The sequence below is a fragment of the Salvia hispanica genome, chromosome 4, assembly GCF_029641045.1.
Source record: "Salvia hispanica isolate PSC_SH4W2 chromosome 4, Shi_PSC_v1, whole genome shotgun sequence".
Lineage (NCBI taxonomy): Eukaryota > Viridiplantae > Streptophyta > Magnoliopsida > Lamiales > Lamiaceae > Salvia > Salvia hispanica.
In genome coordinates this window covers 17,344,516-17,401,994 of record NC_142695.1, presented here as the reverse complement: position 1 = coordinate 17,401,994, position 57,479 = coordinate 17,344,516, and the positions used below count along the sequence as shown (strand labels likewise).

General features: G+C 34.2%; 5 protein-coding genes and 1 non-coding gene across 7 annotated transcripts in view; 3 read left to right on the top strand and 3 right to left on the bottom strand.

Annotated features, from left to right (window-relative positions):
- Positions 1-7,676: 7,676 nt before the first annotated feature.
- On the bottom strand, positions 7,677-9,948 carry LOC125196474 (DNA binding protein). Its single transcript, XM_048095004.2, has 3 exons — positions 9,495-9,948; positions 9,209-9,295; positions 7,677-8,144 (listed from the first exon to the last, which is right to left on the bottom strand). Exons 1-3 carry the CDS (start codon positions 9,906-9,908, stop codon positions 7,998-8,000), a joined length of 648 nt encoding a protein of 215 aa, XP_047950961.1. The 5' UTR covers positions 9,909-9,948; the 3' UTR covers positions 7,677-7,997.
- Positions 9,949-23,056: 13,108 nt separating this feature from the next.
- On the top strand, positions 23,057-25,389 carry LOC125192959 (growth-regulating factor 7-like). The gene is made up of 4 exons (XM_048090644.2): positions 23,057-23,563; positions 24,008-24,178; positions 24,274-24,481; positions 24,559-25,389. Exons 1-4 carry the CDS (start codon positions 23,272-23,274, stop codon positions 25,157-25,159), a joined length of 1,272 nt encoding a protein of 423 aa, XP_047946601.1. The 5' UTR covers positions 23,057-23,271; the 3' UTR covers positions 25,160-25,389.
- A 3,914-nt stretch (positions 25,390-29,303) lies between these two features.
- Positions 29,304-29,404, bottom strand: LOC148927378 (U6 spliceosomal RNA). The gene has a single exon (XR_016129952.1). It is a non-coding gene; the product is annotated as a U6 spliceosomal RNA (small nuclear RNA).
- Positions 29,405-30,167: 763 nt separating this feature from the next.
- Positions 30,168-42,367, top strand: PRP40A (pre-mRNA-processing protein 40A). Of its 2 annotated transcripts, XM_048091973.2 has the most exons (30): positions 30,168-30,322; positions 30,532-30,590; positions 30,833-30,901; positions 31,012-31,275; positions 31,360-31,554; positions 32,600-32,673; positions 32,943-33,012; positions 34,887-34,939; positions 35,073-35,130; positions 35,208-35,364; positions 35,437-35,545; positions 35,631-35,703; positions 36,037-36,135; positions 36,210-36,278; positions 36,355-36,432; positions 36,542-36,628; positions 36,867-36,901; positions 36,980-37,085; positions 37,920-38,000; positions 38,091-38,183; positions 38,356-38,409; positions 38,488-38,604; positions 38,754-38,852; positions 39,100-39,147; positions 39,237-39,329; positions 40,353-40,460; positions 40,579-40,643; positions 40,737-40,839; positions 41,561-41,869; positions 41,976-42,367. In XM_048091973.2, the coding sequence occupies exons 2-30, from the start codon at positions 30,558-30,560 to the stop codon at positions 42,108-42,110; spliced, it is 2,934 nt and encodes a 977-aa protein (XP_047947930.1). In that variant the 5' UTR covers positions 30,168-30,322; positions 30,532-30,557; the 3' UTR covers positions 42,111-42,367. The 2 variants fall into 2 exon arrangements, with proteins under 2 accessions (XP_047947930.1, XP_047947929.1); XM_048091972.2 differs by having other exon boundaries at positions 35,208-35,545.
- Positions 42,368-42,724: 357 nt separating this feature from the next.
- Positions 42,725-44,538, bottom strand: LOC125193990 (uncharacterized). The gene is made up of 3 exons (XM_048091974.2): positions 44,086-44,538; positions 43,118-43,238; positions 42,725-43,049 (listed from the first exon to the last, which is right to left on the bottom strand). The coding sequence occupies exons 1-3, from the start codon at positions 44,389-44,391 to the stop codon at positions 42,763-42,765; spliced, it is 714 nt and encodes a 237-aa protein (XP_047947931.2). The 5' UTR covers positions 44,392-44,538; the 3' UTR covers positions 42,725-42,762.
- A 12,682-nt stretch (positions 44,539-57,220) lies between these two features.
- Positions 57,221-57,479, top strand: part of LOC125194764 (pyridoxal 5'-phosphate synthase-like subunit PDX1.2) — a 623-nt gene continuing 364 nt past the window's right edge. The window contains exon 1 of the mRNA XM_048092990.1: positions 57,221-57,479. This exon is cut by the window's right edge and continues 111 nt beyond it. Within this exon, the coding sequence (XP_047948947.1) occupies positions 57,221-57,479 (259 nt within the window).

Below are 57,479 nucleotides of genomic sequence, written 5' to 3'. Positions count from 1 at the left end.
AAATTAAGGGGGTATAATATAAATGGTAGTATAAGAAAGAATTTTGGAGAGTAGTTTGAAATTGACTAAAATGGTAAACAAAGGAGTGTTAATAAGAAACTTCGATTCTACTTCATGGATTTTAATTTATTTTCATAATTAGCGTGTTGATTCGGTCTTTGTGAATAATAATTATACTATGTGAAAAGGCATGCACAAATCCAAGGTTCCTTTTGCATGGAATTGAAAATAAAAGATTTTATTCAGTTTTGAATTAATTTGTAATCTCGACGCATTTTTAAAGGGTTTTTTACTATAAATACACGAATTTATTATGCTTCTGATTTTCTTTTGTTAAGTAATTCCCTCCAATTTTGATCCAAATTTGCAAACTTATTAGGGCCAAATGCCCCTCCTCATAAAATCTAGTACTATATTTATTTTGATATAGAAATTGTTTCATCAAATTTGTAGTAAAAAGCCAATATTCCCTATATAAAATTAATGTTTCCACATATTTTTGTATGAAAAGAAAGTGACAGTAACTAAGGAAAAAGGTATTAGCCGTTGCTACCAAATAAACTATAAAAAAGGAAATAATTTCACATCGGTCTAATTGGCTGAAATTAATTTATTTCATATATATCTCAATAGGCCAAACACAACATGCGAACCAACACTCACCGATTCGAATATAAAATTTATCTTTGTCGGTTTGTTTACTTTGGCTCACGTATTTGGGGATTAAGAAGTGATGAAGCATAAGAATAAAACAATGGAACATGCTAAATGAATAGGTATATATTAAGATATTTTAGTCAGGACTGTTTTACGATTTTCTTTCATCTAATTAATATACTGATTCAGAAAACTAGGAACCTCCTATTATATCCTTAGCAAAAATAGAAATAAATTATAATTCAAATAATTTCATAAATATATGACATTAATTAAGGTGATTTAATGTCGTGTTAAGCTAGTTTTGAATCTTTTGATAGCTTTTTCGCCTCTACTTTTAAATTTTAATCCCTACACATGTCTACTTTATCTTCTTCATTTTTTACTTGATTCTTACGTGTATCTGTACTATACTTCATTTCATTTGTTCCTTATTTTCTTTTTAAAAATGATCACATAGGTTTATGTTAAAATGATAACACCTCTTAAAATAACACTGTGACACCATATATCCAGCAATATTATAAATGTTACACAGCAATAGTATAAACACTAGACAGCGTGTTGGATATTGTTGGCCGAGAAAAAATTGTTGTATAACGTAGTGGATATTGCTAGCCGAGAAATTTACCCTTGAGCATTTTATATTATTGTCATATAGCAGCTGATTATTCATTCACATTTACAAATGATTGACTATGAATGGTGGCTAGGTGTTATTTTAAGAGGTGTTGTTATTTTAACGCACTCCTGATCATATAAATTTAAATATTACTCTAAATCAAATTGTTCATCTTCGGAAAAATTTTAATAAAACGAATAAAAATGGAAATAAGTGATAAATTTTTAGGAACAGATGGATAGCATTAAGATAATGTCCAAATGGACTTTAACATGAAGCTACCATTTGTAAATCTAATCCTTTGCCGCCTTAACCAACCGTTGCAAGCACAATATGTAAAAAACAATATAGGGAGTATAAAATTAAGCAAATAGTGTAGCCTCTGTATATATCTACAAATTTATGGCAATACTATCGAAAAGATTCGAAACTGAAAACAAAATTAACAAATTTTATTCAAATTTAAAATTAAATTAATTTATAATAAAAATATAAAAAATATGCTTTCTGCATATAAAGCATTAATTACATAGACCTTTTCAAACCTTGCCTACATATATTTGTAATCTAAATCTGGGTAGTTGATCATGAGCAAAATTGTTTCCGAGATTTAAAATCGAATCAAAGCCAAGAAACAAAGAGGCCAAAAGAGGACCCAAAGAAATTTTTTTTTAAGGAAACTAAAAATTCCATACCTATGGGAATCGATATTTATGTACCGATGACAATATGAATAGCAACAAATAAGCAGGGATAAAAATTACTAATAATTTTGTCTGACTTGTCGATTTAATTATAAGCCTAAATTTATACACATGAAATTTCGCTATCATTTAGTTTAGGGTATCCACATCTATATACAACACCAACAAATATTTGAATTAAACCTAATTTTTAAATCGTTGGTGAATGTTCCACGAATATGCTTTAGATCCATCATCAAGCATAGTATTATTATTATTGTTGTATACAAAAGCCACATGCTATTCTTGATATTTAATAAATGAACCAAACTTGAGCACAATATTCAACTCGTGAATAAATAAGTGGTTTACCTTAAAATTAAAAAACTATTTTTGACTGTGTGGTGTATTAAAACAATTTTTGTTTGAAATTTAATAAATAATATTTCAAGTATTATTTAAATTTTTATATACGTATGTATAAATTTAAAGGTTTGTAGATTCAAATAATTTCATGTTTCTTATACTAACGAACCAAGCTCGAAGACAATATAAATATATACATACATATATAAGGGTCTTATTATAATGCAAATTAGCTACATGGAGTATTTCATATAAACTCTAAACCATAATCTGTACTATTAGATTTTTAGATTTGATGTCACCAAATAACAAATAACGTCATCAAATTAAAATTGTCAACTGATTGACATCGAATTGAAATTTTTTCATTTACATTATTTATCATATGTCACCATTAAGTCACTACATCCAGATTACTATAATTTAGTGTGTATAGAGTTCACATTTGATTATGAATAACTCTATAAATATATGACAAAGAAATGAAAAACACCATTTTCGTTATGCAGCCTCGTAATAATTGAAAGTTTAGTTATAGACTTTATAGTCCTATGCAAAGAATTCAAGCTAAGTGATAATTTTAACTCGGATAAATAATTAAGGGAATTATTAATTTATAAGAGAGTCGACCATATAATCGTATTATCTATATTCCTTCCAAGTGCTAAAAGCCTATTATTATACTGCTTATTTTGTTCCACAATACTAGAGTCATTTCATTTTTTTATATTCATTTTAAAAAATATTTATAAATAGTTAAAAAAAAAGAAAAAAAAAGAGAATATTATAAACAAGGCTATTCTCTATATTGTTCCCTCTCTTACTTTAATCTCTCTCCATTTTAACTATTTATTATTATCAATTTTTTCCAAAACAAATGCAGAAAATGAAATTACTCTACTAAGGTGGAACGAAGGAGTACTTATTTGTACGATTTAAAGTTGTACATAATTAGATAGATCGAACTTTGTACTTGAAGAAGATTAATAACAATTATAATATGATTAGAATTAATTGATAATCTTCTTCACAATGTATTGTTTCTTGCTAATTTTAATTGGGTGTCCTAAAATTTAAATTTCAAACCTAAAGTTGCCCTTAAAAGAAAAAAGTAAGTTTAAAAAAGTTTAAAACCTAAAGAGAATTGTAGATTAAAAGGACATGATATTTTTTGATCGATCATATATATATATATATATAGGGACATGTTAGGGTGCCACCACCCCTTAAAATAACATCATACTACCATTCCTAGCCAATCATTTGTACACGTGGATGAATAATAAGCTGCCACGTAGCAAAAAAAAATCTGGAAAAAGACGGTCAGCAATATGCTGGTCTTTAACCAGCAATATTTCTTATCCAGTAATATCCGACACACTATACAACAATCTATAGATTGTTGTGTAGTTTTTGTAATATTGTTGTGTAACGTTTATAATATTGCTGTATAAGCGGTGTCACGGTGTCATTTTAAGAAATGACACGAACCTATATATATATATATACAAAAATTAGATCGCCTCACCATCTAAGGGATGAGACAGAGACTCCATCTAGCACCCTTAAATCCGCCATCGATGGGATTGTTCTTAATTTCTTATAAAAACTTCTTTAATTTGTCTTTGCATCACTAACTACTTATTAAAGTATTTAAAACTCAAAACTGAAGAAGTTAAAATAAGAAATGTGAACTGAATGAAAAGTGTAAATAAAAAAAAAATTGTGGCGGTGGATTGTTGTGTGTAAAGGTATGTATGTCCGGAGACTAATAAAAGTAGAATGGATGACAGCTTACCTTATGATTACTTGTTAATTTTTAAGTAATTGCATGATTAAGCTTCTCAATTACAATAGACACGAACACAATGAAAAGGAAATGTTGAAAAATATTTCACCAACTACATGTGTGGTCCTATTTAAAATTCTATATACCAATGCTAATGATGTATTAGGTGTGAGCATAAGATATTATGCCCCTAATTGATAGTTACATTTTTAAAGTTCCATAATGACTTCAGAAATGTAGGGTCAAATACGGTTAATCACTTTCAGCTATATATCATGCATACACGTTCGTATTTTAATATAAATATATATAGTATTACTATTGATTATATATAGTGTTCTCAAATTACTCAAATTGGATATATATAGTGTTTCAAATTACTCAAATTGGATCATTTGTGCTGAATTTGATATGCAGTATTTTGGGGTTCTGGAGTAAATCATCGATCTTTAATTTATTAATCATATGATCACTTAATAATGATTGAAATTAAAATTATACAGAATTTTTCATAAGATTTACTTTATGATGTCGTAGAAAATAAAATCGAGGGGAGGAGTAGCACGAAGCCCCTACCAACTTTTTTTTCGTTTTTTTTTTCCTATTGAAGACCAAATTGTTAAAAGTTAAAAAGACTAAGATGGATGCAAATTGTGTTTAATATGTAACACATTCTTGGCATTGAATAAATAATTTAAACAGTAGGATTTGAAAATCTAATTGATACAAATAAGATATGTATGTAACAATTTATAATCATTAATGGTATAGAACAAATAATAATTAGTATACTCCAACTGTTGGATTTGAAGATCTAATTGATACTACAAAAAAGATATGTGACAATATATAAGTATTAATCTAATAAATGTAATTATTAGCTAATCAAATACCCAACCTTTACTTGATTGGAAAATGAGAGCGCTCATTAAATGGTGATTTGTATTAGGAGATAACATAAAAAAAATGTATGTTCTTGTTATCATATCTTTATTGTGTAGTATCAAATTAGTAAATGGTTCGAATTTCTGACTATGGAATCATAGATAACATCTTATGCGTGACTATTGATGTTTAATTGATATCGGTGAAATAAATAGTTTAGCTAAATATGGTGGTAGTTTTATTACATATTCCAGTATAAAAGCTACCCATGCCAAAAAACGATTCTTAATAAATAAATCAAAAACATATTGTATAAATATAGAGTAATGTGGTTGCATAACGAGAAACAGCTGTGTTGAAAATTGAAAAGACTAATCCAACTCCAAAACTCATTATCGAACTCAAAATAAATTAACTAGATTAAATAGCCATGTTTTACAGTTAATTAATGTTATTTTATGCTCTGTCATAGTAGTATTAAATTAGTCGAAATGTGTTTTTTATTTTTGCTGGTTTTGTGATTTTAATGCCCTATTGAGATCGCGGTATGTTTTGTACATTTATATATTTGCATATTCACTTTATATTTACAAGTTTCCACCTATATCCAAACAAATCAAATGTACAGATTTAAGAAATTATTTTTAAATAAAATTTAAAATATCCACTTCATATTTTTAAGTTTCCACCTATAATACAAACTCAAATTACAAACCAAATGTACAATGAAATCGAAATATCACCCTTCAATTCATTTGTCATTCAAAATATATAAATAACTTATTATTCAAGTATAATTCATTATTAAAATAAGTGTATAATTTTATAGTACTATTTTGCCTTCTACTTTCACACATAAATACTAGGCGATTCAAAAGTGAGATAGTTTAATTGACCAAAACCCATATAGTGGTCACCCATTAAATAAAACAACCCATCACATGATATGAATGATGCACCTTCCAAAATTCATTGTTTCCTGCCACATTTTATCTACTCTGAAATTGCAGATTACCTGTATTTAATAAAATACCAATTTCTTCTTATTATTATTGTCGTCTTTCTTATATTTTCATATTTTGAAAATGTCAATTTCATATATATACTATTAAATAAATAAATACACTAACGTGTGCATCGTAGTCTCATCAAAATATGGTCCTTGCGGTCTAAATACGAAGAACGACATTATAGTATGTGACAATGACAATTATTTTTCGTCTCATACTTTCTATTTTCACTTATTGAAACAATAATATTGCGTGTTGTCAATGCTTAATCATTTCCTATATCAACAATGAAATAATGGTAAAATGTTTACCCTCTAATTAATAATTGAAGAGTCGGAATTACCTAAAGTATTTGTTCTTCTAATAATAATTTCAAAGAAAACATTTACGGAAATGTCAGATGCACTTTTTCATTACTTTTTTTCATTATTGGACGAACATAAATTTTAAAGGATATATTATGACACTGAAACTCGATATTGTTAATTATTCTATTACTAAACCTATACTGCTATACACAAACATACAAATTGTAAGATGCAGTTTGGTATTGATCAATCAAGCTAATACGCTGCTTTGATTGCGGAGTCACATTTGTCAATATTTTCTTATCATCTATCTTTATATGTTTGCACTCTTGCAAAAAAAATATTTATTATTTTATTCCTATTTTGACGAGTATAAAAAAAGTCTTAAGTATTAAAAGAAATCGTCAAACCCCAATCATGCCGGCTCAACTGTTAATTATCAATCTATATCGTGTGAAGTCATCGTGCCCAAAAACGACGCCGCGCTTTGTTTTATATTTCTCTCTTTTTTTAAATAAATTTAGATTAGATATTTTAGAATTTATTTCTGTAACAGAGAATTAAAAGCAAGTTTAATAATGTCCGAAAACTAATTTTTATTCACAATGAACTACATTGATCATTTAATTATTTAATTAATTGCTCATATAAATATTTGTATTTTTTTTACTAAATACTTAATTAATATATTTTGGATAAAATTTAAATTTTCAAATAATGGAAGTTCATATGTTGAAATAGTAGTAGCAAATTTTAAATATAAATGATGTTCATTAAATTTAGAATTCAGCATTCACTTTTCATGATATTTTTCCAAATGAAATATCTATATTTATATAGTTTCAAATTTCATTTTCATATTTTGGTATATTTAAAAAAACTATTTTGCAGGATATATTTCTCTGTCTAAAAATGTTGTTAAATGGCGGATTAAAATTTAAATATTGTGAATGTAATAATGAGATATAATTTATTCTAACTATGAAGAAATAATACGTTTATAAGGACTAATTTTGATAAGAAATTAAATGCATGACGTAAACGGCCGCCTTCTGATTATATTTCCCAATTTCTTAAATAAATTATAGAGAAAATGAATAGGAGTAATATAACTTTAGAAAACATAGATATTCCGTATCCAGCAATGAAATTCTACTATACTCTCGTCACTTTTGGATAAAAATGGATTAATTTGAATTTTTGTGTGTGAAAATTAGATACCGATTTATTGAGCTAGAAAATTCAAATAAAAATCGTTGGACTATAATTTCTTTGTCGAACCTAGAAAATTAAGTAGATTCCAATTTATTTTATTGATCACCCAAGACCAGCTCTAAATAACTTCATCCCAATGGATTTAAGCCCAAAGCCATTTAAACTATTGCAGTATCATCATCATTTTACAAAATTTTACTACTCACATGAAATTGCCTAGAAAATTTGGTTTGCCTAAGAAGTGAAGCTGAAACATATACAAGATGTTAAATAGAAAGGATAGTGTATATTGCACATACAGCACATATATATTAAGTCTCACTTACCTAGCCACCGGCTGTTACTGTTTCCTCTTTCTTTTCGATTTGCGCTCTGGCTCAACTTCGCCTGCCTTTTCGAGATTCTCACATTGGCTCCACAGCAGCGAAAAATTAAGTCCAACCTACCTAGCCACGGCTGTTACTATTTCCTCTTTCTTTTGGACTTGCGCTCCAGCTCAACTTCGTTTGCCTTTTTTGACGAGCTTCTCACTTTGGCACCTGCACTACAGCTCCACAATGCCCTCTCAACATCTGACGGTGAGAATACATCATCCGAACAAGACAGCTCCTGAAAATAATGTAGGACAAAGGTGATTACACAGAATTTTAAGGTACGGACCATTTTAAGACGTAGAGTAACAATAATCAAAAAGGGAGAATAAATTGTCGTATGTCTTGAGAAATCCTACTTGCTCAAGACAAATCATAAAATACCAATCGATACTATAATTGTAGTAGAATCACTGAAAATATGTTCATCCAGATAGACAGTAAAATGGATCTCATTCAAATCCAATCCACCTAGGCAGAAAGCACACAACGGCAGAGCATTTGAAGTCATTTCATAGAAACTAAGCAACTCACCTTGCAACTATACACTATAAGTAGCACAGAAAAAAGGTTCCAAGGCTATCCATGAATTTACATATCAATCACCTTGCAATGAGATACAAGAAGGAAAAAGGTAAAGAAAATCGGAAAGCATCAAGATTGCTGACATTACATTCTAGTTTAGCTCCAAATGATCATGGAAGAATCAGTTTAGGTAACGAGATTCGTCTCACATACTACTGCATATTAGTTACATGTCTATATCTCAATATTTAAGACTTTAAGTCTACTAACTGAGTAACTGATGGACATGTATGTTTCCAATTTCCATCACCAAAACCAAATCCAGAAAGAGAAAATAAACAATCTGAAATGAAATCAATCTGTTTCAACTCAATAGAATGTAAAGGTTGTAGCATTAGGATCAGTTTTATCAAGGCAAGTAATAAAATTACGAACAGCTTTTACTGAAGTACCACATTACAACACATCATCTAAGAATCATATTCTTATAATCAAACAAGATTTAAACACACTTTTGCAGAACCATAATTACAACAGCATAAAGTTAAAAGACACTTTTAATAAACTATAAAGACACCCATCAGCTCTAAAAACAGATCATAAGATCCTTAAACTGATGGCTCATATCTTATTCAAACCGTTGGATTACTGGCACTCACAATCCAATTGCTGAGTAGGAGATGATATACTAGTATTATGCAACCATTTTGAATAAGAGATCTTTGAATCACTAGTTAAAAACACAGTTCAATCAGAGAAACTAAAAAAGCAGCCAACCTTTGCCTTAGCTTGCACTTTTTCCACAAATGAGACATATGTCTTCAAGGAATAATCCTTTGAGTTCCCAAGGACAGCTACCATTGCCTAACATTTCAGCATAATAAGAATCATTTGAATCAACAAACTATAATTTCAATTGCATTTTCTCTATAATCTCAAACCCCACAAAAAGAATTTAATGAAGCCATTCATACTTTCCATTTCCCCCAAATTAATTTAAACCCCCCAGTTTTAATCCCTAAACCCTAGAAATGAAAAAAAAAAAAAAAAACCACCAGAATACCTCATCGGACATGAAGGGGGCGACATCAGGCGCATAGGCGGCGAGGACTGCGGAGGCGGTGGCGGGTCCCACGCCCTTGAGCACTGTCAAGGCCGAGACGGCCTTGGAAACGTCAGGCAAGGCAGCAAAGGCCTTAGTGGAGGCATCGGTGACGACGGCGTCGGCGAGGGAGGAAACGAAGGAGAGCAAGCGCGGGCGCCACTTGCCGCGAGCCAGCTTCCACTCCATGAGGCGGGAGAGTTCGGCGGTGGTGATGTAGGGATTGGGGTCGCGCTGGTGGAGCAAAGTTGGAAGGTCGTTGCGGTAGAAATCGTCATGGGAAATGAGGTCGGGTTTGGCGAGGGTTTTGATTACGGAATCGTAGGAGAGGAGGGTTTCTCTCCAGAGAGCGGCGTCGGTGGATTTGAAGTCCATTGGAGCGTTGGGTTGGGGAAGTTGGCGGGTAGGAGTATATAATATTTGAATTTCCTTTATTTTTGGTTCAAATGTTGGGCAACTAGAATAAAAATAATCACCCAATCTGGTCGGACATGGTGATTCACTAGTCCTAAAAATAAGATATAAAATGTAAAAATTGTAATTTTTTTAATAAAGTTTAAAGTTCATGAGAAATAGCAGATTTACACCAAAGTTCATGCATCATGGTGAACTCAAACCCGATAGCATTTGACATCAAACATCAACCACTATTAATTTCTCTTCTTAAATATTGGTCATGGGCAAGTTAGTGTTTGAAAGGCTAAGAGCATCCACAATAGGATGGACTTCCCCACGGACTAGCACTAGGACTTCTCGAAAACACCTTCTGCCACGTCACTAGAACTTCCCAGCTCACTGCCACAATCATTAGGACTTCCCACTGCACAATAGTGGACTAGCACTAGGACTTCCCAAAAACACAAATTCACATTTTATATGCGGAATTAAATACAGAATTAAATTTCGACACAAATACAGGGAAAATGCAATCATAATTTCATTAAATTAAAAACATTAAAAAAGTACGTTAAAAAAAATACAATTTCATTTAAATCATCGTGCACCCTCCGTGTGCAGAACTCTTCAATTAGATCCTTCTGGAGTTGAATATGGGCATCTTGTTGGCGCATGTCGGCATGGGCTTGGAGCCGTCCGGCTTCATCATGAGGTATCCCCATTTGTACACTGGCGGTGGCCACCCCGTGGCTTGGCCCGGCGGCATCTTCATTGGTCCAATCAGTCAGTTCTGGACCTTCTTGTTCGACGATAATGTTGTGCGTTATAATACCTGCGTACATGATATCAGCAATGCAGTCGGGATCCCACAAACGGGTTGGACCCTTAACTGCTACCCATCGAGCTTGGAGCACACCAAATGCCCGCTCCACATCCTTGCCCGCTACCTCCTGACGACCCGCAAAATAGATCTTCTTTACTTCGAGCGGACATCTAATCGTCTTCACAAAGACGGACCACCTAGGGTATATCTCATCCGCCAAATAGTAGCCCATATGATGTTGGTTGTCGTTGGCGACAAAACTGATGGCAGGACCAACGCCCTGGCACTGCTCGTTGAAAAGGGGCGACGACTGGAGCACGTTGAGGTCGTTGTTCGACCCAGCTACCCCAAAATAAGCATGCCAAATCTAAAGTCGGTAGTCGGCCATGACTTCGAGAATTATCATGGGATTCTTGCCTTTGAAGCCGGTCGTGTAGTGCCCCTTCCAGTCGGTGGGATGGTTCTTCCACTCCCAATGCATGCAATCTATGTTGCCCAACATTCCTGGAAACTCATGCTGACTCTCGTGCATAGACATCAGATCCTGGCAGTCTTGGGGGGTAGGCGTCCGAAGATAGGTATCCCCGAATATTTCAATGACGTCCTGACAAAAATACTCGAGGCATTTTAGGGCAGTCATCTCGCCGATGTGGAGGTACTCGTCGAACATGTCGGTCGGGCCTCCGTATGCGAGCTGCCTGATTGCGGCAGTACACTTCTGTATCGGCGAGTGACGGGTCTCCCACTCGCATCCTCCCTGAACCGGAAGTACTTGCCGATGCGATAAAGCGTTCACGATACGCATGAATAGATCTCGGCGCATCCTAATACGCCACCTGAAGAAGTTGTCACCAAACCGCGGCTGCGGTGCGAAATAGTCCTCAAACAATCATTGGTGTGCACCGACGTGGTCCCGGGGTACTACAGCTTGATGCTGGATGGGGCGAGGTACTGCCGGCTGCTGCAAGGCCTCCCTCATCAAGAGATTTATCTCAGCCGACGTATAGGCTCGTATCTGTTCGCGGATCTGCCGCGATGCTTCACTATCCCAGCCACCCGCACCTTCCCCACTGCAGTGTGCCACCGGCACCTTCCCCGCTACCACTACTACTACCACTACCACTACCACTAGCCATTTGGGGATGTCGAGAAATGTAGAGAGTAGAAAGAGAGAAACTCGTTAATACAAGTGGTGCAAATGAAAATGTACCGAAACGAGCCGTATGTATAGAGTTTTTTTAAAAAGAAAATTAAAAATTAAAAATGCTGACGTCCGTCGGGAGCCCACAATAGCGGACGACCGGACGGACGAGGGGTCGTCCATCTGCCGCTCGCCGGTCGCAATAGTGGACGAGCAGCTCAACGGTCGCACGTCCGCAGGCTCGTCCACTGTTGTGTATGCTCTAAACTCTTTTTCTTATAGAAGTCGAAGGCCCACTTCAAAAATAAATTTCAAGAATTATACGACCCCATCATAAATTCACATACTCGCATAATTCCATTTAATTTAATATACAAAGTGTAAAACTTAATAAAATTTATTATTAATATTGTTTTAAAACCTTAGTAAAATCATTGATTGAAATTAGAAATACGTTCTCAAATTTTATTTGGGTGATAGTCAATTGGAATTAGTATTATAAGTTCAGAATTTAAAGTAAAGTACATTATCAAGAAAAAAAAGAGGGTATTGCAAAATTAGCGCTTTATAACCATATTTTTTGGGATCGATGTCAACTCTTGTACTTTAAATTAAAATTAACAGAAAAAACACCATGCATATCAATATATTGATATCATTATGTATAACTAGTATTAACACCCGCGCTATGCACGGGACCTAAGTTTTTCAAATAATGAACACAAATCCTAATGAAATATAGAAAATAAGAATTAAAAACAATATAAAGATTTACAAAAACGTAAATGTGATTATCTTGTCCCACTTTAAATGAAAAATTTACTCCGTCCTAATAAATAACATTTCAAATTCGGTAATGGATTTTGTACAAAATTTTAATTTATGATATAAGTGGAGTAAAATAAATGACAAATAAGAGATGTGTGCCTAATGATCAAAAGATATGAGTTAGTTAGAATAAGATGAATAAAGAAAATATGTGTGAGTATTGATTAAAGAGAAAAACTTAGAAAAACAACAACAAACCAAACAATAGTTCATAAGTTTTGTTTAAGATAGACAAGCAAATGATACTATCATTCATAGTACACGAATTAGGTTGATCAAGTATGCCATCACTCGTAGCTACTGAACTTTGAACGGATACACCAACATTAGCTAAACAAAAATGTAATAAAATTAGTAAGTTCAAATACAATACAATATGATTCAAGATACAGTTCAATATTTACCATAAAATTAGTAGTCATTTTTCTTTACTGAAAGTTATCCCAATGTATTGCCCATATATATCAAGTTATTTACAACATATACCACAATTAATACATCAATAGTAACGTGAGTTTCACTATCTACTAACATTACTTTAACAGTTAAACTACCTATCCTCCTCTTTTTTACTTTATCAATTTTATCTTAATTCACATAAAATATCATATGTTCATATTTATATGGACGGATGAAGTATAAAATAAAATGAATGTTGATTCACTTTTTAGCTAAATAATAGATGAAAAGAATAATTAAACTTAAACTAAATTATACAAATAATTAACATTGAACAAATACTTAAATAACCTAAATTTAAAATATATTTACATAGTCTCAAACTCCTAAATTCGTGTATTGTTTGTTAACATAGTTAATTAATATTATTACTTAACATAAACCAAATATCAAAACAATCAGCCATTAAATACCTTAATTTTTTACAAACTGTTCAGATGATCACAAATAAAGTATAATTGAAGCCCACAACTATATATCAAGCCCATATAGATACACCTCAATAGCCTAATTTAATAGCCTCCATCGTCTTCTTCATATTGCTCCCCACCCTGTCGCCGATGTCGCTAGCTCCCTCATTTCCCGACGCCGGTGATTCTCTCTTTTCCCTCATTTTCTTCTCTCTCACGCCTCACTCGCCAAGTGGAGGAGAGATTTGATGACGGGAAATAAGGGTTTTTGCGGAGGATTTTGGTGGGTCTGCACAGCTGGCGCTGCCGGCGTACTTCTCTCTTTCTCGCTCTGAAGTCCAACCACCGCCGAAGTAGCTTGTTGTCGCAAGTCGGGCTCGGCCTTGACTGTCATGGAAAGTTTGGTTATTATTTCGATTCAATGGTTGATCTTTATTATTCAGCTACAATTTTCCATTTTTGTTGTAAGTTTCCAGAAATGGATAGATCTAAAGAATCCACCTTTATCATGTCGAGTTCATCGGAGCATCGCTGGATTATGGCCAGAATTATCCCACGAGCTGCAATAAGAATATGTTCACATTAGTCCAGTCGCCACCGCATGGGCTTGCCGGTGTGCGAGTCCAGCATCCACCGCCGTCGGCTTTCCTCTTTATTCCGCTGCTGCCACAGTAACCCATCCTACACAGCAGTAGCGTCGCTGCTTCCTCTTCATCTCCGGCATCTCTCTCGTCGCCTCGCCCGCCAGCTATCGCCGGAATCGTCGCCGTATTCCAAGCATAACCAAACCTGCTACAAGGAAATCACAAAATCAGTCCACAAAATGCAGATTCTAGTCTATCTATTTAAAAGTATTTCGAATCTTCTTTCTTCTTCAAGAAGATTGCATTTGGTTGGATCATTTGAGAAGCCAATAAGAGCTGCATTTTTTTTCTATCCAATGGTTGCTATTTTTCAAAATGACTAAAAGGATAAATCAAAATAGCTTTACATTTTCCCTCCAAAAAGGATATTAAAGTCTTTTCAACAAACTGGCACTTTAGATTAGTAAGATTAAGTTCACCAAAAATTTAAAAACTAGAGTATGATACTATTAAAATGGTGCCAAATGGTGTACTCCTACAAGAGTGCCCATGGCAGTGTCGGCGCGGCAGCCTATTGCTGCCTGACGGAGCGCCGCGGCGGGGGAGAGAGCGCCGGGAAGGCGGCGTGGACGGGGTGGAGGTGGCGGCGGAGCCGTGGCGCCTATTGCACGCCAGAAGTGATCAACCGCGGCGACAGACACTGATTCTTTTGAATTTTTATTTTTTTAAAAATTTATCTATAAAATATTTATTTCTAATTCATTTTTTCCATTCCATTCCATTCTATTTATTTTTGTCCAATTAATTTATTCCAATCTAATTAAAATATATCAACAATTGATAAAATAATGTGATTTGTGGTTGTGGCGTAGCGGTTCCGCCTTATTGTGGACACGAATTCACCAGGTGAGGTGTTAATAATGTTACTTCAAATTTTAGAAAATAAAGTATATGATATATTGAGTGCAGTATATGAATTAAAAGAAACACTTAATTAGGTGACCAAAGTCCATGTGCAACAAAGAGTCAAAGACAATACAATGATCTCTACATATTTTGATACCATAATGATTTTAATTAATTTAAAAGTTTATATGTGTTGGTTTCTATAGTAATAATGTAATTTCTTGGGTTTTGGTAAGATAAGATTAATCCTCGAGCTCGTACAGAGAGACTCAATCCCAAGATCTTGTCACATGACACTAACCAATTCATTATTACAATAATGATTTTAGTCTAATGCGTGGGAATATTCGATAACTGTATCCAAATTGTAATATAGAAATAATGTTTCAAAAGTATTGAATCTCTCCCCATTTGCTCTTTTATCTAATCAAGATCTCGTTTGAGTTTTTAATCCAAATGCATGTGGTGTGACAATTGAGTGACTCGGGGTGTTGGGCTTCGAACATTAACACTATTCATGTTTATGAATAGAAATCTGTGTGCGCTATTAATGAAATACTAATAGAGATCTTTGCCTCATTATGCATTAAATTAGAGGCAACAATTTTGATATACGCAACACATTGAGTCAAATGTTCATTATTTCTATGTGTATCTTTCAATGGAAGGGTCTATAAAAATTGTCACGATTTTTATTTCTTCGTGTATGTTATTGAGCTCTATTTTCATGAATGGAGCTTGCATTAATTAATAATTCTTTTAATAAGAGCCACCGTGTTCAAAGTACACACGAACATAAAGGCATCTCGTTAGTTCAGTTAGATCAAAGATATTGTTAGTGAGGGAAGCATCTAACGTTGACACATTGATTTATTAATTAACTATTCCAATAATTGGATTTGAAGCCTATATAAATTTTGTTCACGATCTCACGTTAGATCATGTTTATCAGTAACCACTCAATTCAATCTAATCATCCGTTTTTTAAATATTTAATTCACTTCTATCTCTTCAATATCATCTTCCACATCATTAATATTCATCCAACCCAACCACGTATGTTTTCATGGTTTATCAATGACTACCTAACCATACCATTATATATTATTTTTAACAATAATATTATTAAATGAAATATTTATTATTGCATAATACAAATTATAAAAAAAACATAATAAATGACAAACTAAATATTATAAAAACATCAAAGTTAGGAAATAATCTTGAGAAGGATTGAAATTTTGGGTCGAATAAAATTTTTGAGAATCTGAGAATATGTTATTCTCGTCATCATCCATGATGAACAACAAAGAGGACTACAACGTACTTAAGATTTTATACCAAAGAAGAAGGATTATATGAGGAGAAAAGATAAAAAAGATTAAAAAAAAAATTAAAAAATTGTGCAAAACTATAACAAAAATGTGGTCTCTATTTATAGAGGATTAAAAATGATCAATTTTGGTATAATTTTTTAATATAATATATAAAAGATAAATCATGTTTTAAAAAAATAATATTAACCAATGAAATTGTGCCATGTGGCACAATCTCATTAGATGATTCATCAACACACATTTGAGAGACAGTCTGGTCGATGGTTGGCAACCAATAGACCATAGCCGAAGAGCGAGACAAACCACCCATTTCAATTCTTTTTTTAAAATTGCAAAATGAGGTGGAGGCCGACCACCCCCACCGATAAACATGGTCTTAGAGCATCCACAATAGGGGTGGGCATCCCGGCGGACAAGCCCAAGGACATCCCAAAAACACTTCATGTCACGTCACTAGGACATCCCACTGCACTGCCACATCACTAGGACATTCCACTGCACAATAGCGGACAAGCACTAGGACATCCCGCCGGACAAGCACAATAATAAACAATAAATCAAATTCACAAATACAGAATTAAAAATTCGGCATGAATACTGATGGAGAAGTGCAATAATAATTTCATTAATTAAAACAAATGATTCAAACAAAGTACTCCATACATGTTAGTATGCCTTGAATCTCCATAGTTTGCCGCTAGCCGAATGGGGATCTACGCCCCCTTGCCTGGGGTCCGGGGTGGGGCGGGGCAGAGTGCCCCCGGCCCGACGGTATGATATGTTTTTGTTTTAGGCCTTCATTTTCGACGATCATGTTGTGCACGATAATACATGCGTTAGCCGGTCGCTCGTGGTGCAAATGAAACGAAGTGCAATGAGCAGTATATATAGAGTTTTGAAAAAAATCCCACTTCCCTGAGGAATTTCCACTAATTTATGGACTAGTATTTGCTACTCAAAATAATATTATTAGTAATAATAATAACTAGACCTTTTTTATATTACTAATTAACAGTGTTATTTTAGTTGTTTAACGATCTAGGGTTTTGGGCAATTTAAAACAACTAGTTGGAGTCTTGAAGGATAGAAAATGGAGATAAAATCTTTGGAATTTGATCAAAATGGTCAACCTAATGAGCCACATTTCACTAGGCTTAATTTAACCAAGGTTAGAATTTGAAACAGAGTATATTTTGCAATTAATGATTGAGAAATTAAAAGTGGCCTATTCTTGTGGTTACGTGTCCTGCTCCTGCATGTGGGGTATTGAGACATCATATGCACAAATGCAACTTTGTCAAGTTTGGACAGCCAAATAGTATATACACTAAAAACATACTCCTCTTTTAATCTCTAAAACATGGACCACCTCCATTCTTTCTCATCTTTAAGTTTAAGAAGAAGAAGTAACAGGGGGTACTAAACAAGTTGGTGGAGTTTGGGGGTAGATCTCAAAGTTTGCTAGTTGGTAAGAAAATTATTAGACCATCCACAATAGAAATAGGCCAGCCACTCTTTTTCTTTGCCACGTCAGCAGTATTAAAAATCCACCTGCCACATCAGATTTAGGTCAGCCATAGGCCAGCCGCAATAAAAATAATTCAAAAACAACTACACTTACGGAATTAAACACAAAATACGGAATTAAATTTACGACACATATACGGGAAAAATTCGTTAATTTTATTTAAATAAAAAAAAGTACATTAACTAAAAATCAAAAAAATTACATAATAAAAAAAAATTCGGGCTTCCACACACGAGCCACCGCCCCACTCTACTCCTCACTAATTTATTAAAAAAATACATTAAAAATGTTAGTATGCCTTGAATCCGTTATAGTTTGCCGCTAGCCGAACGGGGGTCTCGCTGTTGTTGTTGGGCCTCCACACACGAGCCACCGCCCCACTCTATGACATGTTTCTGTTTTAGGTCTTAATATTGTATTGAGCCTAGTTGTTGTTGTCCATCGCTAGATGTTGCTCTTGTACAGAAATTTAGTGAGAGAGAAAATCGTGTTTATATAGTTTTTCAAAAATAAAAAAAATTAAAAAATAGCGCTAGCCGATCGCTGGCCGATCGGCACGCCGGCTAGCGACGCGAATCGGCTAGCCGCCATTGTGGATGCTCTTAGGTATTAATTAAAAGTTAATATAGAATTTCATCAATATGTTTTAAAAAATGGTTAGAACTCGATTTACTTGACGAGCGAAATATATAGACGACAACAACAAACACAACTAAAAGAATAATCAGTGTGCTCGTATTGACTTAGTGATCATAGAATGGTTGATGCCTTGGATCGAAGGTCTCGAGTTCGAATCCACTGTAACACGACCTTTAAATTTCTATCCATTTATCAATAAAAATCAACATAATCACCTATGCACGACATCAACAAAATGGATGACATTAGAGCATCCGTAGTGGAGCAACAGAAAGGAGCAGCTAGGGATGTCAATGTAGCCCGCAACCCGTGGGCCGGTCCGAATAGCCCGCCAAATTTACAGGGTTATGGCTGAAAATTTCTAGCCCGATAAAATCACAGCCCGATTAGCCCGCACCCGATTAACCCGCAACCCGTTAGGGTCAGACCCGAAAACCCGATGGACTGGCCCGAAAACCCGATAAAATTTCTATCGTTCTATTTGTTTGACTCTAATTCAACACTTCATTGGTTATTTTATAATATAGATTACTAAAAAAATAATTTTCAATTTTATATATTAAATATATAAGTTTTTATTAATATAATAATAGATACTATATAAATTAGAAACTTCAAATTCACTAAAAATATATTTAAATTTCTAAAACATGCTTTAAAATTTCTTGATGTTTATGTTTTATTTTGCATAAATCTCAAATATTAGTATTTGATCATGTTTATGTTTGAGTTTAAGCATATATCTCAAATTTATCATAATTAAGTATTTTACAATTTGTAAATATAACTAATTTTCACCATTGTTTATTGGATTGATCACACGTTAATTGTATCGGTAGCAACCCGATTAGCCCACTGGGCTAGCTCGAAACCCGAGCTTTTAGGGTTAGGGTTGAACTTTCGTAACCCGAAAAAATCACAGCCCGATTAGCCCGCACCCGATTGACCCGCAACCCGAATAGGGTTGGCTCGAAACCCAGTGGGCTGGCCCGATTGACATCCCTAGGAGCAGCGATGCTCCCTTCTGTTCATAAATAAATGTGTTGAATTTTCACCCATGCTCCCTCCGTTTGCGAAAAGGAGTCCCATTTCATTTTGACACGGGTTTTAAGAAATGTTAAGAAAAGTAGGTCGAAGAAAGTTAGTGGAATATGAGTCATACTTATATATATTAGTTTTAAATGATATGCGAGTGAAGTGAGTTGAGCTCTTTTTACCATTTATGGTAGTTATGAACCAGGACTCCTATTCGCAAACGAACTAAACTGGAAAAATGAGACACCTATTCACAGACAAAGGGAATATAATTTAGATGACAATAAAGTCTTATAAATACTGTTCATTTACATAAAAATATTCTCGTTCGATTCATAAAAATGGTCAAATTTTAATACTCCCTCCGTTCCATAGTAATGAAGGAGTTTCTTTTCGGCACGAAGATTAAGAAAAATTGTGTTAGGTGAGTTAAGTAAAGGGAAAATAAAATGGAAAATGAAAAAGGTAGAGAAATAAAGAGAGAAAAAAGTAAGAAAGAGTAAAGTAGGTGTGAAAAAATGTGTTGACTTTTAGAGCATCCACAATGGATGCCCGATCTCACGCCCGATCGCCCGAGATCGGGCTCGGGCAACCATTGCAGACGTCGAGCATGCCCGAGGACGACCCAGCGTTCGGTTGCGACCGATCTTTCGCCCGATCCATTGGGCGTGAGATCAGGCATCCACTGCAGCCCGATGCCCTAGCCCGATCGGACGATTTTCCTTTTTTTAATTTTTTTTTAATTATTTAAACCTTAAATTAAACCACTATAAATACCCAATTTTTCTTCACTTTTCACACACCAATACCACTTTCTCTTCTCTATTCTCAATATCCACACTTTCAAGAATGGATCCGAGTCAATTTCCAAAACCCCATAATGTCGACGACGGTATGCCCATGTTTGGCAGCGGCGGTGGTGGCGCCTGGTGGCCCGGACATGAAGACTACCGGGTTGAGACGCCTGGAACTGTAAGATCCACTTTCGTTTCGGACTCTGAGTTCGATCCATTCATCGACACTGAGGAGTATCGGGTTGAGGACATGGAGGCTAGTTGTGGGCAACCTCTTGCCCCTGCGCCGCTGCTGCCGAGGAGGAGGAAGAAGATGGTGCGGAAAGAAAAAGGCACCATCGGTCCCAGTCCCACTCCCATCCGACGAGCCTAACGAAGAGTACGCCACAAGGCGTACTGACTACGAGTTGGAGGAGTACGTGAAGGTGGCTCAGTGTTGGATCGACATATCGGAGGATTCGATATCCTCCAACAACTAGACTTCGGCCAGGATGTGGGATCGCATTGAGGCACGCTACAACGAGATGAAACCTAGGTGGGCGTTCAAGCGGAGCAAGGTTCAGCTGCGCAAGTGGGGTCAGATCAAGCTCCACGTCAACAACTTCTGTTATATCTACAACAAGAACAGGGACGGAAGGGCTGGCGGTGAGAGCATGGAGGATGTCCTCAACAAGTCGTTGTTCGAGTACCAACAGCGGTTCGGGCAGTTCAAGCTGTACAATGTTTGGCTGATCTTGAAGGACAAGCCGAAGTTCAACGGAAGGATACCGGTGGGATCCTCGGCTACAAAGCGAACGAAGACCACCGCCACTGGTGGTTACACGAGCAGCTGCCCATCTCCTGTGGATCTGAACGCTGAGCCGGAAGGGAGTTCCGGCACGCCTACGTCTACTTTTAGACGTCCCATTGGCACCAAGGCTGCCAAAGCCCAGGCCAAAGGAAAGGCGAAGGCGGGCGCGTCTGGATCGGTGGCTCCCCCGCAGGCTGTGCCTCCTCCATCTGCTCAGCTCATGGCCTCAGCGATCGAGGAGTTCATAGGTTTTCGCGAGGTGGTTGAGTATAGGTTTATACTTGACGCCCAAAACAGCCTTCGTCAGGAAACCGATCCTGATGCCCGACAGAGGACTGAGAAGATGATCAAGAATTTGAGCCAGAGGTTAAATTTAGATGACTACTTTGGTTTTTTTTTTTTTAATTTAGTATTTTAGTTTTTATGTAGTTTTTTTTAGCTAAGTATGATAGTAGTTTTTTTTTTAAAAATTAAGTAATGTAGTTTTTTTTTTTTTGCATTTGTGGTGTTTAATATAATATATTTCGGTATTTTAGTATTTAAAAATAAAATTAAAAAACAATGATTTAAAATTGAAATGAGAAATGAATAATAGATAGGACATCCACTAGGGCTTCACCATTGCAGAAAGATAGAGCATGCTGACGTGACAACCACTAGGGCTTTCACTAACTAAAAAGGAAAATGACTCAATTATTATGCAACGTACCAAAATTGCAAAATGACTCTATTACTATTTACTACTATGGAACAAATGGAGTACTAGAAAGTTGACACGGTGAGTTAGGGCGCGTGTGAAATAAATGTGATGTTTTCACAGTGACGTACAAAAGCCTCCTCTATTATCATTTCTCTTTTTCAAATTTTCTGAATTTTTATGCTCTCATTTATTTCAATCTTTGTACTCCGAGGTGTGTGTGACGCATGTCCTCATTCCATATATGCATTTAAACAATGTCTAGTTTCTCATCCTTTTTATCTTTGAATACTAAAAAATCAATTTCATCATTGTGCTTTTTGATTCCCGCACACTACATGAAAATATGGATAAAAATTTATGACGGTTGTTTATACTTTTTCTATTTCATTATAAATGAGCTATTAAATTTAATCGTAATTGAGTTATTTCTATATAAATTACTTATTTTTTCCTTTTTTCTTAATGCTTTTTATTTTATTTACTTTTTTATTTTGTTCTATCTATTTTTATATCTTTCTTATTCTATTTTTTCTTCATTTAACACGATAAACATTTTTTTTCTTAGTTTTGTTAAAAAAAAAACACTTTTAACTGTGGCAAAATGGAGGAGTATTACTCATGATTCATCATACAAGTTGACATATTCAAATTTTAGGTGAATTAAAGATATGATTTTACATACAGATTAAAAGAATAATTACAATCTCTGTCTTAACCTATGTGAAACGTTTATATTTTGGCATGAGAATTTAGATAGTGTAGTTTAGTGAATTAAATTATACTCCTACTTATATAATACTCTCTCTGTTCCACTAAAGATTACCTATTTTTTTCTTTTTGGTGTGTTCTAATTAAAATGATTTATTGCTAAAAATAAAAATACTTTAATCTCTATTTTATTTTTTCTACATTCGGTAAATAAAGTTAGAATAATATGATGTGTGCTGCTCAAGGAAGGATCTATCTACAAAGGAGTGTATACTTTGTTTAGATGAGTCTGATGTCGAAGTAAGTAGTACTGTCACTTACAACTAGATGTGGATCCAAATTGCACAGCAGGAAGTGAATAAAAAAAATCAAATAAATAAATATTATTTTATTTGTGTATTAGATACAACACCTCCTGCGGGGCAAAAATCAAAATTACAACTATAGTGAAGTTTTGTCACAAACCAATCAGACAACGTTCTCTCTCCCCAATAATTTATCCTTTCACAGACATCAATCAAGAACCACTGCGATTCCCCCCTTTTCTACTCTCCTAAATCCAAACACTCCAACACCTGTCTCCTAAACAAAAAAAGAAACCAAAATGCTTCTTCCTGTCTCCGAACACACTGGCCCCTTCTAAATCCTCTCTCTCTCTCAATGGATTTCGCCCTCCTCCCTTCAGACACAGGCGGCGGCGCAGATGCTGATGCCGACAACCACAAATATTGCTACGGATCCGGATTTCTCAAGCAAGATAGAGCAATAAATGCTGAAGATTTAAGGGGGTTTAAGATGCCCAAAACTTCATCTTGCGGCGAGGGTTCGCTTCGGATATCCAACACCTGTAATCTCTCCTCCCCAGAAATGCTCAGCTTCTCTTCTCCAAACCCACAGCCGCTCACATTGCCTTACCATCACTACTCATCCAATGCATTTGCTAGAAATGCAGGTACAAATCACATTTTTTATTTTATTTTCTTGCATGTAATGTTGGGATTTTGGGAAGAAATTTGATATGGGGTTTGTAAAGATCTCCCTTTTTTATAGTGTAGTTGTTGGACTTGGACATGATGAGTTTTTATTCCTTTTTTTTTAAGTTAAAAAAAATTGCAGGTAAAGTTGAATTTTTTTATTTTTGGAGAAATTTGAAGATCTTGTTACCTTTTTTTCTAGTATGCTTTGTGTCATCATCTTATCCACTCTGTTTTTGGGTTTTATGCTTCACATTCTTTTTTCCCATTTTGGAGGCACTTTTTTTGCACTGTTGGAGAAGAGTAAGTTGTGATGTTTGTAAGTGTGGTTTCACTTTTGTTATTTTAAGACTGGATAATACACTAGCAGTACAAAGGAAAGGGATTCAAGATTTCACAGTTTTTTGAGTGTGTGTGGACAGGGATAAATGGTTTGAGAGGGCCATTCACTCCATCACAATGGATGGAGTTAGAGCACCAAGCCTTGATCTACAAATACATCACTGCTAATGTTCCCATTCCTTCTCATCTCCTCAATCCCATTAGAAAAGCTTTTGAAGCTTCTGGTTTCTCTGCCCTCAGATCCAATCCTTGTAACCTCTCTCTCTCTCTTGAGTTGGTTTATTATACATAAACTGAGATTCACTAATTTTAGCTCAAACTAACTTATATATTTTTTTATGAGTAGTGGGATGGAGTGGTTTCCATTTGGGATTCTCCAACACCGACCCGGAGCCGGGTCGGTGTCGGAGAACCGATGGAAAAAAGTGGCGGTGCTCGCGGGACGCGATCATGGATCAAAAGTACTGCGAGCGCCACATGAACCGAGGCCGCCACCGTTCAAGAAAGCCTGTGGAAGGCCAATCCGGCCCCTCCGCGAAGCCCACCACCACTAGGTTTGCGAAATCTTGAACTCGAAATTTAGAAAATTTAGCCGTATAGTTTCCACTGACAGATCTTTTTCCATTTGCAGAAGTGTTGTTGAGCACACCACCACACTCCCCAAAATCAAACCCAAAGACTCCAAAAACCAAGAGTTTGGGCTCGTGTACTCCGACTTGCTCCTGAATCCCTTGAGGCCGAGCGAGCTCCGCCAGTTCATGGACCAGCCTGACCGAGACATGCACCGGACACAGCTTTCCATCTCCATCCCCTCGGACTTTTCCATGACATCTTCTGCCCCGGGATCAGGGGAGCTTGAGATGGGGTTGGGATTAGGCAATGGGCAGAGTAGTAGTATTAGTAGTAGTAACTGGGCTCCCATCTCGTGGGAGCCCAGTTCGATAGGAGGGCCTCTCGGGGAGGTCCTCCACAACACAACGAGCACTAGTGACGCGAAACAGCTAAACCTCATTGAGAGATGGGACAGCCCCTGGTTGGACTTGTCTCCCACCGGGGTTCTTCAAAGGGGCACCTTCACGTCCCTCTCAAACAGCAGCACTGCAAGCAGCCCTCGGACGACGCCTCTACTTGCAAACGGATCATCAATCCATCCCTGCCAGCACTCTGAAAAGCACAAATGCTCACACAATCAACTCTTGCTTTTAGTTTGTAGTTGGGCTTGCTGTTTCTAGTACTACTATATATTGGTTGCATTAGTTGAAACTGTGTGTGGTAGTATTTGACATTGTTATCTATCTAAATAGGTGTGCATCCCTGTTTGATAGAATTGAGTTTGAGCTCATGATTTTGTTTTAGGTTTGGTTAGAGGGGAGCAAATTAGCAATGCCTTTTTGTGGTTGTATGTGTATATCGGTTCATGGGTTGTGTATATAGTTTATGTCACGAATATTCATTTGTCTAACGGTTGAGTGATTAATGTCTGAGGTCGAAGATCGGATAAAAATCCTGGATTTGGCGTTAGTAGGTTAGGTTTGGACCATGGAGATCTTATTGGGAAATCTTTTTTAGATTGATATAGGCTGCTGTGGTCCAGCTTATGACTTTTCTTTACCAACAATGGAGATAAAATAAATATCATCTCACCATCATAAAACACAACCACAACCTCAACCGACACAAACCAAACAACGTTTAGCGTTTTTTTCCTCATTATGAGTTATTCGGGCATGGAATATACTTTAACTAAAAACTTACAATTCCTATGTTTTCTCTCTCTCTAAATGTAGCAAGTTATTCTAATTTTTTATATCAACATTAATGAAAATAAATTAGAATTTAGGAATATACAAATAGTAAGAAAATTACATGTCATAGGCGTCTGTTTTAACACAGACGATAAGATCAAACACATGAAGGATTTAACACAGGAATCTACTACTTTACATACTGTACAAAATAATTATGCATGTCATAGTTGTAGATTGGATACAACTAACGTGGTGCAATTAAAAGTTTACAAATTTTATACTAGTAAAGTGACTCTATACAAAATGCTAAGTATATGGCAAAAAGTCTTTAAATATCATAGAAACTGACATTAAGCACGTAATGGGGTATTTTACTGATATTAATTGTGTGTAGAATTCTCTGCAATGCAAAATTATGTGTAGTATGTGTATGTGTGCAATGTGTTGATAAAATTCTAAATCCTTTTTCTGGAGAAAAGTATGTAGTGCGATGTGTAGTATGTATAGAGCAAGTTGTGTAAATGTGCCCAATTTTATAACATATTTAGAAATTATTAAATTACAATTCCAAATTTAAGTATTTAGCAATACCAAACATTAGAATTTAGATGTAAAAGCTCTAGTTCCAATTCCACAAGCCCAAATTAAATAAAAAGGTTTTGTTTAGCGATTTCTATTGATTCCAAAGGGATAGCTCCGTTTCATGAAAATAATGAAAGATGCTTCTTCAACATGATTAGGATAATCACGAAGCACAAGCATGAATAACAGATAAATCCACTCCACAATACTTCTTCCGTCCCTTATAATTTACTACTTAAACTCAACACAGGTTATAAAAAATGTAGGATTATAATAAAATATGAGTGAGAATGAGTTAGTTAATATGAGATTACTTATCAAAAATGGAAAAAGTAAAAGGTGAAAAATTTTTAGAGACGAACAAAAATGGAAATAAATGTCAAATTTTTAGGACGAGGGGAATAAAAGCTAATGAAAATCGATGAAAATGACCAACAACAAAAAGTTAGGCAATGGAAACCAGAGGAAATCAAGAAATATAATCAACATATATAAAGGGCACAAATTCCTTTACATTGCAAATGGACAAGCTTTGAATAAGCATGTGGCATCATCATGCATGATCAAATATGGAGGTGTGCGTAACCCTCATTTCTGGTATATATTCACTGAAATTCAGGCTTTAAAACGCCACCAAAGCTCAATATGAGGAGAGGCCACCCATACAGCTCACAATATGCTTACTTGCCATATTACGAATTAGACCATCTCCTTCATATTCAAATGTTGTTTACTTATTGGAAAGCTCACAAAAATAAATTAATCCTACTAATCAAACAAATTCAGCCATAAATATAGTACTACTAGTAAAATCCTATATATAATTGTCAATTTATCCGAACTTTTTTTTAAATTTGCAAAACAAAATAAATCCCTCTTCCGCAGCACAAATACCACAATTATATCAATAATACGACAATGCCCTACCAAATTCTCTGATTGCAACATAAGTTATATAACAATAGAGGGAGGAAAAATTTGTAGATGTATAAATGAAAATAAAAATAAATAAAAAAATTTCTCTTCATTTTGTATTTTCCGAAAACCCTTGCTATTGAGGAGAGAGAGCTTGTATTTTGGGCTTCTCTAGAATGATGGGTTATATTGTAGCCCACATCTTTTGGTAAAAACGCATAGTACTCAAATTAAATATACTTTCATGTGGATTCTGACAAATCATTATACGGTACCACCTCCGTCCTACAAAAAATGTCACATTTTCCTTTTTAATTTGTCACACAAAAGATATCACATTTCTCTTTTCAGAAAAAAATTTCTATCACATAAATATAAAAATTATATTTTCTCTCTTCATTTAACACATAAAACAAAACCTCCTAAAATTCTGTACCGTCCCATAAATTTGATATTTTTTATGGGACGGAGGGAATACTGTGTTTACATGAAATCTGAAGTAATCGACTGTATAAAACAATCAACATAGTTAAAAAAGTGACTCTGCATAGGGTTACCAAATTATCAACATAGCACAACAATCAACAGTATTAACTGTACATATATATTTTCCTTCCAAAATTTAAAATCCCAATTCAATGCGTGTTTCATTAAATATACAAAATAGTTGGTGAGAATGTTAGTGGAGTGCAAATCCTATTTTTCATAGTACTGAGTTTATAATAATAAAAGGTGTGGTATTTTATTGAGGTGTATGATCTACTTAACCAAAATTGTCTTAAAAATTTTAAATTGTAATAAATCTCTCAATTAAAATTATTTTGTTACAAAATAAAATAAAATATAACGATGATTTTAACGAAATCCTAATTTTATCGTATTATATCAAAGGCTTAAAATTTGATATTATAAGATAGAGACAGTAATATTATTTTTGTGTGATAGTAAAATCGTATCTTCACAAGAACCCAATTTCACATCCTCACTGAAAATTGATACTACTACTACATCTATTTAGGTTTACATGATTTTTTTTTTCTACATGAAAAAATGAATTCAAATTACATGATTTCATATCTTAGCGGGGAAAAGGCCAAAAATCAATCTTCCAAAATGGTAAGATGGAGCGCCCCGCATAAGCTCCAGACTGGTTGTGAAGACTATCGTTTGCCCTCTGACCAAAGAACGTAACGAGAAAACTAACTCACTCGTAATGATTCAATTGACGTTTCTTACCCGATCGTTGATGGTATTCCTTGCCACATTCGCGCAGACAGAATAATAATCAAGATCTCAATTCCTCCAATTCACCGTAGACTAATTTCAAGCTAAGCACTCCTTCAATAATCATCGATCCATTCATACATGCATTGTGACGATGATAATTGCTATTTTAGTATGCTGATTTATAGCAATTTCTCTCTTTACCTTGTGTCTGTTTCAACCAACAATTCGTTAGTTCAAAGTTAGGATTTTGCCATTGTTACGTATGAATTTAGGGAGAAAGGGATTGTAGCGCTAGAGTTTGCAATTTGCAAAGAGAAGATGGCGTTAGTTTTGCAAGGTAATTAGCTAGGTCATTAATTAATTAAGAGTAATTAGCTAATCAAATTAAATTATCTTCCTTTGACTTTTAACGCAAATAAAGAAACCCACTATTTTGATTGGTTCAATTAACCTAACAACACATGAACCCACTATTTTGATTGCTTCAATTAACCTATCAAAACTATGAAAACGTGTGCGGGCCCCTCCGGATAAATTTTTTTACACATTTAATTTGCAAACTAAACAATAAAATGCAAACTCTCTATATTTTACAAACTCCAAAATTTTCTATATAGTGTCAATATAATGTTAACACAATTAGAATTTTCAACTGGTTCAGATAATTTCTATATATTGTACAAACTCCAAATTTTTCTATACAGTGTCAACATAACGCTAACACGATTAGAGTTGTCAACTGGGCCGGCTCAGCCCGGCCCACCAGTGAAACAGAGCGGGCCTATGCCGGGCTCAATGATTGAAGTGGGCTCCATTTGGGCCATTCTGTAAACCCAAGCCCGACCTAGGACCGGCCCATCAGAGACCCACCTTATATTATTAATATTTTTAATGTAATTAATCGTTAATAATAGTATATTTTGAATTTATGCACGTAATCTTGTGCACGAGTCATGCTAATATTCTTTCTATTGTTCCAATTTCATTAGATGTCACTGAATGGATTTAATATATACACAAGTTCTCAACTAAATCCAGACGAATACAATATTCCATCTTTATTGTATTTTCTTATATTTATTTTTGTCCAAGATGTATAAAGGATGATTGTGAAGTTTGATTTTAAAAATAGTACTCATATTTTGGTATTCAAACCTCAATCTCTAATAAATAATTATGGAGTAGGATTTTTTAAATTTATTAGTTACTAAGTTCATAACTTTTATGTTATCATCTAGTTCTTCTTATGATTAAAGAATGTGAAAAATGATATTAATACAAAGTCAGCAATTTAATCATTATTTCAATGTAGATTTCGTGTAAGTGAGACATAATATTTTTAAAATCTCTTTAATCTATATAATTAAAAAAAATTCAAATAAAGCTCTATCAGGGCCCAACCCATTCCACTTGCCAAGTGGGCCTGGGCTGGGCTTAGAAAAATTAATAAAAGCCCAGCTCGGCCTAGCTCAAACATGAGTTTGGGCTGGGGCGGGCCAAAATATTGGCAGGCCTGACAACTCTAAACACAATGTACACATAATAAAATTTAAAGATTTTGATGTCGAACATAGTTGGGACTGTATTGATATTTTCTGTTGCTATTATTTAGTCATTTATTGACATTTTTAAATAATACATATTATAATTTGAAGTTTGTACAATATTTAAAGTTTGCATTTTATTACATCTCTAGAAAGAAATGCGTAATATATTGTACTTATTCTATAGATTTGCTTGAGTCGGGTATGGGCGTTGAACCGGATTTTGGGTATTAGGCCCGACCCATTTAGCTCTGTCACCCAATTCTCACTGAACATTTCGCGAGACCCCTTTGAATCGAATCTCTAGGGTTTATATCTCACCGGACAAGAGATTTCTCTATCTGAAACTGTTTATTCCCGTCGATTTGTTTTTGTTCCGGTAAATAAACATATACCAGTTGATTATCGTTGATTGGTGGAATATTTTTGGTTCAGTTTAGGATGACTTGTTGTTTCACTAACAAATGCATTTAGTTGCTAATCATTTGATTATGGATTATGGATATGTAACTGTTTCTCTCTCCTTCCATATCTATATGTGTTGTATGTTGCTCAATTATAATTTTTTTAAGGTGTTCTCGCGTGCAGGTTTGTGAAGTTAACTTGCCGCAGGCATGGCGAGTAACCCGCCTCCATCTGGTTCACAGGTAGACTTCCGGAGCATTTCTTGTTAAATTTGGGAAATCCTTGTAGTAATGCTGTTGTGTATGGCTAGCACTAGGACATGGACTCTGTAGTTGTGTAGTTGTGGAGTTCAGTTATTTCCTTTTGAAGTGTGACTAGATAATCAATTTGGGAATTGTTTACTATGTTCATTTTGAGGTTGTTAAATTTTAATTTATTTTTATTTGTGAAATTGATCTCTTTGGACACTTGCTTTCTTTAATAGCCACATTGGTCACATCCTGCGTCTGGATCCATGGCTCCTCAGAATTTTGCTCCTCCATATCCTATGCAAGTATGTAATTCGAACATATATTGAGTAAAGAAGAATATTTTGTTATATTGTTTCTCTGTGTCAGAATTATGTCAAGGCGGTTGCATCATTGAAATGTATGTTTGCTACAGTTCCGTCCTGCCGCACAGGCGCCACAAGGCCAACATTTTATGCCGCAACAAACTACATCACAGTTCCATCCATCAGGACAACCACAAAATATGGGAATGCCTCCAGGTCAAGGTCAACCAATGCAACAGTTTATGCCACGGCCTACACAACCTGGCCACGGTGCTCCATCCTCATATCCTCAAAGTATGCCTATGCCATCAGGCATGGCACAGCCTCAGTCAACTCCTCCAGGCCAGGGAGTTCCATATTCATCATCACATACTGTAAGAAAATATGCCAATATTTTATTGAATCTGTCTCATGAATACTATTTTTTCTTCATCTTATTTATTTTATTCCTCTTCTAGTATGCTCCATCTTCGTTTGGCTTGCCCCAGACAGGCATCAGCATGCCACCCCAGTTCCAACCTTCCTCCCAAATGCCTATGCCTGTTGGTTCTGCTGGGGCACAACCGTGGATGCATTCAAATCAAGGTACTCCTGTTGTTGCACCACTGCAGCAAGGCAGCTTGGAATCCTTCCCCACCACTGCAACTGTACCAGTGAGTGTCTTTAACCTGTTTCTATTTCACATTAAACCCCCAAAGGGATCCTTTTCTTACAATTACTATTTATACCAATTAGAGTTTCAGACATGTATAAAAGTCAATTGATCATCGGTAGTTGATGTATTGCTAAGTTCCTTTTATATCCCCCTTTCAGTTATGTCTGCATAATTAATCATAGAATCTCATTTATTAACACTTAACTTGCAATTTGAATGGCTTTTTCATTCTTTTATGTTGCATGGCCACTCTGTCCGGACGTGACAATTTCATTGTTCTTACTCTATTTTCATAACATGGTACACGGCTTGTTGATCGATTTGGGATTGCCCTATTTTTTTGTTTGACTTAGGGAATGCCTTTCTGATAACGTTGATAGGTTGGAGGCTTGTGGATTGTGGTTGTTCAGATTATCTAACTTACCTGTTTGTTGGTAGAGCTAGTCGTGAAGCTTGTTTGTTGGACATACATTTTTATTGTTGTATGCACTATTATATGAAGTGGACATATTTAAAAAATTGAACAGTTGTATCGGCCAATATTATCAATGATTAGCAAATTTTCCCCTAAATTCAATATATAAATGAAGCATGTCATGACCTGTATATGTGATGCAATACCTACAAATATGAATTATGACATACGCGGGTCTGTTAAACCATGATCAGGGATTTGTATAATGCTGAATCCAACCCTGATTCCATATCATACCCATTTGTGGTTTAGTTGGTTAACAGGTCTGGGTTGGGTTGTATCATAGCCATCCAAGATCCGCACCGCCGTTGCCACCTCTTCACAGGGGGTATCTAATGTTCCTTAGTTTGGTATATTTAATGTTCCTTAACAAGTTGTGGTTCATTCACCTTTTCATCTTCAACTTTTAGTTGCCTGCAATGCTGTTTCCACAGTGCCATTGATGCATTATTTAAAATTTCCATGGAAGTTCTTGACGACTGTTCAATTTGAACTAGCATAGTCCTTTTCTTTATTCCTTTATGCTACCCTTGGCATGGGTTTAACCTTACTCTGTTATTTTTTGAAGGCTGTTAATGGATCTAGTTCTGCCCAACAGTCTGCATCTGATTGGCAAGAATATGATGCTGCTGATGGCAGAAGGTAATTTGATTCTTTGATTTTGTTAAGGAGACATACTCTCAGTGATTTGATGATTTTACCAAACATTTCTGTCTGACTTTTGTGGCAGCTTGATCTGCCACTATTTCACATATTAGAAGGCCTAAGTTAGTTTTGGGTTCATCTGTTGTAAGAGTTAAATATTAATTCTATTGTTAGTGTGTCTGCATTTGCATATCTTATGGGTGCGGTTTCATCACTTTTTACTGCCATATTCTCTAATTGGTATATGCAAATGTGTATCTGCTCAGGTATTATTACAACAAGGCTACAAAGCAGTCTAGTTGGGAGAAGCCTCTTGAGTTGATGACCCCTCTAGAGGTGAGTGAATATCTAGTTTTTTCATTCCCAAGAGATTCTTGATAAATTTTATCTCATTTCTGAGTCATTAATTATTTTGCTCTGATCTCGTGCAAACTCTGTCCTATGTTGTGGACACTGAAAATTGTAGACTCGTTTATGTATTCTCGTTTATTTGCATGTCCTTCAATGGTTTGTAGATGTCATGGCAAGTCAGGGGAATATAACGACTGCTCTTTGTCCTCAATGTGAAGACGGTTTCACTTTCTCAAGGCAGGCAACAATTTGCTATTTTCATATAAATGTAATGTTGGGATTTAAATTTCTCATGATAGTGACCTGTGGGTGCAACAGTACCCAACTATATTGAAAAGTACAAGGTCTATTACTTATTTAAATATAGGCCTGTTTGGTTGAGTGGTGTTGCCAAAAATTGATTGAAGAATATAGGCTTTGTTAATTGTCCATTTGGAGTGCAAATATACATTTTATTGCTATATGAAGTTTGGTCTTGATTATTATCATCCATCTTTTATATCAACATAACTTCAATGATATATATATTTCTATTTCCTTCAGTTTTTTAATTACATGTTCATATAGATTGATATATTTTTTAGCAATACCTGTCTGGTGGTACCCTGTTTATCTAATTCCTGCATTTGGCATGCATAGAGCACTACAGGTCCAGGTCTTAACCTAATGGTTGAATGTATGACCGGCACATTAGTGCTTGATGAATTGATTCTGATTATTTTTCTTTAGCTGACTACCATAGAACTTCTGTAGTGCACTATTTTTTGCTGACTTGTGATTCTTCAAATACGCGAACTTTAGAATTTTAATGGCTATGTAGGCACTTTGTTTTCATTCACATTGAGTAATACTTAATCATTTGAAATTTGTCTCAGTTGATGTATTTAAGATTTCAAATGTTATCTATCCCCAACTATGTTGAATGTTTAGTGCTACTCTTGCCATAATGAAGTATAATAAAAGCAATGAGGTTGGTGATTTTTAATCTAGATCCCGGTATAAAAGATATCATCAAGTTCAATGAACTGGATTAACACATGTAAGGCATGCTCAAATCTAGAAAATTATAAATTAAAGAATTTTTATCTATCAATACTAGACTATTAGTATTCATGACCTCACAGGAAATAATAATTTTGCCATTGATCTCAAGGCAAGAGTGTGGTGGTTTTTGGATAGTGTTTGCTGCTTGAGGAGAACTCCTTGTATGCTTTTCTTCGATATGATAAATTGAGAGTATGGGGGTGTGGTAGAATTGTATGATTGTGTAACTGTTGGATCTTTTGTCTAGTGTGTTGTGATTGATGATCATAGGATGAGTATTAATAGTTCAAAAAATGACTGCGAACTTTCCGTCCTTATTGTTTTGTCAGAAGTTCTCTCGACATTTGTCGCCCGAGGGAAGAAAAATTGAAGAATTATAAAAGCAATTGGCATATAAAATATAGGGAGAAAAGCTTCTGCTGTGAATATCATGCATGGGCATATAAATTGAAGGGTTACTGATATTGAATTTGACATAGGGGACTGAATCTCGTTTACCTCGCCTGTGTCATTTTTCAATTTTATAAAAACTAGGAACCACAAGACATTATAGACTATCTCAATTTTCCTAAATGCACTGGTTTTACTAATGAATACTATCGTTAGGCATTGCTTCTTTTAGTTGGGAGTTTCTTCTCACCTTAGGTTTTATAGGGGGTGATTCTTATCCTATACCCTACTAGTACTAAGTATTTTTACTATGTAATTTCCCAAGTTATGCACGGACAACCCTCATTTTGAATCGACGATTCTAATGATATTTCTTACCTGCTTTGGTTGGCAAGTTATCTGATTGAGAAAATCTATTTGGACAGAGAGCTGATGCATCAAGTGTTTGGAAGGAATTCACTACTCCTGAGGGTAGAAAGTGAGTCTGACTAGATTCCCTTTGGCTTCGCAAGTTTTCAATATTTTTTACTGAATTGAATATATCCTTTACAATATGTATTCAGTGTCAAGTAATACATGCAAAGTTATCACATCTCGATGGTACTTCACAGGTATTATTACAACAAGGAGACAAAGCAATCAAAATGGACGATACCCGATGAATTGAAGGTTTGTATGGAAATAATTTCTTTTATGGAGTATTACTTTTCCTTCTGTTGAACTAATTCTCACTCTTGTGCTTCCAGTTGGCTCGTGAACAGGCTGAAAAAGCTGCTGCTGAGACATCACGGCCGGAAACGAATGCTAGCTCTGCACCACCCACAGTTAGTGGTTCTTCTGGTGAACAACCACCTGCAGCGGACAACTTGCCAAATTCCACTACATCAATAGGAGCTGCAGTGGGTTCGAGTCCTGTCCCAGCTACTCCAGTTGCTTCTGATACTAAATCTCCCATTGTGTTGGTCTCTGAAACAGGAGTCACACCTGTAGCGCAGACACCTGTTGCAAGTACAACTGGAGTGTCAGTGGGAGACACAGTGTCATCCTCCCCTTCTGATGTTCCAGTTAAATTGTCAAGCGCGAGGTTAAGGCCTATGTATGAAGTTATTTGGCTGATCTCTGTTCAGGTGTTTAGAGGCCTCATTGGTTTCTGTTTGGAAATGTTTCAGGATCAGCTTGGAAACTCCTTCATCACAAGTGGGGTCAAGTCCCTCAGTTGGGGCTTCGGTCCAAGATGGAGAGGTATGACTAGTTTATTGAGGCATTATTTGCAAACCATTTCTCTTACCCTGGTGCTATATAGTTGTTGAGATTGCTAATTCAATCGGTTAAACATTTTTCTTGCTTTCTTTGCACCACTACTTATTTCTCTCACAATCCCCCCTTTCCATTTTTTTGTTGTATTATTTTACCTCGCAAAAGTCTTCAAATTGTAGTCATTCCTCTCCAAGTTCATGCAAGTTTCTTTTGTTGAAGAAGACATGAGACTATAAGAGATGGAGTACAATTTTTCTGGTATACTTATTATTCAGCAAAAAGTACCTGTTGATAATTGTTTTTCCGTCCATTTTTCAGGAAGAGAAAAAAGAAATTGCTGTTGCAGCTAAAACAAATGTGGCACCGGTTGAAGAGAAAACAGTGGATGATGAACCTGTCATATATGCCACCAAGCAGGTACTTACTTTATAATGCTTCATCAATTATTACCACTACCATTATACAGGTATATATGATAATTGCCTGTCCAGGAGGCAAAACATGCCTTTAAAGCATTATTAGAGTCTGCAAATGTGGAGGCTGATTGGACCTGGGACCAGGTGGATTGAATTTTCTGCTTTGTTCTTCTATAATTTCTTTAAACTTTTTATATGTTGATATACAATGCTGTATCAGGCTATGAGGGTGATAATTAATGACAAAAGATATGGTGCTCTGAAAACGCTTGGTGAAAGAAAGCAAGCATTCAATGAGGTAATCATTCTTGTGAATAAATTACTCACTTCTTCCTGCATATTGTAGGTATGATTTATTTAGTGTAAAGTGTTTTTATTGTTGATATTTGTTTTGCATTGTTTTGCAGTACTTAATGCAAAGGAAAAAGATAGAGGCCGAGGAGAGGCGTCTCAGACAAAGAAAAGCAAAGGAGGAGTTTATGAAGATGTTGGAAGTAAGTATTAAAAACTTATTGTACATTTCGCCATTATTGTGTGATTTTGAGTATGTATCTTTTGATAATCTTACACGTGTTGGCTTGGAGCAATTTTTTTTGCATCTTCAGAATATAAAACTTGGTTCTTGCTTTGGTTTCTATCATTCTATATAGAAACATGGCTCGCCCATGGACAGCATGTTTCTGTTTGAGCATATTGTATGAGACTTATTTAGTCTTTTTTTATTTGCCTCAGGAGTCCGAAGAACTCACATCATCCACACGATGGAGGTTATTCACACTTCTATTTTTTTCTTGCTCTGATTTTATTCAAGGATTTTTTGGTCTAACTTCTTGTACCACAACCAGCAAAGCAGTGACAATGTTTGAAGATGATACCCGGTTCAAGGCTGTTGACCTAGAAGTGGATCGCGAGGATCTCTTTAGAAACTATCTTGTGGACCTTCAGAAAAAGGTGCGCAATAGATCTTATTGTCCTTTTGAGTGTTGAAACATCTTCTAGAAGCTTACATCCTATTATCTCTTCAAATTATTGAAGTAATATTTTAGAATATACGGGAAGACACTGTAGCCACCAATGTTAAATTATTGCTGGATGGTAGTATTAGAGACAATGACCTGGATTTGTCTGAATATCAGGCTAAATACTGCTCTTCACCTTTATACTCCCTCCGTTCCATAGAAATAGGCCATATTTTCTTTTTCGTCCGTCTCATACAAATAGCCCATATCCGTTTATGGCAATTTTTTTTCCCCTTCTCGTTTACTTTATTATTTATGTGCCCCACTATTCACTACACAATTTCAACTACTTTTTCACCTCTCTTACTTTACCAATTATGCATTAAAACCCGTGCCTATACCAAATGGTCTATTTCTATGGGACGGAGGGAGTATAATTTATGAATTATGAATATAAGAATATGAGTTTGTTCAGAGATTGAGGGACAGCTCTTGTTCTGTGCGATGAATCATGGATTTCAATGGAAGTATTCTTGTGGTCTTTATATTTAAGATAGGTTTTTGGTATGGATGATACAATTTCGAGGATGTAATGTAAATCAGATATCTGATATAACTTGCATGAGTTGAGTTCTGCAAAACACAATCTACACGCTGCCTACTTCTTCAATATCTAAGAATCAATTTATAAAAGGCAAGCTGTACTATTGAGTTGTGTGTGGTTTTAATCAACTTTTATCGCATGTTACATAAGCTGCAATGACAGTCCATCTGCAACAGCCTTGAGCTTGTGTTCCATATTTATGTGTGTGGCTATCTGTTCCAGGAGAAGGCAAAGGCTCAGGAGGAGGCTCGTCGAAACAGGCTGGAATTTAGGCAATTTCTGGAATCATGTGATTATATCAAGGTGCCTTTGCTTTGTTATTGAGCTTTTCACCTTTTCATATGTAGCAGCCTCATCCATTCTAACATATTAAAGTATTATTTTTTACGTCAGGTGGATAGCCAGTGGCGGAAGGTTCAAGATCTTCTGGAAGATGATGAGCGGTGTACACGCCTGGATAAAATAGATCGGCTCGACATCTTTCAGGTGAATTATGATTGATAATAAGGCATCATTCTATGTAAGGGGTTCTTATTGTCTCCATAATATGCCTTCAAGCAATTTCCCTTTCAATCAAGTAATTAGTTATTTGAACATGTCCTGCATCTGAACCTACAACCATATTAATAATTACTGCCTATGCATGTTGCTGTTGCAGGATTATATTCGTGATTTGGAGAAGGAGGAGGAAGAGCAGAAGAAGATACAGAAGGTATTTCTATGTATATGCTTCTTTTCAATCTTTTCTGCTCATGTTTGCTTTGATTCTGATAATTTTTTGCATATCAAGGAACAACTTAGACGAGCTGAGCGTAAAAACCGTGATGCATTTCGTATGATGTTGGAGGAGCATATTGCTGCTGGCACTATTACAGCAAAAACATCCTGGCGGGAATATTGTCAAAAAGTACATACATTGTCTTCATTCCTAATCATACATATTAGCACCTTTTTATAAGAGTCGATTAGTCTTTTGTTTCTGTTTTGGTTTCTGTTTATTTACTATATGTTTTTGTATTCTTGTTTTTTATGTTTATGTTACCATTATCTATAAAGGTCAAGGATTCTGAGGCTTATGAGGCAGTTGCATCAAACACTACTGGTTCCACCCCCAAAGATTTGTTTGAGGATCTAACAGAAGAATTGGAGAAAAAGGTACTTATACCTATCGTCACTAGTCTGCAACTAGTTGTGTAGTTTAATGTTTGATGCTACACAATGAAAATCTAATTATACTCGCATATATTTCAGTTGAGCAACTTATAAATTTTATTAGGTATTAAATTCAGCATATATTGCTTGAGTAAGCACTTTATATACTTCTTTCTCTCAATATTGGCTATCCTTCATTTGATGGCTAACGACCCCATGTATTCTGCTGGTGCCTTTTACTTGTGTGCAGTATGATGAAGACAAAACCCAAGTAAAGGATGTTTTGAAGCAGGAAAAGGTAGAATTGTGTGACTTCCATTGCCTCCTTTCAGTCTATTATTGTGTTGATAGTCTGAACCTTAACCTATTGCTTATTCTCAATTTTAGATTACAGTTGCTTCAACGTGGACATTTGAAGACTTTAAGTCTTCTTTTGGAGATAATACTGTTTTGTCCTCCATATCTGACATTAATTTGCAGGTATCAGTGTTTTGACTACTCGTTTTTCTTTTTTTTTTGAGAAACACTACTCATTTTCCTAAACAAAAGGTTTCACAGTCATTTTTTACCATTGATAGTCAAAATCGGCTGTCTCATTGTTTTTGCTATAGAATGTGAGACCTGAATTTTTAATCATCCTTATCCTAACTTCTAATTGAATCAGCTACAATGGCTACCACCAATGCACTCCCTCTGTCCCGTGATAACATGCACACTTCTTCGTTCGTCCCATAAACACACGGACATTTCATTTTTTCCCCTTTTATGCATACTACCCCCACCATAAATTGTTACTCCCTCCGTCCCACCATAAGCGAGTCACTTTCCTTTTTTGGGGTGTCCCACCATAAGTGGGTCATTCCCTTTTTAGCAAAAAATAATACATTTTCTCTCTCTTGCTTTATTCTCTCACCTACTTTACACTCTCTTCACTCTACTTTTTTCTATCTCATATTTTACTCTCTCCACTTAACTCTTTAAATATCAATTTCTTAAATCGCTTATGGCGGGGCGGAGCCGCGGAGGGATTACAATAATACCTTACTAATTTACTATTACAATTCATTTTACAATCTTAACAAATACCCCTGAAGTGGGACCTTTCTCCACTCACAATACAAGATACAAGTAACACTAAAGTGAGACCCTTTCTCCACTACTAGTACAAACAATGTTGGATTACTTAAAACCCGTGCCCATGGACTAGTGCATGTTTTTATGGGACAGAGGGAGTATTACACAATGCCTCCCTATTGTTGTTTGTGTATGAGCGCGTGTCTGCTTGTCTCTCTGTATTACTCATGATATGGGAGCTCTGAAATAAAAAAAACTAAAATCTTGTTCTCTTCAAGACGTGTAGGTTCTTCAAGTTTAGATTGCTTATTTCTCCATGTGCCACCTTATCTCAACTTTTGATATTTTGAATTTACTTGGACATTTGAAGCTAGCTGTGAACTTTGCATTCATTTGAGATTTCTAATTGCGTCCATGTGATATTGGCAGCTAGTATACAAAGATCTTATTGATCGAGCTAAAGAGAAAGAAGAGAAAGAGGTTAAGAAACGTAAACGTCTAGCCAAAGATTTAACTGATAAATTGAGCACCATAAAGGTACTAGAGATGTGCTTGATGGTGGAAGGAATTATACTTAGTTCCCTTCTATCTACTCTTGTCCCAGTAAATTTTTCATAATTTAACTTATTCTTACATTTTATTTACTTCATCTTAGGAATTAAATATGCTATCCACGTGGGAGGAATGCAAACCACTAATTGAGGAAAGCTCAGAGTACAGGTACACTTTTTAAAATTGGTTAGGAAATGCCTCGATCGATTTTGAGGAATACTAATTATTTTTCTCCATCTGATTTTGTTATGTGTTCTCTAGGTCCATGGGAGAAGAAGACCTCTGCAGAGAAGTATTTGATGAATATATCTCTCGTTTACAAGAGAAGATGAAGGAAAAGGAGCGAAAGCGAGAGGAAGAAAAGGTAATTAAAAACTAGATACAACATGAGTTCATCTTGCTTAAATTATCTAATTGCAGATTACTTAAACTGAAATTTATGTACCTGCTGGAAAAATATTTTTGACCAGTAATTAAACTGAACTTTGAGGAGTAATTGCATCACATATGTATAATAGCAACTATTCCTTGGCATTCTGTGATTTTTCCTTGGGTTCTCTTGTTACATCTGGGAATGGATAGATGCTTAGGGTAAACCTTCTATTTATCAATATATTGTACAAATGACATCCTTTAGATTTTGTCATCATAATAATCTCAATTATATGAGCATTTGTCAAATGACATCCTTTAGATTTTGCTGGCCTGTTCCATGTGTTCAACGTATGCCAGTCTATGTTTCAGCACGTCCTAGATTGGTTTAAATGTCATTTAGCTATCTTATGATGTGATTTTTTTCTAAGAATTTACTTGATCCGGCATTGTGCCTAATTTGTAGAGTGCCTTCCACATCACTAGTGGGAGTAAATACATATAGATGGTACAAAATACAAAATACAAATGATGCCTTCCACATAAGTAGTGGAAACATTTCAAATCATGATTTGTACTGTACTGTACTGTAGATGATAATGTATTGCCGAACATACTGATTAGCTGGAATATTGTCTGGGAATTTCAACTAATTAATATCTACCACTTTGATGAATTTCCACTAACTGTTTCCCACATATGCTTCTTTGCAGACGAAAAAGGAGAAAGAGCGGGAGGAGAAAGACAAGAGAAAAGATAAAGAAAGAAAGGAGAAAGATAAAGATAGGGACTGCGACAGAGAAAAGGAGAAGGGGAAAGATAATTCAAGAAAGGATGAAGAGACTACTGAAAATATGGATTCTGTGGAATCTCATGGATACAAAGATGACAGAAAACGGGAAAAGGAGAAAGAGAAGAAGCATAGGAAGCGGCATCAGAGCACGGCTGATGATGTGAGTTCAGATAAAGAGGAGACAAAGAAGTCCCGCAGGCATGGCAGTGACCGTAGAAAGTCAAGAAAGGTAAAGCAATCACCTTGACCCTTCACCATGCATATTCACCCCTCTGTATTTGGATGGCTTAGCAGTGCAATAATCTGATACCCTTGTTATTCTATCTATCCTTTAGCATGCATATTCACCCGAATCAGACAGCGAAAGCAGACATAAAAGACACAGAAAAGATCACCGCGATGGATCGAAACGGAGTGGTGACGAGGAGCTGGAAGATGGCGAATTGGGTGAGGATGGGGAGATCCAATAGACACTTTTGTCCATTTTGTTCATCGGGCTAGTAGTTTTTGTCACAGCACTAAAGCTATGGTATTGAGACACCACTAACATGATAGCGCTTGTTTCTATATGCTTACCCCATACCTGAATACTCCCTGTCCCCAAATTTCTTTTGTTTCAGGATGTTTAACCTCTGGGGTAGTTTTAGTTTTTTGTGTCTATTAATATACTTTTTGTTAGACAATACACTTCGAGATTTGAGATGAAATTATATTCACCTATTCTATATCTAGAGCATGATGAATTGTTGAGCTGGTTTTTAAGGTCTCGAAGTAGGTAGTGTTTGTGTTTTTATCAGCTTCACCTTCCAAATGAAGCTTCACTACATCGTTTTTAGGAGTCGGGTTAGGTGAGGATGACTGGTCTCATCTCACTCTTAGAAGGGGAGATCGGTTTAAAGTTTAAACTGGTTGAGTTTTTTTTTTTGACGTGTCACTGAATATATATACTCCTACCATTTATATGTTTCTGTTTTTTTTTTATTGATTTTGAGGCTGACGAAGTTTAAGTTAAATATTCTTTCTTAGGTATTTGTATATTTTTCTGGATTTCATTATTTGCTCGATGCGCTCGAAACAAAATTAATTACATTGTTTAAATTCTTAACTTTATAACCAAGAAATTTATGCCACGAAATATTTCCAATTCAGCCATGTTATTACAATATCATGGATAACATTTTCAAGTATTTCGTTCTCAATCTCCATTGAAATCTCCCATTTTTGTTGCTCCAAAACAGCATTGTCTCCTTTTTCTATCAATTCTTGCCGCTCTATTTGGTCCAATGCCATCTTGTTTATAATGTATTTGTTGCATGGCTCTGGTTCTCTTGATTTTCTCATAACATAAAGTTGTGGTTGCTCCAATTTGCATTGTGCTGTTGAGCTTAAAGTATTGATGCTGCCTTGCTCTGTTGAAAGATTGAGCCATTAGTTCTTGATTATAAATTTGAGATTTTTGTAAAGAATGACATCTTACTGTAATAAATTGGTGAATCTTGATCTGGATCTATTTCTCCCAAGACGGAGATTGGACTCAGTTGCTGCTTGCTGTCTTCTTCCTCAGCCCTCGATTTGGAATTTGTGTCTGCATCTTCAACCTGTGTTGGAGCTTCATTATTAACCATATACTTTTGCCACATTCGAAAACAGTTGCTAGTAGTGCATTTCTTATCATGACATTGCAAAAGGACAAGTTACGAAGATGAAAAAATGAGAAGTCCAAATAGAATAAAGTACTATCCAGGTGAACTGGTAGAGAATAAAATAAGAAAGAGAAAGAAGCATGAAGTAGGAGCAATAAAATTTATGAAAAAAAAAATCCATAAAGATATTCAAATATCGAGGTACAAATGGGGTATAAGTATAACATTAGTTCCAAAAACAAACATTAATAAAAGTCAACAAAATCACTAAAGCAAGCAAAATATTGGATGTATATAAGAAAAGTAGAAGGAAATGGGTAGCACAGACAATGACTTTATTCACCAACTCATCCTAGGTTTTTATATGAGAAAACATTGAACGAATACAAGAAAATAGAAGTAATGGTTAGCATATGGAGTATTATGACTTTATTCGCTAATTCATGTTACCGCGAGATGTATCTATAATCAGAAATAATAAGAGACAAAATTCATGAAAATAAATAATAATTAAACATTAGTAGACCTTCATAGGTCAAAAAAGAATTGAGTCACTAAGGAGAAAGTCCGATGACTACATTCATAGGTCAAATTAAAAAAAAGTTCTCCACTCATCAAGATTAATAAAGTTGCTACTCCATATAATGTAAATACAAATTTACAAATGGAATTTCACAATATGTTTTGATGAATAATAGTGTGCTTGAATTTCAAATAACTCATCAATATTGATATTGCCGACCTTCACACCTTATAGTATTATTAACACAATGATTTATGCATAATATAAGATTGCTTGTACCTCTCTATCGAAGAAGCAATTCCCGCATTTAACGAACCGTCTAATAGCTGACTCAGAGCAATGTGAGCCACCGCCATCGGATTCCAAGCAAGAGGCGCTCTCCGGCTTCGCGCTAAGGAAATTTCTCAGGCCCCCATTGGCATTAGCCACGACGAGGCGGCTGAATGCGGCCCGAACAAAGTATGAGCAGTTTGGCGCCACATATTTAGCAGAATTGTGAAAGGTAAGGCCTCTTTCGACAAGGTAAACTTCTAAGGCAAATGGCTCTTGCTGCTCTTGGAGAAAATCTGCAAGCAATTTAGGCATGGTCAAAGGAAAATGCTACTAGTATTATTTAATTTGTGTACAATTTGAGAGAAATGGAACCATTTTTGAAGAACAAATAAAGAGATAAGAAGATGGTTGTTGTTGGTTGATGAATACAAGGAGGATGGAGTTAGATAGTGATGCCAAGATTCAAATTTGGAGGGATGGGCCTTGACAAGTTACATTTTTTGGATATTCATTAAATGTGACAAACATATGTCAATTTGTGTATAAGACTTACTATAGAATTCCAAATCTGTCTGCTGTGGTAGGGGACTCATTCATCTCAAAATTTCAACAGACCAAGATTTCTTTTTTAATGTGCATCTTTAGTAATTGGTATTATGTAAGTAATTATCAAGCTAGCTAGGTATAGCTATAATATAGTAGTATATGAGATAAATGAACAGTGAAACTGCAAAAATCAGCTCAACTATAGGTTTCACCTAACAATGTTCACAATAAGAAGTAATTAAACGCATGTAACATACGGCATTAATTTCATATAGCTCCAAATCCCAATTCTGCATGTTGTGGGTAGGGCCGTAGGGGACTCATCTCTTGATATGTACATAAAATTACAATGATTGAATTATATCTGAATTGTATTGTTTACTATGGAAAAAATTATGAAATGTCCATTGACTTTGCACTTGAGGTATTTTTATACTTTATCTGTCCCATAAAAATAGACCAATGAGTTTGATGTGCAGTACTGCAGTTAGTAATATATGAGAAATAGAAAGAAAAAATGATTAGAATATTATTAGTGTAAATAAAGACCCATCTTATTAGAGATAATTTTTTCTAAAATAGAAGTTGTTACTTTTATAGGACAGTCCGAAATGACAAAAAATGATCTATTTTTTATGAGTTAAAGAAAGTATTTTTTTTGGACTAAAATACCTCGCGACTCCAACAAATGAAGTATAGTACTTAAGTAGTACTAGTACTTATACACAAAATATCATAACACGTAATCATAGTACAAAATGATTTTATCTAGCTACTTAATTTTTGTTTGAGAGAACTTTCTCTCAAAAATAAGGTTTTCTATCTCTTAAATCTTTGAAACTTAAAAAATTCCAGTGCTTCTAGAAAAAAATTTATTGCATATGTCCTTTTCCGTCTTCCTATTTTTGGCATATATTAAGTATTTTCTTATTATTGTAGAATGGAGATTACAATAAACTTGATTTATTATAAAGAAATTAAGTTAATTTATTGTATCATTATGGGAATTATTTAAATATTGTATTTACTCAAAATTTAAATTACATTCCTTCGATATAATTTGATAGTGCATAATTTTTTTGGAGCTATTTTTCAAAAACAAATAAAATCTAAGTCATACTTCAATTGATTTGAAAGTTGTACTATTATATAGAAACACAAGATATAATGAGATTTGATATAAACACCGTGCATCAGGCTGTGTGTTATTTGCAGCATAGATTTTAAATTTGGAAAATCAATCATACATAAAGATAAATGTTGAAATTGAAATAGTAAAAGTTATTCTACATAACAAGTTCAGCATCATAATCTCCATACAACATATCAAAAATATTATCCAGTTGAGTTATTATAAGTAACAAAATACACAGGACTAGAATTTTCATATAGTAGAATTTTCTTGTCCAAATGCCTTAATTTGCTTATAAATAATGAACTTGTAACATAACACGCGTTATTCACAATGGGAAAGAAAAAGTTAAAAAGATGAACTCCACCAACCATTTGTCTTTTATTTTTTTAATTAATTATGTTTGGTCACAACTTTAAATTTTCATTGATTTGATGGGACTGCATATCCATTTCCCATTGATGCCAAAATCTTTTTTTTTCTTGTAGTCCTATTTAAAAATTTAACACATCTGATATGCATAGTGACATGCAACGATTTTTCCACACCATGACAATACACTCTAGGTACTAAAAAAGTGTAAAAGTTGATTTTGAAATGATAATACAAACTTTAGATCTTTGAATAAAGCAAATTGGATATCCTAGATATAAAAAATATATACATATATGCATGCATGAATATGATTTTCAATCATATCCAATTATCTTCTTTTGACCCCTGTAACTTAGATGAACGTTTTGTTGCAATTATGATTTCTAAACTTATATTTCAATTTGATGGATAAGTTGGTGGAGCATTAGTTGATTTACGAAGGAATTATTACTATTTCTTGTTTTTAGTTAGAGGGAAGTATATAAACAATCCTTATATTTTTCCACACCATTGAAATGAATATATAGTCTACATAGGTAATACTGCTTGAGGTCTTTTGCAATTTCTTTTGCCTTATTTGATTTTATACGTCATTTTTTTCTTCGTTGTTTTGTTTCTTTCCTCGTTTACACGCATCTTTTTCTCCCCTTTCAAGTCGCTCATCCCCTATTAATTTATTTATTTACCGTAGTTAGTTAAATAAATAAAGTATAACAAATAAATTTTTACTGAGACAGTACTATTATAATTTAAATTAGTTTCATTAGGATGCAGAGTGAATCATTAACCCGAATGCAAACAAAATTTACCTATGATTTTGATCAATTTTCCAACACAAGACCTGCAATATATATTCACTTGTATACCAAAAATTAGATTACTTCTTCCAACACGTAAGAATTTTTTTTTCAAGTACTTATCTAAAACTCCTTTATTTTCATTTTCATGCACGTCCATTCAAGATTAATACTATATAGAATAGTGATTCTCATGAAAAGCTGATTAAGATATGTGGATAATATTCAAGTAGCACTATGTTGATTTTTATTCGTGTTTCAAGATTTTGTGTAGAATCTTCACAAGTTTAGGTTTTACTAGCCTTTGTTTGAGGTGACAAATGCATAATTGTTTGGTAAAGTTTTGGCCATTTTTCGGACTTTTATAGTTTTCGTGGAAACTTTATTTTGACTGACGACGTGTCAAAATATTGGCTTTAAGACTAATTCATATACACATGTTCTACTATATGAGCTTATATAATTAATAAAATTGTGATTTTGGGAAATAAAATGATGCAAAGGTGTGGTTACAATTCTAATCATTTAACATATGTAAAACAGCCAAAATCATCACTCTCAACGCCACAAACTCATTTATGTTCTTCCAAATCCTCCAGCAAATCATACCAAAGACAGACAATAACCCAACACATTTCACCATCAATATTTCAATAACATAAGATGACATGCTCTTTACTAACCACCAATCTAGAAGTATACATAGAAACTGTATAATTTACCTTAGACATGTATTTTAAATCAACTTTTATATGACACACGCTCGCATATATTATACATATATATATGCATAGGATTTCAGTGAGGTTTCTCTTAGGACCGTTGCTGCATATTAATTTGATATTGTCCGCTTTGGGTCAAGTCTGCTCGCACCACGCACATAATTGTTTTCAAGTTACTTCCAAAATTGGAAGGTCTCAAACTAATTAGAGTTGGACAACACTTATATATAGCTTCCAATTAATTGGAATTGGACAACAATACTTATATATAGTTTCCAACTTCCCTCACTCATCTTGTTTGTAATCCAACGAAGTTTCAACGGGAAAGAAGATTAATTCGACTCAGTTATATACTAGGCTGTTAAATTTATTCTTGTAACTCCAATACGATTTATCTCTTTTTAGAACTTTTTGTTTTGTTTTGTGTTGCAAGTACTTGTGTGATCTCACGCTATAGCAAGCATATTATTTATAACACTAATATCATTAACATGTGTTAACTGAAAATTTACCAAACATTGCACATATATGTTTTTACATTTCAATTTGCTATAAACATTTTTTGGTTAGACCAAGAGTATTCGTCGGTAGATACAATTACTATTCTCCGTTCGATTTGAAGGCATTGCGAAAGGTGAGACAACTGATTGAAGGATTTAAAGTTGCTTCATACCCGAACACAAAAAATGTTAGAAATTTCATAAAGTGTATCTAAAGTTATTGCTTTTGAAACTTCTACCCATATTCTAGTGCAATCAGTGGCGGATCCAGAAATTTCATATTGGGGTGCGATAAATAATTATATTGACTTGAACATATAAAATTAAATCGATCTTTTTTCTTTTATTATGTTAATTTTTCGATTAAGTCACATTAAATTAAAATAATTATTTAGGGTTATTACTTGAAAAATTTTCACTATTAAATTATGGATTCTTAGATATTTATATACCAAAGAATTTATATTAGTTTATAGAAAGTTCAAAATTAAAAATAAAATGCCTCATATTTTCTATATAATCTAAAATATGAGTATAATAGTAATCATAAATACTACTAACAAAGATTATATTCAACCATATAGCTTTACTATGTATGAAGTAAAGTAGAAAACAAATAATATATATTTAATCAAATATTGTTAGAAATTATATGAAATAAATGAGCAAACATTATCAGTAAAGGAGAGAAATGGCCAAAAACATGCTTTGGAGGAATCGATCTGGGTCTATGCTGTGGAAGGGTAATACATTTGCCACTAGGCTACTTCCATATTTTGGGGTACAATGGTACCCCCTTGTTCTTAATTAAATCCGCCAGTGAGTGCAATAGACATGGAGTAATTTTTATGGACATTTCAGAAAAGAACTTTTATTGATACAATATAGTACTCCAACCCCAGATAGATGTCACACTTAAGTGATGATACCAGAATTTAAGAGAAGTTGTTTTGTGTGTTAAGTGGATAGAGAATATACATTTTATATATTAATACATGATAAAAAAACGTTTTCCAACAAATATAAAATGTAACATTGCTTTGGTGGAATAAATTGAAAAGGAAAGTGTGACTAATGGAGTTGTAGTGAACTCCACAATATTATAAACGACAAACCAATATTTCAGATATAATTTCAGGAAGATCTCTACATTTTTTTAATGAATCCCATTTATAAATATACGAACCCTATCACTTCGGTAAAACATATTGATCTATATAGGCATGTAGATATCATTTGGGGTAAAATTAAGGGCAATTAAACAAAACAAAACAAAACAAAACTGAAACAGTAACACTAACAAAAAGGATATGGAAAAGGACGCAAGTCACGCAACAGACACAGTTGAGAGTTTATAAAATTCAAAATTTTTAAAAATCATAATAATAGTAATGTTGATTGTTGAAGGTATACGAAGACAGAGATTATCATAATATTTTAAAGTAACTTTATCTGAAGTCACGTAGTATTAATCATATGCTGGAGTTCAAAGAATGACACGATTTATTCGATTTGATAGATTAAACATGATTGCATAATATGAATATTGTTTGATTAAGTGAATTTGTCCCAATATTTAATTTTATAATAGTGTTACATGGAATTAGTCAAGACTTATAGTCTAATTAATCTTCCTCGTATAACAATTTTAATCTCGCACAATTTAATCTCAGTTAATCTCATATCTAAATTAGTTTTAAGTAACCAAACACCCCTCATGTCATCTTGTTCAAAACGCTGCCCTTAGAGAAAAAACAAAATTCTAGTACTTAATTAGAGAGTTAAAGAAGATATTCTATGAAACATGTATGTATAAATTAATAATAATTTACTTTAATTTATACTACTATCAATTAATAATTAATCAAATTAATATGCTTAATTATTGTTTTCGGACATATCCGCAAAGATTCGAAGTGTTCCTTCGATTTGTCTGCGTTGAATTAAACTTTTAATTCTTACGTCAAGTTGTTAATTGGATTCTCCTCAATAATGACACAACTTATGATTATATACAATAGATTAGAAAGCAAAACAAATAATTCTAAAGTCGTCCCATGTGGTCGACAATCTCACATCCTGGCCTCAAACTAATCACTTAACCTAACTATAATCAAGAATCCTATGAAAATGGCAAAAAAAAGACTCGATTTTTACATGATCATGCTGCAAAAAGTGGTTAATCAAAATAATGAAAACCACATATAAATATAATGCATGCATGATTAAGAGAAGATTTTATCAAAGAAGAAAAAAAAAGAAGAGGAAAACAATTAAGGATTAGTTTGAGCCGTAATGTGTTGTTGTTTAACGTTAATCACGGTTGTAATTATTGTAGCGGCATGGTTGTTGCTAAGATTTCGTGTAAACCGGCGAGTCTGTGCTGAAGATAAATCGATTCGGATAATAGCCGGTTCGAGTCTCGTTGGACCCAGTGGCATTGCTGAGTGAGCGTGGATAGCCGGTTTTCAAGTTCCCGGTTAGTAAGTTTTAGCCGGTTCGCCTCGGTTGCGAGGTCCTCTTGGTGCTTCTTCTTCCGCCAGCGCGACCGCCGGGCCGATTCCCGGTTCGAGATCATCCGCCTACGCCTGCGCTCCTCGGAGGAGTAAACCGACCGGTTCGTCTCCGAGCTGGAGGTTGGACCGGTCTTAGGTTTGGAGTTGAGTAGGGATAAGAGTTGGTGAATTTCGGAAGGAGAAATGGTTTCTTCGAGAACCGGGAGTTGGTAAAGAACCGGGTTTTCAGTAGCCATCATGGTTTTCGATATAAATATTTTTTTTGAAAACCGGAGAGAGGAAAGAAGGGGAAAAGGGAAGAAGTGAGGAGAAGGGAAGGGGTATTTATGGAGGGATGGAGGGTGACAAATTGGCCTACAAAATTTTGAACTTTCAAAAAGAAGATGATTTTCACAATAGGAAAAAAGTAGAATAATTAAAGTTGAAATCTTTATGAAAAGGGGTTAGGAAAGGAGACGAAGATATGAGTTATAACTTATAAGGTGATTAATAAAATATTTTTGAAAAGAGGTAAAAGATTGATTACCTTGTTGAGGGAATAATACAATGATATGCGAAAGAGTGGAGTTGTTGGTAACCTCATACACTAATAAAATATTGCTAATTACATCAATTAAAAAAAAAACTAGAGAATATACATGTTGGTTTTGTTTTGGTTATGTCCTGCTTGATTTAGTTGTTCTTCGTCCTTGTTCTTGCACATCTTTATTTTTTACTAGATCTAGATGTTACTTTTCTCATCGATTTCTAGCTAGACGAGTGAACCTTTTAGTTTTATAAATAGAAATGGGAGTAGTTATCTTTTCATAGTTACCTAAGTGTATTGAGCCGTATATTAAGAAGGAAAACACTCTTATTATTGCTAATTACTCTGATAGTGTGTTCAGCTAATTATATTTCAAGAAATTTCTATATTTTATTTATTTTTTTCTCACTCTTGCTCTTTCTGATAATATGCTCGGACCACCGAAACTTTTATCCATATGGGAATAGGGTCTTGAAAACTATAATAGTGTTAAAATAGTGAACGATGAAAATTTTGGATTGTTTGACATAATTTTTACATAAAATTTTAAAATAAGAATTATTGAAGTATATTTTCTTTGAAACATGCATAATACTGCTTGTTTGAAGTTCCTAAATAGTAATAAATAAGTGTAATGACTTTATAGAACCTTTAACATTATAAGCTACTATTATAATGCCGACACAAGTTTACCACAGTGAAAATACTATTGAAAATAGTATACTCTATTTAGTAGTGGAGTATATATATGTTACATGCACACGTATATTAATATTACTTAGGCATGCATGTGTGTATTGGTGGGGGTTGGAGGGTCAGAGTCGGCTTTATTCAGGTGGGGGCTGTGTGTTTGTGAGAATTAGCTTAATCACTAAGATTCATTTCACAAATCAGATTAACAAAATATGCAACCACTCTCTTTCTTTTTTCTAATTCAGAGAGGATAAAAAGCCATGTGGAATACTACTATTGCCATTGCCTTTTGTATTTGTGTTTTAACAAAATGTACACTTTTTCCTCCAACTTTTAAGGGTTTATTCATCTTAAAACTGTCTATTAATTATATTTGGACTGAAAATCAAAATTTCAGGTATTTTATGAGTATATATTTTAATATACACATAAATTATGCTTTGAGAGACTTCAATACATACCAAGGGATTGTTTAGGAGCGTGTAAAATCGAAAAATATTTAAGTGTAGAACATAGATTAAAAAAAAAAAAAGTGGTGTGTTTAGAAACCTATATATAAATAGAATATAAAAGCAAAATACTGATGAGAACGACAAAGGCACGTTGATAATAAAACAAAAGTTAAAGTAACGAGGTATTTAGTTTCACATGTAAGTTAGGGCTTTTTTCCAACATATATGTATATCTGTTACTTATTACTTAATTATTATCAATAGCAGTCTAATATGATTATATACTTCAAAATGGAAGACCTCTAGCTAATTACAATATTCTTAGATACTCTTTAAGAAACGAAAGACTCAAAGACCTATAGCTAATTACTCACATATTTTTTATATAGATGATCCAAATTCTAGATCTATCAAGTTGAGAGAGTATATCACTAATTGATATGTATTTCAGCGTCAATAAATTTATTTTAAATAGATGATTCGGTCCTAATTTTGCACTCCTATAAGATGATCGAATTCTAAACAACTAAAATCAATCTTTATAGACAAGAGAGGACAATGCTATATATATATATATGTTTTTATCATGTAGTATACTAAATATCCGTAAAATATGATGACTAAATTAATTAAGAATTGCTGCCTCCGTCTCTTTTGAAATATCTCATTTTTAGGCACGAAATAGCTATTAATTCATTTACTTATTTAATTCGTTAATTCCTAATTACTTTATGGGGGCAATTTTAGGGTGCCACCGCCCCTTAAAATAACACCATACCACCATTCCTAGCCAATCATTTGTACACGTGGACGAATAATAAGCTGCCACGTGGCAAAAAAAAATCTGGAAAAAGACGGTAAGCAATATGCTGGTCTTTAACCAACCAATATTTCTTGTTCAGCAATATCCGACACACTATACAACAATCTATAGATTGTTGTGTAGTGTTTGTAATATTGCTGTGTAGCGTTTATAATATTGTTGTATAAGCGGTGTCACGTTGTCATTTTAAGAGGGGTTGACATTTTAACACAAACCTTACTTTACGTGCTCAATTTAATTTAAATGTTCCAATTTGTGTTATACGTATGGCGATTCCAACTTTCAAACTATTGATTTCCACACTTTTTTCCTTATTCATGCACTCGATCGGTTGGTAATTCATCGGTGTTATAATATGGAATAATCATTAATTCCATAACATTATATAATAAGTAATCACCTTTAATATATACAAGATACTTAATATATATATATACTTAAGAATGAATGTTCTTTCTCACGAAGATAGTCTTTCATCAAGCACATGCCAACAAAAAATGGTTAAGAGTGTAACTATATTTGTAAACTATCATACATAAAAATGCAAATTTATTTTTCAAATTTCATGTCATTAGTATACATATTATTAAGTCTCAAATGCCCCAATAAATTCTTCAACTAACCAAAAATCTATGCTTTTGGACGCATTATTAGCCTAGATCCCAATTTCTTGTTTTTTCCTCAGTTAAATGTGCATGTTAATGTCTATCTTTTTGTGCCACACATTCAAAGAGCATATTCCTCATCTGATTTCTATTTATTATATTCAATAGATCGGCAGTTGGGTTCTGTTGGTTTATTGACGCTAACTTAATTTATATATTACAGATATAAGTATATATTTGAATTAATGAAGACAGAGTGGGAGTAACATGCATGCATTAATTCGATCTTTTCACATAGTCTAGGAATGGCATTTTTATTTTCATTTTAAAGAAAAGTTATGCTGTGTGCAATGTACTAATTAAAGAGATAATTCCAAACCCTAGAAGTATTATATATAAACGAATAAACATAAAATTTTTCTCACCTAATGGCATTCGAAGCGTTCACTATTTGTTAATCTTTTTTTCATAGAATTTATATGTTTAATATATATATATATATATATATATATATATATAGGGGTGCGTTAAAATGACAACACTCTTAAAATGACACTGTGACACCACACTAACCTGCAATATTATATATGCTAGACTGCAATAGTATAAACGCTAGACTGCAATCTATAGATTGCAGTCTAGCGTATTGGATATTGCAGTCGGGAAAAATTGCAATCTAATGTACTGGATATTGCAGTCCGCGAAAATTTACCCTTGAGCAATTTTTATGATTGCCACATGGCAGCTTATTATTCGTCCACATGTACAAATGATTGGCTAGGAATGGTGGTATGGTGTTACTTTAAGAGGTGTTGTCATTTTAACACAATCCTATATATATATATATATATATATATATATATATAGGGGCGCATTATGGTCAATAAGTGAAATTCTGTTAAAAATCAAAACAAATCTCAGCCCTTGGATCCTGAGATTGGATGGATGTGATAAGTTACATTATTAGTCCAAAATGCTACATTATCATTATTAGACTAAAATGCTACATTATTGTACTAAAATAGTACATTATTAGCTAAGTTACATTATTTGACTAGTAATCTACATTACTAGATGACACGTGGCAATAATCTAACGGTTACATTACAAGATCCAATGACTGAGATTTGTTTTAATTTTTGACAGAATTTCACTTATTGATCTGAACACGTCCCTATATATATATATATATATATATATATTATATAGGGTCTTGTTAGGTTGAGATTATTTAGCTAAATTGAGAAATGAGATGCAATATGGGCCACTAATACACAAGATTAACAAAATGTCAACGAATACCACATTATGTCAACAAGGGGGTATAATTGTCTTTTCATTAAATTGTGTTTGAAATCATTTTCTAAAATCCTCTCTAAAACTCTATCTTCAACATTCAAATCTTCAAATCTTCAACATTCAAATATTCAAATCTTCAAATCTTCAACATTCATATCTTCAAATCTTCAAATCTTCAACATTCAAATGTTCAAATCTTCGAATCTTCAAATCTCTTCAACATTCAAATCTTCAAATCTTCAAGTCTTCAACATTCAAATCTTCAAATCTTCAAATCTTGAACATTCAAATCTTCAAATCTTCGACATTCAAATCTTCGAATCTTCAAATCTTCAACATTCAAATCTTTAAATCTTCAAATCTTCGAATCTTCAACATTCAAATCTTCAACATTCAAATCTTCAAATCTTCAAATCTTCAACATTCAATAAAATAACACTTATAATTCACATATCAATACCGAAAATATCGAATGTCAACAACTCGTATTAAAATGTCAACAACTAACAAATAACACTTACAATTCACATATCAATACCGAGAATATCGAATGTCAACAACTTTTATTAAAATGTCAACAACTAAAAAATAACACTTACAATTCACATATCAATACCGAGAATATCAAATGTCAACAACTCGTATTAAAATGTCAACAACTAACAAATAACACTTACTATTCACATATCAATACCGAGAATATCTAATGTCAACAACTCGTATTAAAATGTCAACAACTAATAAATTACACTTATTATTCACATATCAATACCGAGAATATCGAATGTCAACAACTCGTATTAAAATGTCAACAACTAACAAATAACACATATAATTCACATATCAATAGCGAGAATATCGAATGTCAACAACAAACATTATTTATGTCAACTACAATGTCAACAACAAACTTTATTTATGTCAACTACGATGTCAACAACAACTTTATTTATGTCAACTATTATGTCAACAACAAATATTTTCATGTCAACGACGTATATTATTTATGTCAACAACAATGTTTTACTTATAATTCATGTCAACAACAATGTTTTACATATAATTTATGTCAACAACATTTTTCATAAAATACAATCTAAACTCAACCCTTCTCACCATCACCCACAGCTCCATCTCATCCACAACTCCCACACCTTTCACAATATGACTCTCCACATCTTTCTCCACCACCAATCACACTATTTCTATTCAATTTTTACAGTAAACAAACACTTCATTTATTGCTCAACATATGAACACAACAATCACTTATTATCTCTTTGCATCATCAACAATCATATACCACAAAAGTAGATTCTCTTTGCATATGTCAACAACTAAAAAATAACACTTATAATTCACATATCAATACCGTGAATATCGAATATCAACAACTCGTATTAAAAAGTCAACAACTAACAAAATAACACTTATAATTCATATATCAATAGCGAGAATATCGAATGTCAACAACTCGTATTAAAATGTCAACAACTAACAAATAACACTTATAATTCACATATCAATAGCCAGAATATCGAATGTCAACATCTCGTATTAAAATGTCAACAACTAACAAATAACACTTATAATTCACGTATCAACGACTTATATAATTAATGTCAACAACGTTTTACATATAATTCATGTCAACAACAAACATTTTTATGTCAACAACATCTATAATTCATGTCAACAACAAACATTTTCATGTCAAATACTTATATAATCAACCATCAGCTATGTTCAAACCTATTTTCCCCAGCAAACTACTGCTCTTTTTCAGTTCTCATTATCCTTAAACAATCACAAAGTCCTAAACATTGAAATTCATCAATTAAGCAGCAGAGATCAATGTTGAGGGGATTAAATGGCAAAATAACATAAGAGAAATTCATCAATTGAGCTGTGAGATCATACTAAACTTTGAAATTCATCCAAAATGCAAAACAACAAAAGCCTAATTAACAGAGCAATCGCCTCCAAATTTACCGATTAGATGCAATAAGCAATCAAATCAAATCAAAATCTTCGTATTCCAATTGAATATCCAGTAGATTTTACAACATATCCAACAATCACAATCACAAAATAACTGCTTACATGATAATCGAGCGATTAAATCGATCAATCACCAACTCGTCGAAGGCGTTTCATGATCGTGATCGCACTTATAATTCACAACTGCGGCGTCGTCTCCGATCCTACTCCGACGCGCCGCGGGATCTCATGCATGGCGGATCCCTCGCTGATCAAGGAGATCAAGCAGGCGCTGTCAATTCCTGTAATGGCGAAGGCGCGCGTCGGCCATTTCGTGGAGGTGCAGATTCTGGAGCAGATTGGGGTCGATTACATCGACGAGAGCGAGGAATTGAGGATCGCCGACGAGAATCACTTCATGAACAAGCACAATT

Coding starts and splice junctions, on each gene's coding strand:
- LOC125193990 (XM_048091974.2), bottom strand. CDS start 44,391: ATGCCTAAATTGCTTGCAGATTTTCTCCAAGAGCAGCAAGAGCCATTT. Junction 43,239..44,085: donor ATTGCTTCTTCGATAGAGAG/GTACAAGCAATC, acceptor GCTCCAACACAG/GTTGAAGATGCAGACACAAA. Junction 43,050..43,117: donor AGATTCACCAATTTATTACA/GTAAGATGTCAT, acceptor ATCTTTCAACAG/AGCAAGGCAGCATCAATACT.
- PRP40A (XM_048091972.2), top strand. CDS start 30,558: ATGGCGAGTAACCCGCCTCCATCTGGTTCACAG. Junction 35,704..36,036: donor CTTCGGTCCAAGATGGAGAG/GTATGACTAGTT, acceptor TCCATTTTTCAG/GAAGAGAAAAAAGAAATTGC. Junction 38,853..39,099: donor CAGAAGAATTGGAGAAAAAG/GTACTTATACCT, acceptor ACTTGTGTGCAG/TATGATGAAGACAAAACCCA.
- LOC125196474 (XM_048095004.2), bottom strand. CDS start 9,908: ATGGACTTCAAATCCACCGACGCCGCTCTCTGGAGAGAAACCCTCCTC. Junction 9,296..9,494: donor CCCCCTTCATGTCCGATGAG/GTATTCTGGTGG, acceptor CTGAAATGTTAG/GCAATGGTAGCTGTCCTTGG. Junction 8,145..9,208: donor AAGTGCAAGCTAAGGCAAAG/GTTGGCTGCTTT, acceptor CATTATTTTCAG/GAGCTGTCTTGTTCGGATGA.
- LOC125192959 (XM_048090644.2), top strand. CDS start 23,272: ATGGATTTCGCCCTCCTCCCTTCAGACACAGGCGGCGGCGCAGATGCT. Junction 23,564..24,007: donor TGCATTTGCTAGAAATGCAG/GTACAAATCACA, acceptor GTGTGTGGACAG/GGATAAATGGTTTGAGAGGG. Junction 24,179..24,273: donor TGCCCTCAGATCCAATCCTT/GTAACCTCTCTC, acceptor TTTTATGAGTAG/TGGGATGGAGTGGTTTCCAT.